The sequence below is a fragment of the Carassius carassius genome, chromosome 44 (assembly GCF_963082965.1).
Source record: "Carassius carassius chromosome 44, fCarCar2.1, whole genome shotgun sequence".
Lineage (NCBI taxonomy): Eukaryota > Metazoa > Chordata > Actinopteri > Cypriniformes > Cyprinidae > Carassius > Carassius carassius.
Genome location: NC_081798.1, coordinates 14,643,762 through 14,715,850, shown reverse-complemented (window position 1 = coordinate 14,715,850; position 72,089 = coordinate 14,643,762). Strand labels below are relative to the sequence as shown.

The window sequence follows — 72,089 nt, the reverse complement described above, 5'->3', positions numbered from 1 at the left end:
TCTGGTAACTGAGAAGGAGAAATCTCTACTGTAATGCCTATTTGCATTGCTAATAAAATGTATTTGAATAGTGAAATCCTGTCTCTCTTTACATTCACCCACAATGCTGTGTCACTGAAGAGCAAAGACAGAACAGCTTGTAAAACTTAACTGCACCACACTGCAAAATTTGCAAACCATAAATGAGGTAACATGAACATGACAAAAACACCAAGAAGATATTACAGAGAGAGTAATAGGGCAGTGATGTGATTTATGTCAATGGACTTTGACCTGAAGTCAAAGGTCAGTATTAAGATTGAGATATAGAGTTAATCATATCACCTCACCTTTGGTCACATGACCTTTGACCTCCATGCTGATTTATTGGTTTACACACGTGTGTTTGTGTGTGTGTGTGTGTGTGTGTGTGTGTGTGCACTGTTTAAAACAAGTTTGTCAGTACCAGTTTAAAAAAAAACAGAAATATAATAGTTTTCTGTTGATTTTCTGTTCTCTTCCTAGAATGTTAATGTGCACCGCACTGCTGAGGACGCCCTACAGACCGTCCCGCCTCACCTCTGACCTACAATCTCTCTTCACTACACCGAGCTCGGGTTTACCATTACAAAAGGTCAACCCTGCCTTCAGATGGACCCCCGGTCAAGTTCTGGTCTGTCATATTAACCGTTTAATTCGTTGCTGTGAGATTTCTACTGGTGGTATATAGTATATGGTTTTCTCACTCCATGTTTTAAAAGAACCATAATCAGTTTACATGGCCTGAGAGACGTAGCCTGGGAGATTTTGTTTTTGCACTTACAGGGTTTGGGGAAATATGCGTTTGGATGGATGTTACTATGGCTCTTATATGTATTTGATATATACATATATTAATGTCATTTCTACATATGGTATCTGCAGGTATGTTATTTTGCTGCTCCTCCAATAGTGCTCTCTTTTTGTCAATTCTAGAAGGTTTTCTCTCAGTTTTTTGAGGGATGGATGACAAAATTTGTGTTTGTGTGCATGTGTACATACAGATCAGAGAAAACTCTCATTGTGTCAAAAACTGTATTTAGGTTTTTATGTAGGTTATTTAAGAGTTTAGATATAAATATCAACCTGACATTTAAATTCAAACACTGATTATTGATTCAAGTGCTAGTTATTTGAAATCAACACTGACAGATATTCAGACAGGTCTTTTTTATATCATGTACATTTTAACTGTATTTAAGAATATTCTGACTTTCCAACAGTGATTTTAACTGCATGTTTCTGAGAAAATGAAGTGCTTTGTGAGAGAAACATAAGCTGTTTGTTACATTAACAAATTTGGGAACAAGATAAAAGTCTCCGTATTTGTATTACCATTCATTAATTTCCATATCTATGTCAAGGTTAGAATGGATTATGAGACCCTTCATAAGTTTATACGGGTCTGTCCAGTGTTGTCTGTAATGTCCAGTAAACCATGACTGAATTGTTGCCTCAAACCATGTCCAAAGAGTGCTGTGATATATACTGTGCAATTGAAACAGATCTTGACTATTTAAATGAGATTTTCTGGAGTATGAATAGTAGTATTGTTATGACCATTTTGGTGTCAGTATCACACTAAATAAAGAAATAAATGTTTTGATGTAGTAGTGCATCGCTAGTAAATAGGCACAGATTTTAATTTGTTGAATGGACTCTCTGTGTAACCAAATTATTTTCATACACCATGTTGACATGACAAAGAGACAAATATTATGAAATTGTATCTCCTCCTTGAATAAACCTTTTGTGGTGATTTTGGCTATATATTGTAATGTTTTTTGTGGTGCTGCTACAGAAACAGCACAGTGATTTTAATGAAGGTTTTGAATTATTCTGATTATTATTATTATTTTTTTGCTATATATATTCCATCTCAAATGATGTTTTTGATCTAATCCAGTTCACAATTAATAAAAAAACGCGCCTTCTTTGGTATTAACCTATTAACACGACACTGAGCCACTTGCAATTGTTTATAAGGAAAACCTGGAATGGATCTGAAAAGAAGTAATGGACCTCTTTGACCGGAGAAGGAGGAATCTCTGTCGCTCCGCTCCACTTTATTCTGTACTCCTGACCGTGTTTTCATCTACGCGTTGCTTGGTCACATTCATATTCAGGCTTGATGCTTTGGCTTCTTTGAAAATTTGAAGTGTTTTATTTGGCTGGCAAGAAACATGAGAACTAACTCATTTAGTCCGAAACAGTGCTGTGATAGTGAGTATAAAAGTGCCTAATAACAAAAACACAGCTGATATTGCTTAATTGTTTCCATATAAAGTAGGTTAGTTAAAAATATTTAGCTGCCATTTTTTGCAACGTTTTATCCTTTATACTTCTAATAATTATACCAGGAAAATCCTCTCATTCCTCGCATACTCACAAAGTTACAGCAAAAAAAAAAATAATAATAATAAATTAATAACGTAGCTGCGTAGCACCTGAATGAGACAAAATGCAGTTCAGTTAAATATTTGGGTAGCGTTACTTATAAGATATCACGAGATGACGCTATTGCTTTGTAAAATTAGTCTGTGTGTGTGTGTGTGTGTGTGTGCGCCTGAGTGAAAATAATAGTATAGTTAATGTTTTACAAACTGTCTGATTGTTATTTTACTGTTGTTAAAAAATGCAGATTCACATTTATATAAAAAAAATGCATAAATCTCTAATATATATTATTTCAAAAGAGGCAGAATCATAAAACAATATTATTTGACTAAACCAGCACCCACAACACCAACATCCAAGAAAGATTTGAGGGTGTCTTTCGAGTTGTTGACTGTTAGCTGGACAAAAACAAGTCATCCTCTTTATGAAGTGCCAAATGGTTTTGGCCCTGTGTTGTCGGAAATATATGTCCTCTTGCAGAGTGATACATTCCTGTCATTTCTCACTGACTGCTGCTCTTGCTGTAAGCTGCTGTATGACCACAGGTTTTCTTATGAAGAGTGAGACTGCTGTCATAAGAGATGTGTCCGCAGTAAATGGCTCTTTTGGCCTCGTGGTGTGTTTGAGATTTAGGAAGAGGGCCACAGTGCTAGATGATCACTAGAAATGTGTAGAGAAAAACAGAATAAAAAAAATGTCAAAACAAACAAATAGTAAATGTATTCAATTTATTCAAATAGCCTAAATAATAAGGGAAATTAAAATTAAAATAAATGCAGAACAATGGAGAGCTATGGGATCGGTGGAAATATTTAAAGAAAAGGGTGTAAAAATGTCAAAATAAATGAACAATAAAGATATTAAATAAAAAAACTTACATGAAACTAAAATAGAGGGTCAGTGAAAATGTTGAAAGAAAACAGTATAAAAATATGTATATATATATATATATACACACGAATACAAATAAATAATACATTTAACACTACATTACTATAGTAGGTTTTAAAAATTCCAAACAATAGTTTTGCATTATTATAATATTTACTTGTAATAGTATAAATTGGGTCTATTAAAAATATGTAGCTGCCTTTGTATGAGGATGAGCATATTTGCAGGTCTGAGGCATCTAAAGATGAACAACCCCTGGCTTGTGTATCATCATTTTAAACATTAATACAGTTTTAATCTTTCAGGCACATGGTTAATGTTAAGGAACATTCATTTAAGATTAATTTGATCTACTGTGTATTTTTTAGATAAAGTAGAAATCAAATATGCTTTGTAATTATAGGACATGTTTCAAAGCAATACCTTTTAATTATAATCATAAGTGTTGTGATATTTCTATTCGTTGTGTGCTGATGGTGAAACAGAGGAAGGACATGGGCGTTCTTCTTCCTGAAATCAATAAGCCTCTCCACAATTGTTTGTGTTTTTAGCTCCAAGTCTTCGACTGCACACACAGACCTATTTCCTCTCCATGAGGACTGTTAACAGATCATGAGAGAGAACACACAGTTTCCTATTGGTTAGGAAATCATGTATCTCATAACAGACAGGATGAGGGTCCTACAGCTGATATAAGACATCAGAACTAAAAGCAACAAATACACTACCATTCAAAATGTCCATATAATTCAAAAAGAGGTCTCTTATGGTCACCAAGACACATAGTTGTCTCTTTATATTAAGTTTGAATAGAAATGATTTTAGCAATAAAAAATGATGCACACCATATTTAACTGTTGTGACAGAAACAGCACAACAGTGTTTAGAAAGAAAAACACTTTTATTAGAATCGGAGCCCTTCACATCTGTTCATCTCAGCTGATGCCACTGGAATTCCCAGCCTTACTGTTCCCTGCAGCTGTCACTTATCCCACAGGGCCTTAGACATGCATAAAAACACAGGACACAAGTTTGTCAGTTGACTTAGCCCTGTACTATGCATCCCACTCATTTCAGCATGACTGCAGTCCTAAAGACTTATGGGTGGGGTGAGCAAACAGCAGAGCACTTAAGAATGTCATTATTCGAGCTGAGAAACCATGTTGTGTTCTCCTAAAACAAATCACTGGAGTGAAAGATGGCTCATAAGAGCTTATTTGAGTCATGACTAGATTTGCATATCAAATACTAAACAGTACCTAATATAGTAGGCCTAGTTGGGAAGTAAAATAGCCTATAGTATAAAAGGTTGGATTTGGGTTGTGCATTTCTGCATTAATGAAATGCCACACATCATAACACTGTCTTTAAAGTTTTCAAATCTATGGTTAAAATGATATAAGAGGGGAAAAAAAATGCAAATTACAATTCAGTATGCAAAAACATATATAATAGAGACCGATTGTAATTATGCAAATATTACAGTGACCTCATTGCTGTCGGTTGAATTAATGCTAAACCCTCTAGCAATGCAAACAATGTAAGATTCTTTAAAAAAATCTCAAAATTATGTTTACTATATATATATATATATATATATATATATATATATATATATATATATATATATATATATATATAGTATAGTTCTGAATGAATCAGCCATTTGAACGAATCAGTTGAATGAATGACTAAATGACTCTTTTGCCGCCACCTATTGAATTTAAGTGTCATTGTGTTTCCCCAAAATGTCTTATTTGTATGTTCAAAATGTATTATTTAAAACATTAATCTTATAAAATTATTTATGCATTTGAAATGCATTATTTTGCACCTCAGTCTGTGTAAATACATCTAATTACACTTCAGATGCAGCTTCTGTTTCCTCTGCAGTGGAAAGATGAAGTTTGAATTCATTTGAATGGTAACAACTCGACAGTTTCTCATCTTAACTGACATAATTGAAACAACGCAAGTATTTGATGTGAAAGATCACACATAAAGTTAGGGGGGGAAACTATAAACATAGTGAGAAATGACAACTCTTGTTATATACAGCAACTCATTTTCAGTTAATTTTCCAACCACAGAGCACTTTATTTGGAGAGTTTTTAATTTGTATATGCTGTCAATTATAATTCTTAGAAAGAAAATCAGAACTCTTAATTGTCCAGGAAAATTGCAATCAGCAATTGTGTCATCTCTAATAAAAAGCCAGTTTAATGGCTGCATATCAAGCCAGGGAATGAACTATGAGAATGAGAACTATCCATGAGAATGAGACATTACTATATTACAAACACACCCAGTATGCTGACAAAGTACCGAACTTGTTCAATTAAATTTATTAATACATTATATTGCATTCAAAATTTGAGTGCCAGGACTGTTTACAATAAAGTTAAAATGTTATTTCATCTGTACTGTACATTCAAGACACTGAACCATTGTTTAATAGGGGAAAAAAAAGGAAGAAGTCAGATAAACATCACATCGTCTGTATTGCACTCAGATTTGAAAAGGCAACCACTATATAAGAGAATGTTATAATAAAATGCTTCTGCTAATCCTTCAGAAAACATTTGTGAAATACTACTCTCAGTGTAAATTAAAACAGAGGTATTTATTGATGGGAAAAATCATGATTGGCTTGAAGGGAATTCTCCCTTGGGGAGATCCCGGTGTCCCAGTCCCTGCTGTCCTTTGGGAAGGTCTGTTTCCAGATAGGGTCACAACTTCCTGACTGCACAAAACACAAAACAGGATATGGCTTGCCTCTGGTGAACCTCTGGGAGCAAATACAGTGGCTACCAGTAGAAAACACCACCACAGTTTTTATTTTAGCTATAGTGTTGATGCGGGATAATGCAGGTTCTAGTCCAGCCTGCAACATGTTCCCTCTCTCTAACCATTCCTCTTACCTTTCTGCTGTATTCGTCCACTGCAAGTGGCAAAACCACAAGTTATTTCTACCATCAAATCATCAAACTGATAATCAGTGGTGCATTTTATGGAATAATCTGCATTATGAACATGTTAGATTAATATTTAACATGTTTAAAATGCAAAGTCATCTTTTTAAATGTCTAGCAATATATACATATGAAACATCTCACCACATTTATATAAAAAGAGCTTGACATAAATGGTCAGTATTTTGAATTTGGAACATATTCAAAGCAGAACAACATGAAATGTTCAACATCACAGTTGAGTAGGCTTTATACTCAGAGGCACATTTAAGATGACTTCACCGCTCCACTGAGTCCATTAGTCCGTCAAGCGCTCCCGTAAGTCCCTTGTGATGATTCCAACTGTAAACATTTGATTTGAATGAACATAGATGCCTGTGTAACAATATATAGCATGACTTGACTTATTACAATACTGTCTTTTCCATTTCTTAAGTGCAATTCAGTTCTGCAATGGTCCTTTTCTTGCAGTACAGTCATCCTCTTAATCTGTACAAGCAGCAATAATTTCATGCAGAAATAATACTAAATCAGAAAATAATTACAATTTCAAACATTTAGTGACTATGGACTTCAACTCTGAAGAGAGGTTTTATAGCTTATTTAAGAAGTTATTGAGGGCAACAAAACAAGCATCCAGAGTAAAACTGGGTCACTTACTCTGTTCATAACATTATAAATGTCTTTGATAAAATATTTATAGGATTTTAAGTGATAAAATCGGGGAAGGGTGATGTTAATGCATAAAATCATGCAGCCATGAACAAACAACATAAAGCATCTAGAATTTTTAACAGCTCCTAATTGTCTCGATGTAACTGCTTTAAGAAACAGTTCACCTAAAAATGATAATTTGCTGAAAATTGACTCCCTCTCAGGATATGCAAGATATACAGTAAATGAGTTTGTTTCTTCTTCTGAATAATTTTTGAGAAATGTAGCATTACATCACTTGCTAACCAATGGATCCTTTGCAGTGAATGGGTGCCGTCAGAATGACAGTCCAAACAGCTGATAAAAGCATCACAATAATTCACAAATAATTCATATGACTCTGGTCCATATATTAACATTTTGTGAAGTAAAAAGCTGTGTCTTTGTAATAAACAAATCCATTATTAAGATATTTTCAAATTTATTTATAGCTAAATATGAGTCTCAATCCATAATATAGCTTTTTCTAATAAAAAAAGTTGTTTTGTCTGAGAAATATGTACCAATCAAGCTCCTTTTACAAGCAGAAACGGAACACATTATAGATGTAAAATTGTGTCAGGGCAACAGGGGATGGATTTTTTTCATTGTAGTAAACGTTATTACGGATTATGGACTCATATTTTGGCCAGAACCAATGGTTTTGAGTTAAAATTCTTTAATTGTTTATTTCTTAAAAGCATGCAGCTTTTCACTTCACAAGACATTAACTGATGGACTGGATTGATATGGATTACTTGTGGATTATTGAGATGTTTTTATCAGCTGTTTGAACTCTCATTCTGACGGCACCCATTCACTGCAGAGGATCCATTGGTGAGCAAGTCATGTAATCCTACATTTCTCCAAATCTGTTCTGATGAAGACCCATTTTATCTACAATTGAGCTAAATATTTGAAAAAAGTTCATCTTGGATGAACTATTCATCCAAGATAGTCATGGTTTCCTCAGTAAATATTGGAGATAAAATATTAAAATAGATAAGCTTTTCTCAGATAAGCTTTGGTAGGCCAACGTTTCAGAGGGTTGTGACTGAGGTAGGGGCTTGGTCAGCACGGACCTTATTAAAAATAGCCATGTTTTCCATTTCTCCCTTCAATGTGGGGAGAGATTCTCTGGGGATAATCCAAGATGAAAATAAACAACAATCACCCAAATAATTTCCCACTGAAGCGTGCTGGTTAACAATATCAGATATACCCCCCGAAATAGACCAAATCTGCCACTACATCTAGTAAACATGTGCAAAGCCAGACGGACGTAGATCTATTGTCATCGCTTTCATAGTACATTCAGCAGGCACGCTGTGGATTCTCCTGGGAATGCAGTCTCTAATCTGATGGGCAGAACGACGGCGTGCGTTCTCTAGCTCCTGAAGAAACACAGTGAATCTACGGCTCAGAGTGAGTAGGATTGCCACTTATGCTTGTTTAGAAAACTGATTGCTGCAAGATTTGTCCCTTTTTGAGGCATCAACTTCACGCAAAAACAGCTGAGAAAAAATACTTACACTTATTACCTCTCCAAAGCAAGTCAGAGGTGATGTTAGACATTAGAATTAAATAAATTATTAAAAAATGCTAGACATATACATAAATACTGAAAGTAAAATCCAGAGCAGTATATTCTAATATTTATGTACTAGCTCATAAGATGATTTAGGACAAGAATTGAGTACTTTCATATTAATTATGAATTATAATTATTTGCCAGTTGATCCTTAATCTGCATTTATGAGTGTTTGAAACTTTCTGTTAGATATCTCTCATATTTCAAAGTTTCCTAAAACATCCATGCCACCAATTAACGGTCTATCTGGCACAAAATAAACCTTTTCAGTGTGCTCATAATAACAAAATTACTAACGTCATCTTTCATTTTAAAACAAATGTGGCTACTTCAAGAATTGCAATATTATTTGTCCAGGTTCTGGGAATCGCTGATCACTTTGGTTGCTTCTTAAGTGTATCCCAGATTCTCCATCTCGCTACGGTAGCGTTGCTCGGACACTCTGCTTTTATGCTGCTTGCTCTCCAGGTGCAGGCGAAACTCTGCTTCCTCACTGGCACCTGAGTTACACATCGAGCAGTAGAACTGCCCGCTGGGTGTGACGCACATCGCAAGGTCTCGCGGGATACGCTGCCTCGGCCGTGGGTTGTAGTAAGGGCCTGAAACAGCACGGGAAACATGTTAGGTCGTGTGAATGAATGAAACTTCAAATAAATGGCCACATGACTAAGCTTATATTACAAGGTGATGAAATACACATTGAAATGCAAAGTCACGCTGACTGGGGTTTAAGTACACATTTTTTTTCCAAAAAATATTTTACATTTTTAGAAGTTCATACTTTTTTTTTTTTTTAGCAAAGATGCATTTCATGATTTTATCCCCAGTTGTCATATTTTTTTAATGCAAGTAAGTGACAATTTGGATTGCAAAAAAGCATGTTTCATTATTACAAAAACTATTAGGTTGGAAAATCACCATACTTAAGTAATACCTAATAATACATGTATAATTCAAAACTGAACTGAGGACTTTTTAAATTCCAGTTCACTTTGTGAATCTCAATTAAACTGAAGTAAGCAAGATGCAAATTAAAATAAGGATTTAAATTTAAGTACATTTTAAGATGTTTATGTAACTACAAGAACCACCTATAGAAATGTATTTTATTTAATTGATATATCTCAGCTAATTTATTTTTTAACTCTGGCACACACACTTTGTGGCTCATCATGTGTTTATTATAAGAGCAGATGACCCTCACCCGAGGGAAACATCAGTGCATCTCCGGGTAGAGCGATGCACTTGGTTTACAAATGCACAGTTTCCAGTTAAGAGTCTAAAAAGTATTTTTTAACTAATAGACATATTATTTTGAAAAAGCATATATTTAGTTCTTTTTTCCATTGATAAAATAATATTACATGCAAAGCTAACGGCTTCACTTATAGAATGCAATAGCATGTGTTTTTGTGCGTATGTGAGGACAGGAGTGCGGGGCAATGGGGGCAAGCGTGTGACTGAGATCTGTCATCGTGTGGGTGACGTTCTTGAGCCTGGGTTGACGTGGGGTGGAGTATCGGCTTACATAGACCAAAGCCTTGGCGTCTGGCCTGCATTTAGCGAGACTAGCACATTGCGCTACGTTAGCACAGGCTGGCAAACTAACATGCGCAGCTGCTGCCAAAGCACTGATCACAAATGGAGGTTTTGCCCCAGAGCCTGGACCACTGGGCAGAAAACAGAACCCGAGGGATCGTCTCAGGGCAAGATCAACATGATGGCAACAATCTCTCTCTCCTAAACTATCGGTTGAGATCAGTCCATGTAGACAGAGTACCTGGCATGGCAGTGTTGATATGAGCCCTACGGTTCTTCATTAATCTGTACTCGTATCCTTCTTTCCGTGGCCTTCTCTGAGCATTGGACAAGTCTCTGGAAAACACATGATAAGAAAACACAATTTACCATTTAGTATGGCTAAGAAATATAGCTTATATTTTTTCAGCCTTTTGATGATATTATATGCCTTTATATTTATGTAATTGCTATTATGTAATTTCTTACATAAACATTTGTTTTTCTGAGATGAATCCAAATATTTTAGTGAAATAATGTAAGCCAGAATAATAGGTATTCACAGTATTATATTAAAATAAAAAAATATATATATATTTAAATTTCTAATAATATTTCACAATATTAAAGAATATTCTATTTGAGAAACACAAAGAAGATTTAAGAACCGTTTTCATGTATATTCTCAAATATAACAATACAATTTGAGAATACTGCATCAAAACCTACAAAAAATATTTACTTAAATATTTGAATATATGGACAAATTACATGTATATTCACAAATAAGTGCCTCTTTCATTCATTCAGATATAACAATGCAATTAACAATATTGCTGCAAAATAGTAATATTTACCTGTAAAAATATTTTCTACACATTTCAAAATTGAAATTACATGAAACATGCTATGAAGAGATTCTGTGAAAAATTGAATGATGATGCAAATAAATTGTTGAATCATAGTTTTGAATTTCAAAAAAAATTTTTTTTTATCAATAAATAAGCTAATTTGCTTTGTTTTGAAGGGATGGATTCAAACTTAGCTTAACTAGCCATAGACATGATAGCTCAGATACAATCAGACGTTTGGAGTATCCACCTGTGGTTGTTATCAGGACAACCCAACAGTACTATTAAAATGAGTGCCCCACTTATCAATGCAAAAACAGCCTGAAGATAAAGTTAACGGGAAAAACGTCTTCCTCCATGCAAAACGTTCTACTAATTGAAGTAAAATGTGTACAAGGATTTTCTTTTTGTCAAGATTTGAGGTTGATATTCATACAAGTGCATAAGTTATGCAGTTTGCATAACTGATGTCTCATTAAAAACACCACCCTCAAACATGGAAGGATTTCCCACGTTTAACGGCTGTTTTATCTGGGAGCGTGTGGGAGTGACAGACTCACAAGGACGTGGCGTTCTGCTGTGCCTCGGCCAGCCGCAGTCTTTTGGCATGGTTCTTGCCCTGATAGTGTGCCTGGGCCACAGCGGGGGAGCTGAAGGAAGCATCGCACAGCTTGCAGTAGTCATTTTCCGTGGCCAGTATGACTCTGCTAGCGCCCTTAGAGAGTGGCTGCAGACGGGACAATGACAGTACAGCTTTTAGAAAGAGTAGAGCGATGAAAGGTGTTCGTCTACACAGGGACGTCTCTGATTACTATCTGAGTGAATGGATGCTTGCAGAGTGACACCGCATGATCAAACTGCACTTAAAGATATTTTTTGGATTTATCAGATATCCAGCATAAAAATATCAGATATCCAGCATAAAAATATCAGATATCCAAGATAAACAATTATTTTAAATCGTAACGATATTTCACAATATCACAGTTTTATTGTTTTTTTAATGAAATAAATGCAACCTTGGTGAGCATTAGAGACTTCTTTCAAAACATTGAAACATTTTACAGACCCTAAATTTTTTGGAGTGATGATGCAAATTAATCGCTGAATATGTTCATCAAAATGGACAGTTTAAAGTTTAATGGAAATAATCAAATTTACGAACTCTAAAGTCACTTTATCAAAACTTAAGTTTCAAAAACTCTTCATCTGTCATTGGTCAGAAAAACAGGCACAGTGTAGATCCGCCCCCAAAATTCAATTAATTGACTGAGCCTATGTTATTATGGCTGCATTTTCCCTTTTGCTAGCTTCCCCCCTCATCCCGTGCACACAAATATACATCATTGCTTACATTGCACGAGTGCCCACTACTGCCGAAACCCTTGCAATGGACTGAACTGGAACGACCTTAGCCCATGATCACCTGGAATCTGCCGTGGAGCGGATTTATTATGATCATTTTTTCCTTTAGGAATTAGTTTAATGCAGCATTCTGTTTGTATACAAGTGTGCTCGGGCTGTTTCAAATATATTTTTTAAATAATAATATATCACAGAGTTGTTTGGAGTGGGGGTAAATTAAACATGATCTGCAATGTTGTCAGTCACATTGCATTGTGGTCTATGGAGCAGCCTGGGGTGTACATATGAATTAGACTCACTTCCTCACTCAAAACCGAGGTCTTGAGGGTCTGTCCATAAAAACTTCCCTAGTTCACTTCACAAGAAGTAAAGCACTTGGTGACACATATTGCCCAGCCCTATTTGCAGACAGCCTGTTAAAAAAAACCCACACTTGCTTGGACAAAAATGCACCAGATAAGAGTCATAAGTACCTGGTTGGCAGTCACATTTGCAGAATCTGTGGGTGGAGTGGCTGAGGGTTGCTGGGAAACAGGCTCTACCTCTGGTATTCTAATTGGAGGTGGCTGCTGGCTACCAGCATAAAAATTGCGCAGCTTCTTACTGTGGTTTTTCCCCTTTAGACAAAACAAAGGACTGATTACATGCTTTCTTCTTCATTGCAACAAAGATTTAAACCAGTATTTAGGCTTTCAAGAAAAACAACTAACTGAAAGAAACCAAAAGTGAAAGTAAAATTTCCTAAACATACAATATAAATCAAGACAAACTATTATTTTGTATCATCAGGCATTGTGCAGTCTAAAACCACTTTGTTGACATTAACAGAATGTAAAACCGTTCACTATTCTCTTATCATATTTACATAACTCATGGACCATTGCAGGAATTTTAGATTACCTGATAATGTGCCTGAGCCTGCTGGGCAGAGTTGAGAGTGACGTTACAAAGCTTACAGTACAGAGGCTTGCAGAGCTCTTCCAGAGTGGCTTCCTGGTCAGCACCCACCGCCTGAGCGTCTTCTTCAGGGGGCTTGGGACTGAGGACGGGGGGCACTGGGATGGGTGGGTTAGGCGGCAACTGGAGATGAGGGGGCGGCTTTATGGCTAGAGGAGAGCAGTGTGGAAACCGCAAGGGCTCCGGCGACATCATCACCGGTGGAGGACTGAGGTTCTGGGCTGGGGTCATGACCTGGAAGGGCTGAGGTGGCTGCTGACATATCAAACTAAGAGGGGGTTTTAGAACGGGGTCTGGACCTGGAAAGTCAAATTAAAGCAAAATGAATTTAGGTGTAAGAGTGAGTAAATACACTTTTAAGGGCCTTTCACACAGAACGCATTCAAGCATTTTTGTTCCAAAGCTCTGCCTCTAATGTTTTTAAATACTAAAATGCATTGAGCTCTTAAAGGTGACATATAATCTAACTTTTTTCCCAGCTGTTTACCTTCACAGATATATCTGACTGTTTTTGTAACTTGTGTGTTTTTAACAAACTTGTGTGTATTTGACAGTTTAAGTTCAATAAGACACGAAAGAGAACTCAGTTTAGTACTCACAGAGAGACACCTGAGACTTATATTACATATTGTCTTTATTGACTTTTACATAGATCTCCTTTAAAAAATACAGGTTCTAAAAGGGAACTGTGCCATAGAAGATTCCTTCTGTGCAGTGGAAAGTTTCCATGGATGTAAAAGTATCATTCATGGAGCAATAGAGGCCAATAGAGAAATATTATTTTTGTGAAGAATGAAGGATGAGATCTTGCTAATATCTCAATTTGTTCTCACAGCAGTAAGATTAAATGTAGAGAAAACAAAAGGCTTTCTCCTGCTTCTTAAGTGATTCTTCTGAGAAAAAGACTCCAGTACTCTCACATGTCTCTTCTAGTGTTTCAGAAGAGGTCTCAATGTTTTCAAGATACCAAAGTCTGAAATCAAAAGTCAGATATTTTAATACGAACTCAAACAAATACCAAAACATTCCATCAAAACCAAATGTTCATATTGTTTGTTTGTTCACATCTACATTCCTAAATATTTGAGTGAAACATAGCAGAGTTCCTCTGCTACATAAAACAGAGATGTAAAAGCCACAAATTAGTACTGCAAATGATTCATTTTAGTAATAGAGCGGATATATGAGTGAAAGAGTGAATCTTTGCCATATAGCCTCCTGCAGATGTGATTAGGGCTGACTCCTGCCTCGTGAACTCAGCGCATGTCTGGTGCTTCGGCAGATCTGAGGCTGAGCGAGTGGGGGGTTGGAGAGTCAGCTGTTTCGTGGCTGTGTGATATTTCCAGTGTATCAGTTCCGACGGGATCATGACAACAATGATTCAGCCGACTAAAATAGACATAAGAATGTGCCAAATGGTTCTGTTTCCGGTTGCTTGGACGGTGGCAGCATCTTGGAATTCTTAACCACATCAACTCTGGGGACCCACCGGTGGGTCCAATATTGCATATGGCTAATTCTCAAAAAATCAAAATAACAGCTGAAGTGGTTAAATACCCCAGTGTTTATATCCATAAATGGAGCTGTTAATGTATTTCCATTTTAAATGTTTATTTTCAATAAAAAAAATTCTATCAGGTCTCAAATGCTCTGGTCAAGTTAGTCCCATCCCCAAATTGTCACAATTGCTGGTTTAGTCAATATCTGATCATTTAAACGAGCAGAAAAACTGTGCGATTATTTGAATGATCTTTGTCAGGTGCTCTATTGTGCTATGACATATTTTGCTCACTCTCTGGCCAGTCAAGATATAGATGAAGATTATATATATTTTCTTTCTTTAAAGAAACTGCTTTGGAAAAATTTTGCATTACATCAGTTGCTCACCAAATGATCCTCTACAGTGAATGGGTGCCATCAGAATGAGAGTCCAAACAGCTGATAAATGCATCACAATAATCCACACCACTCCAGTCCATCAATAAAAGTCTTGTGAAGTCAAAAAGTTGAATGTTTGTAAAAAAAAAAACGGATTCATCAGAAAAATGTCTTAACGTTAAAATTTCAAGCTTCTGGCCAAAATTCCAGTCCTAATCCACAACAATGCTTCCTCATTCAAATAAGGTCAATCCATTGTTGTCCTCTCACAAGAAAATCCACCCACGTATTTGTTTAGAACTGTTTTGGGTAATAAAGGATCAAGGATCACAGGATAAAGAGGATCCATTGGTGAGCAAGTGATATAATACAAAATGAATGAAGAAACAGTCATCTTCATCTTTAATGGTCAGAAAGTAAGTTAATTTAGGGCATATTTTCATTTTGGGGTGAACTTTTCCATTAGAAAACTGGAAATTGGTTGCTTTTTATTGGTCATGCATTGGTCTAGTTATGAAAGAATAAACTATGAAGTTTTAGTCTTACTTGTAGTTGTCTCTGCATAATAATTTCACTATTACATAAAATCCAGTGGCCTACCCTTTTATATTTCTCTTTTTTTGACCCGAAAACAAACCTGATATCTCTTGGTCATCAGAGAATACAAGCCCAGAAATAGGTCTAAGTAGAACCTACAGTCCCAACTCAAGGTCAGCGACAAATTCCTGCTCTCTCCATTCATATTAAATCCACTGATTTTGAAAGCAATGCAAAGTTTAGTGCGAACACGACAACAAACATCTGGTCTTTCATCAGGAAAAGGAACAAAGATTTTTAGATTTAGGGAGGATTGTTCTCGTTAGGCATCTATAATGCAAGGTATGCAGGGCACATGAGAAGGTACAGCAGTACTATCACTTGATGCTACAGGTTGTTTTACACCACTCACTGCTGCAAAACACTACTAAGCTGTTCGTGCATTGTACAATTGTTCTTTGACAACATCAATTATTGAGAGCAGAATAAATGCATTACATGCATGGTTGCTCTCTCTGCACATTTGCAGTGATTATTACGATTACACATTTCATCCTTCTGTTTTGGCAGATGCATATCAGTACTTTTATCAGAGCTGTACGATGTCTCACTGTCTACTTCATCCAAACAGTGCTATCATGTAAAATAAATAAAAATTGACCAATTTTTAATTAATGTCACATGAATCCACTGCCAATGAGTCCTCTTAAATAAATCCCACAGTAGTAACCTTGTGTTTTCTGAGGACATGGACTGCAAATTGTGACATTATGGACTAAACTGGGACGCCAAAAATCTTCAATTACCTTAAACGTCCCTTCATATATGTATTGGTTTCAAATGTAATCTAGACTAAAGTGTGACAATGAACATGGGCAGAAGCTACCAGATACCTCACTCAACTTGCCTCATACTCTATTCTGCATAATTTTCCATTTAACAAAAAAAAAAAAAGTATAAGTCCAAGCTCAGTGAAAAAATTTTTTTTTAAAGCTTGTATGCATTATTATTTTTTATTTTTTTTTACTTGATCTAATGCAACCACATATCATTCATGCAGAGCTTAAGCAATCTATCAACATATAATAGAAATAGAATGGCATAAAATATAAAAGGTGTACCTGATGAATTTCAGTGATATTTGAAATATGTTAATTATGTACATAGTGTTCCATTAACATTTGATGTGCCATGGTCCTGTGGCAATGCAGATAGGGATTTTCATTCTCAAACTGTCAGTGGTTAGTCTGACGTCAAGGCCCTTCTTCTCATAAATCTTTCCATTATTTAAAAATAAAGATAGGTCCCTAATTAAGTCCTATTTCAAACCAATGCAGTGCATAGCAAATTTGATGCAGAGCATCAGTTATAACGCAATGCAAGGAAAATCATTTCGGAAACACTATCCGATCTTACCTGTCATCCGAGGGAAATAATGGCTGCAGTCTCCATAGTTTACAGGCTGGGAGGTGTAGATATCGCAATAGTCAGTACTTGGATAAAAAGCATCCCTGTTCTTTACATTCATCGCCATCTTCCCTGCATCCTTCCTAGCTCTCTCTGCTGCTCAACTTCTTCCAGCTAGACGTGCGTCGCATGCTTCAATCGTCCAGCAGGGGGGTGTTTTCAATCGCTAAACAATAGAAATACGTGGGAAGTGTTGTATAAATGAGACAGAGGGAGATTTTAATTATGATACATGCATTGGAAAACGGTCCGTAATCATACTTCCACTGGTCGCAAATATAGTGCAATTTGCATTAACGTCTCCCTCAGCCTAGTTGGTACAGTCCATCTCCTATCGAAGTGAGAATCTGATTGACGATTCAGCAGCACGCGCAAATAGAGGATGCGCGAGCGAGGGACTTAAACGGTGTGTGAAGTAGTCAACTCGAGGTACTGTACTTCATTACAATTAAATGTATTACTTAAATACATTTGTACTTTCCGCGAGTAGTACTGAACATGAATAGTTGCATTTTACTCATATTAATTTCCAAGGCTACTTTATGCTCCTTAAAAATCCATTTCGACGAAAAATTATTAAAGTATGTGACAGTTTTATTCAAGGATGTTTTAGCAAGGTCCTTGACTACGACTTTTAACTAGTCAGTCATTCATAATAATAATAATACAGAGAATAATTTATCTGTATTTTTACACTTATAGAAATAAATAAAAGCATAGTACTGTCAATAAACAAACTATCTATTGTAATTATAAATATTTTATTAAATATGCAAGTATCCATCCTAAAATAGCACAGATTAAATAAAAACAAACAAACAAGCAAATAAACTGTATGTATATAAAAACAACGATGAAGAAAATTGCTTACGCAGTCTAATTTATTAATATTGTAATATTTTTAAACATTTTTCTATTCATTTTCATTCTTTAATACATTTAACATTTATTATTATTTATGCAATCGCAGTTCTTGTGTGCCTGTAGCATCAAGCAGTCTGTTTAAATTCACATTTTCGTGCATATATGCAGCTACATCAGCATATATTTGCAGTCTGAAGATGGCATAAAAGATCATATTTACGATTTCTAGGGGTTCCTGACAAAGATTCACACGTTATTTCGCTTGTTTAGCACGTGTTTGTTTAACATATGGCTAGATACCACAGTGGGATGATCGATTGGAAAAAAAGGGAGTTCACAGGGTTTGTCGTCCTCGCTCGTGTCCCTCTCCCTCTTCAGCAGCCAGTCACTGATCCCTCGCACCTATCCGGACACTTTGGTGCGCGTTTATTCACAGGACCTCCCTTATTCCATCGTGACAGCGTTCCTGACGAATTTTATTCAATCCATCGGATATTGGACAGCATGAAATTCGTCTTTCTCCCTCAGTTATGAATGCTTTGTGTGAAAACACTGCTCGCGATCCTCCTCCACCGCCGCCGCTGCTGCTGCTGCTGTTGTGATGATGGAGAGGCGGTGCGTGTCAGAGCGGGGCGGCTAGAGGCCCAGCAAAGCCCCGCGCTGGATTTACAGCCCTAACCGAGCGACTGAACACCAACAGCGGATTACCTCACAACAACTCGTCGGTACATACCCACATTAGCTATACCCATAAACGTGAGATATCTGTTTATTAATTCATTGTTTGAATAACAACTCTGGTGGTCTTTAAAAAAATATGTGTCGTTTCAGAGTGTAATCGAATGAAGCGTTAATTGGCGAGATATTACAGCATATTTGATCTGAAAGTTATCGGGTTAGCTATAGCGGATTAACGTTAGCCTATAGCGGCTAGTGGGGCTAAAGGAATCAATATCTTATTGTTTAAAGAAATAAGCCGTCTTTAATGACTTAATTACACGCCAACCGATACTTCGTCTTATTTTGGAGTTTTTAAACTCTTTGACAAATGTAAATGCCAGTTTTTTTGTCTGGGATTGCTAGCTGGCTAATTATGTCAGGTAAATGAGCTTTCCAAATGTGTTTTTTGCTTTAATAAGCTATATTATGTTTATAATATGTGTTTCAATGGATTTAAATAATTCAATCATTTCTTATTATACATTTCAGTTTGTTTGTTGCTTATGAAACTCTTGTTTTGCGGTGTAGTAGTAAGCCGGTTTGTAGTAATGTTTCTGCTCTGTCATGATTCGGGTGTGTTTTTGACTAGTGGTTTCAAACTAATAAACTTAATATAATATTAAGCTATTGTAATAAGCTTATGTATATATAAATAGTTAATTTTAGCAAGTGTTTTTTGTCATTGTGGCTTAGTCTATTCATATGCAAGAATGATAAACCTCTTAATCGTATTATCTTCCCATCTCTGTCACTCTGAACACTGCTGGAGGTTTGTTGTTGTTGTTGGTAGTGTTGGCATGGGCATTGGTTGAGCTGTTTTTGCTAAACTGAGCAAGCTGGTCCACTTTTTCCACTAGACACTGAATTTTTGTCCTTCTTGCTGTTGTCACAGTATAATTTAGTGGATCTGATGAGAAGTTATAAAGCAAACGGATCAGATGGAGGTCTGAGCTATGATGGACATTTACTTTTACAAGTGGCCCTAACATCACAATAAGGTAAGCAGAAATACCAAATATTATGAAAATATTGATTCTTCTGTTTTTCTTTCTTTCTTTTTTTTTACTGTGAAGAGAGAAAAATGAAGCAATCAAAAGTGTGAGAGCATGAAGTGGTTACAACCGTGGCGGTACTAAGATTCACAAAGCTCTGTAATAAACATTTGCATGGTGTTTTACATGAACAAACTGGAAGAACTGCATAGGAGCATAGTCAGGACAAAGATCTGACGTGTTCATCTTGCATGGCCTAGTTTTAAAATCCAATAATTTCAGATCACACAATAACATGGTGAAAGGTGCTGTTTGTCAGACGAGTGAATCGCTTTCAGCAGTCTTACACCCAGGAGATGCATAAGTGTGTCTTTTTGTTGGCACATGTTTTCAAGGAAAAACGAGTCATCCTCTTCAGTAAGAACTGCCAAATGTTTTTGGCTCTATGTTATGTGGAAATATCGCTCCTCTCTCACAGAGTGATACATTTCTGTCATTGCTCGGTGAAGTTGGATTGTACTGAACTTCCTGTAAGCATGTTTTATTTTTATTAAGACTGATGTTAGCGATGTTACTGCATTAAATGACTCCGTTGTCTTCATGGTTTAGTACTAGTGTGTGTGTGTCTTTTAGGTACCATTCAAAAGTTTGGGGCTGGTAAGATATTTTAAATGTTTTTTTTTTTTGAAAGAAGTCTCTTATGCTCAACAAAGCTGCTTTTACTTGATACAAAAAACAGTGAAAACAGTAATATTGTAAAAAATATTATTACAGTTTTAAACAACGTTTTTTTGTTGTTGTTGTAATATATTTTGAAATGTAATGTATTTCTGTGATGTAAAGCTGAATTTTTTCAGCATCATTACGCCAGTCTTCAGTTTCACATGATCCTTCAGAAATCATTCTAATATGTCGATTTACTGCTCAAATTTATTTTCAATATTGAAAACAGTTGTGCTGCTTAATATGTTTGTGGAAACATCTTACAGACCCCAAACTAGTAGAGTATAACACAGGTTAATGAGTAGCATCACCATTGTTACATTCAAGTTTATTATGCTTGTTTGTGATCCATGTTCCTGTTTGTAACTGACTTTGTCTCTCTAGACCTAAGTTGTTTGTTGGAAATGCTGACTTGTTTATCTGAGGTGTAGTTTGCAATGCTGAACATTGTGTCTTATCTGTTGAGTTTATTAAACAGTGCATGATGTTAGACATGTTGCCAAAACAAACTTTATTTGTCCTGTTCCCCTTCAGGAGAAATAGCGGTTGGAGATTTTTTTTTCCCCTATTGAAGATTGTGAGGACTTCACATCATGCCTCCAAGACCCTCCTCGGGAGAACTATGGGGCATCCATTTGATGCCCCCCAGGATTCTGGTGGACTGTCTATTGCCCAATGGCATGATCCTGACACTAGAGTGCCTCCGGGAGGCCACTCTCATCACAATCAAACATGAACTGTTCAAGGAGGCTAGGAAGTACCCCCTCCACCACCTGCTGCAGGAGGAGACCTCCTATATTTTCGTCAGTGTAACGCAAGAGGCAGAGCGTGAGGAGTTCTACGATGAGACGAGAAGACTTTGTGACCTTCGGCTATTCCAGCCCTTCCTAAAGGTCATAGAACCTGTAGGGAACAGAGAGGAAAAAATCCTCAACAGAGAAATCGGTAAGACCACACATGGCATCTATATGCATCACCTGAAACAACTTAAAAGCTTTTCACTAATGACAGATTTAGCAAATTTCCCTAAATTCATTTTCCTGAAAAATGTGCACTACCATTCAAAAGTTTAGAGTTGGCAACATTTTATTAAACTGATCAAATTGACAGTAAAGACAATTATAATATTGCACATTTAAAATTAATGCTGTTCTTTTGAACTGTCCTTTTATCAAACAATACAAAACGTGTCATGGTTTCAACAAAAATATTAAGCAGCACAGCTGTTTGCAAAATTGATAGTAAGAAGAAATGTTTTTTTTTGAGAAGCAAATCAGCCTATTAAAATGATTTCTGAAGGATCATGTGACACTGAAGACTGAGGTAACGATGCTGATAATTCAGCTTTGCATCACAGCAATAAATTGTTTTTTAAAATGTATATAAAAAACAGTTATTAGTTATTTTAAATTTTAATGCTATTCATGATGTTACGGTTTGACTGTATTTTTACTGACCCTAAACTTTGAATAGTAGCGTTATTTGATTCAGGAGGTTATTCTCTCTTCTCTTCTGATGCTGTTCTAAGATGGTGTGTGTGTGTGTGTGTGTGTGTTTCAGGTTTTGCCATTGGCATGCCGGTGTGTGAGTTTGATTTAGTGAAGGATCCTGAGGTGCAAGATTTTAGGAGAAATATTCTTAATGTCTGCAAAGACTCAGTAGAGCTGCGAGATGCCAGTGGGCCACACAGCCGAGCGCTATACGTTTACCCTCCTAACGTGGAGTCTTCACCAGAGCTTCCAAAGCATATATATGGCAAATTAGACAAAGGTAGGCTTGTACTATTATTGGAATGTTTCTGATTTCAAGTTGTGGCATGTTGTCAGTTACAAAATACTGAGTGATACCTGTTCATGTAAATTCAAATTTTCTTCAAAGAGACAAACAATTTTTTTTTTGAGCTATGACGTTCTTAGTTCTTTTGAAGTGAGAACTTTCTAGGCACTTCTGCTTATGCATTACCAGTGTGATTTCTGTGGGCAGAGATTGCAGAACTCAACTGCAGAACAGTGCATTATGATTCTAGGTCCCTTCCTGGTATTATATATAAATTTACAATACGAAATGTATACATTAATCAGTGTTTTCCCTTTTTTATTTTAGACCAGTATTGTGTTGTGTCATGACTTGTATGTGAGCATCGAAAATAAGCTATTTGAATATACTGCCTTATGTAAAATTAACTTATTTTGAACCAATATATATTAGAAAAATTACGTTAAAATGTCTTAGCAAATATTTTTTCATTATTTTTCAGTGGATTAAAATGCATTAGAATAAAGTAATTAAATATAATTTTAAGAAAATATAGATTAATTAAAATATTTAAAGTATAATCAATGATTTTATATTTTATATAAATTGTTTGTTACCATGCTAGTCTTATGCTAGCACATTATTGAAGAGGTACTTTAAAAAATATTTGTGCATGTTGCATGTACATTGGTTAATTGTGCTGCCCAACTGCTTGCTAGGCTTTGATTGTGTGTTTATTATTACACACTGACGGACCAGTCGACACTATTGGCTGTGGTAATAGACAGCATGTCACAAATACTGCACATTGATTCTGGGGTTGGAAATGACATGGAATGTTTCTTTTTATGGGTTGTAGTCAATAGTCATCTTCAAAGTGTCAAGACTTTCCTGGAATTTTTGTGTTGCAGCCATTCTGTTTTCTTTTACGTAGATGGGCTTGTGTTGTAGTAGAAGTAGTCAGAAGCATGTGATGCTTGTTTTTGATTTTGCCCTCTGTTTCCTCTTAGCCTGGAGGAATGTATGCACAACTACTCCATTACATTAATTCCCTGACAACTTCATCGGGATGTGTTCAGCATTCAGCTTTTCTTTTTTACACACTCAGTTGCCATGTGGGATTAATTGTTTGTTCTCACATGCTTGATGCCTGAAGGAATCAATTCAATAATGCTGTTCCTGTTAACGCTCCAATCTTCTTATTTGTGTTCTAGGTCAAATCATTGTGGTTATCTGGGTGATTGTTTCTCCCAACAACGACAAGCAAAAGTACACACTTAAGATCAATCACGACTGCGTACCTGAGCAGGTGATCGCCGAAGCCATCAGGAAGAAGACAAGGAGCATGCTGCTGTCAGCCGAACAGCTAAAGATGTGCGTGCAAGAATATCAGGGCAAATACATCCTGAAAGTCTGTGGCTGTGACGAGTATCTGTTGGAAAAGTACCCCATCAGTCAGTACAAGGTATTTAGGGAATTTCAGCCTCACTAAAGTACCTCAAAAGCGCACAATTGCATACGTGTTCTTGAATAATCATCTGTTATTCAGTGAATGAATGCAGCTTTTGCATTACTTTTTTTTTTTTAGTTCTCATGCTGCTTTTATCCAATACATATTTATGGTTTGGGCACTGATTAATTAGCCATCTGAAATGTCTTGTCGTCTGAGATTTTTCAGGGTTTTGGCACTGGTCATTTGTTTGTTTCAGGCTTTCATTATCTCAAAACCTGCCAGTACGCAGAATGCTAATGAGTAGTCTCAGAATCCGGCTGCATTTGAAGTTTTGTATTATCCCAACAAAAACTACTGCCAAAATTAGAGTTGAGGACACTAAAATAGCTCTGGACATTCTGTATGACTTAACGGTAAATGAGATGTGCTGATTATGTGGGTTTATGAACTAAATCTCTCTCTGTTTCTCATTCTTTCAGTATGTACGGAGTTGCATTATGCTGGCTCGGTTGCCAAACCTCATGCTTATGTCCAAGGACAGTCTTTACTCTCAGCTGCCTATGGATAACTTCACCATGCCCTCCTACGCCCGACGGATCTCGACCGCCACACCTTACATGAACGGAGAGGCCTCCACCAAATCACTCTGGACCATTAACAGTACTCTAAGGATACGGGTCCTCTGCGCCACATACGTTAATGTGAATATTCGGGACATTGACAAGGTGCTTAGCTGATGTCTTTTCGTATTCTGAAAGTCTTTTATTATACAAAGAGCATGGGAAGTGTTTGGTAAGATAGCAGAAGTTTGACATTGTGAAAGAACAGGAAGCTGTTGGTGTGTTTCTTTTAATAATTGATTGACCTTTCTGCTCTAGCGTTTTCTTGAGGCTGTTTGCTCATAGGTTTTTACCTTTTTGTATCAGATTTATGTGCGGACAGGGATCTACCATGGTGGAGAACAGTTGTGTGATAATGTCAACACACAGCGCGTGCCGTGTTCAAACCCAAGGTACTATGTGATCACTTGTCCTATCTGATAAAACTGTTGATTCATTACTGAGAGAAAGTGTCTGCAAAACTGAAATAGGCTTCCATACGTCTTTGTAATGTAGTAAAAACCAAGGTGAACCGAAGTATGCAGATGTGCTATGTTGGCTTCAAATGTCAAACGAGTCTGCATTCTTTCCAAAACGAAGTGTCATTTTTCTTGGTAATCACTGTGACACAGAAACACCCCACCTTGTCTCATTTCAAGATATCCCCCTCATTTATGCTAAATTCACTGCAGAATGTGTGAGTGGCATTGTACCACTCATGTAAACCAATAGGTCCTTGCTGTCAGTGGGTAAATAGATTTACCTCAGTCTAGTAGGACCTGGCCTCATGATTATGATAATTAGTCATATTCATTTCACCCGTATGCCAGTGATTGCCCTCAGTGCACCAGAGGTTGCCAGACAGACCCCTGATGTCATGCTTTATATTATGACTTCTAAAAGTGTTAGACATTTGAAATACAGAATGATACATTTAAAAAATGTACAACATGCTGACATTATCTCTGTTTCCAGGTGGAACGAGTGGCTGACCTATGACATGTACATTCCCGACATCCCCCGGGCGGCTCGCCTCTGTCTCTCCATCTGCTCTGTGAAAGGAAGGAAGGGGGCAAAAGAGGTAATGACTTGCTTTTCTGTAAAAGCAAGTCAAACGCTGCGGCTTGTTTGCAAGTAGACGAATGCACACGCATTGAATGGGTGTCAAAGACTGAGATGGAAGAGAAGAAATTGTTAAAAACTAAAATGACTACAATTAAAACTAAAAGGTATATAAGTAAATAGAAATGACAAAAAGCCCATCACAAAATAACTACTGAAAAAAATTATGAAATCTAAAAATAAAAGCCATGTCATAATATTAATGGTATATAAATTACACTAAAATAACTCTGTATTTAAGACTACTCCTACCACACCCTTGAGAGAATGCAGTTCAGAATGGTTATTTACAGTGTTTTAATAGTGCTTGCTTCAGAAATGAATGTTTAAATATTCTTCTACAGGAGCACTGTCCACTGGCTTGGGGAAATGTCAACCTGTTTGACTATACACACACACTGGTCTCAGGAAAGATGGCACTGAATCTGTGGCCAGTACCACACGGCCTAGAAGACCTCCTCAACCCTATTGGGGTCACGGGCTCCAACCCTAATAAGGTTTCCTCTCTTGCATAACCTCTTTGAGCACTAAACCAGTTTAATAAGCTCTAATACGATTCATCTGTGTCGTCTAATCTGAGGTGACATGGTTAATCAAGAGTTTACCATCTAAATCTGTTTATTTAGTGTTGTGTTTAATAATTGAATTGGTTATTTTTTTACTTCCAAGGAAAATCTTAGTCTAATGGCCTTAATACAGAATTCAGTAGTGTAATGGGTTAGATTCTAAAACTGTATTAGTTGTTAGTAAAGTGTTATTTAGTTACTAGAGTTTGGCTGTATTTTTCATTTATGTATTTATGTTATTTTGCTCTAGGAAACCCCATGTCTAGAGCTGGAGTTTGACCACTTCAGCTCACCAGTTAAGTACCCTGACATGGCCACGATTGAGGATCACGCTAACTGGATAATATCCAGGGAGATGGGATACAATTACTGCCAGTCTGGACAGGTGAGCTTACAGACACACATCCTAATTAATTAATTATAGTGACACACTTCCCGCTGCTATTAATACCTTTTACAAGCCTGTGGAGCATGAGAAACATCTCTGCCATTGTCTACGGCACCTCATGAGTCATTATTTCAATTATTAATTATCATTTTTGTAATTTTGTAATATAGCTCAGCAGTGACCATAATTTATTATTATTATTTTATATATATATATATGTCCTGGACATTTACTTAATTTCTCAAAAAATGTTGTTGTTTCATCTCTGATTCCTCATTTTGAACTACTGCTTTCTTGTTAAAAATAACTGATGCATCACTTCTACATAACCAGACAGTGTTGTTTAATTATAACAGAGGTCATTTTAGGTCTGATCAAAATAGTCAAAATAATATTAGTGTGAAATATAAAAATAACTGTCATTTTCAGTCTTCATTGTCACATGATATAAAATAAAAGGGGGAAGAAAATGTCAGATATTTGTAAATATTGGGATATTTTAAATATTAATTAGTAATTGTTAACCTTGGGTAATTTGGGTTCCTTTCCATTCGTTCTCTGTTTATTAATTGGGTTTCTCGTCTAACTAACAGAGCAGCAGACTGGCCCGAGACCATGCCATGACGGAGGCAGATATAGAGCAACTTCGTCAGCTGAGCAACAGGGACCCACTTTCTGAGATCACTGAGCAGGAAAAAGACTTCTTATGGAGACACAGGTAGTCCAACGCCCTCTCCTCATAAGCTCTCCTCATTTTGTTGTTCATTGGCACAAAAGTAAATGTATTTTTTTTTTTAAGTTTTTTAAAACAGTATTTGTGTTTTCTACTCTAGGCAGTATTGTGTAAATATTCCAGAAATCCTGCCAAAGATTCTCCTGGCAGTGAAATGGAATTCCAGGGATGAAGTTGCACAGATGTATTGTCTTCTTAAAGACTGGCCCGCAATAAAGCCGGAACAAGCCATGGAGTTGCTTGACTGTAACTATCCTGATCCAATGATCCGAGACTTTGCAGTTCGGTGCCTTGAGAAGTATCTGACTGATGACAAACTCTCGCAGTACCTCATTCAGCTGGTTCAGGTAAAACCATTTAATATATTCAGTTATTGATTATAAATGTACTTATTGTGTTTACTTTAGGGCTGCCCTCGACTAAGGATTTTTCTGGTCGACTAGTAGTCGTTCATTTTAAGCATTAGTCGACTAATTGCAGGTTTATTAATGAACCATTTAAATCATTATAATGAGCCTTTAATTGACTATATAGCCTAATAAGCGCTCAAGCACATGCATAAAGCCTGCCACAGCACACCGGCAGAAGTATCAATTATGATACTATGTCAGGGAAAAACAGTAAGAAGACTGCACTAACGTTTTAATAATTTGATAAACTTGTGCTTTATTTGTTTTCTGTTTAAGAGATGAAGCTGGCGACACCGACTCGTCATCTTCACAGTAGTGGATGCGCATGTATGCATGTTTCATACAGATAAATAATTTGAGAATATTTGTTTTACATTTTAATTGGTTAATTTGAAAGTAGTCGTTTCACTCTCTATAGATAGGCTTTATTTTTTATGTTTATAAGGCAAAGATACACTCAGAGTTTCATTTTCAAGTTCACAGACTGCAGAAAGCTTTGCTTTCATTATTTTACAAAAGCACAATATTTTGCTGTAGAGTCTTTACAGATTTTAAAGATGTGTTACTTTTATCTGTATGACCAAAAATGACGGAGTAATTTAAGAGTAAGTGTGCCTCCCTCTGTCCTGCAGTGAGCGCTCTTCTACACTACACACAGACAATTCAATAGCGCACATTACTCTCGGTTAACATTAGACTGAGCGGCCATGTAAAGTTGCTAATACTTGCATATTTCAGATGATAAGCCATATTTGCGGTTGATGAATGAAAGGCGTTTGGATGTCCTGCCTGATGTACTGTAATACCATAGACTAGCCGTTAAAGATCTGTCCATCACGGACTGCGAGACTTTGTCTGTGGAGTTTTAATTTGTTCTTTTTCTGTGACTTAGCAACTTAATAAAACTTCTAAAAATCTAAAGATTAGTCGGCTATTATGGGGCAGCCCTAGTTTACTTGTTGATTTTTTTTTTTATATTTTACTTTTCATTTGTTTAAGGTTTTAAAGTATGAGCAGTATCTTGATAATCCACTGGTGCGATTTCTGCTGAAAAAAGCTCTTACCAACCAGAGGATTGGGCACTTCTTCTTTTGGCATTTGAAGTAAGTAGTTTCCTCTTTTTGTTTTTCTGTCAGGTTTTTCCATATGCTGACCTAAATATCCTGATGTTTTTGAAGCTCCAAATGAAGTTAAACTGTAACCTATCTTTTTGGGTTGCAGGTCAGAAATGCACAATAAAACAGTTAGTCAACGGTTTGGTCTGCTGCTGGAGTCGTACTGTCGGGCATGTGGCATGTACCTGAAGCACCTGAGCAGACAGGTGGAAGCCATGGAGAAGCTCATCAACCTCACAGACATTCTCAAACAGGAGAAGAAGGATGAAACTCAGAAGGTAAACTCAGCCTTTGACCTTCTCGCCTCACCCATAAGTAGACAGGTGAATGAGCACGTGAGGTTATATTAGGAGACTCCTTACGCACACTGCAAACGAAACCGTAGCTGTTGGATTAGATTTACAGAGGATACTACATCCACTCTGTGAGGTGATCCTTTAAAAGCACTCAGGCATTACCTTAAATATCCCACTCAATGTTGTTAACGTAATGTACTTGAGCTTAAAGTTTATTGGTCAATTAAGTTGTTTTGCGATTGCTGGGAAAAACCTGGATCAGGTTTGAGGAGGCCAATGGCTTGTCTGTGCTTCAGTGTGAGAAACTCCTCATTATGGGGGGCTCAAATGTGATACTCATTATTTGATGATTGAAAAATAATTTAAACAATTATTAAATGTACTATAGACATATGAAAAAAAAAAATGATTGAAATTAATTAAAACAATCAAATTAGCAGCTGTTAGCATGTTGATAAATGGATTAAAAAATCTGCAGTTTGATAAAAAAAATTTGCAGAGATAAGTAAATGAAAATTAAACATCAATGGAAACACAACTCGAAACACAACTTTATTATTTGTTTTTACCATGAAAGTAGCCTAAGATTCTGACATGGCGTTTAATAAAAATATACTACTACTACTAAAATGTAGTAGTAATTAATATGGAAAAAAGTTATCAAAATTAAAAGTAATTTTTAATATATGATAAAATAATGGATAAATACATTTTTATTTTTCATTTAATTTTATTGCACCTGTCTCTTGGTGTAGTAGGAAATCAATAATAGGGCAGTAGGTAATTGAATAATAAATTATAAAAAAATTAATGAAAATCATTAATTGAGGTCATTAATTTCCCTAATGTTGACCTTAGAAAAATATTTTTTTGTGTATTTGTTTCGGTTTTTCAGGTGCAAATGAAGTTCCTGGTGGAGCAGATGAGACGACCGGACTACATGGATGCACTCCAAAATTTCACCTCTCCACTCAACCCTGCCCACCAGCTGGGTAACCTACGGTCAGTACCAACCTGTGCAGCATTTACAGCTGAGAGAAGCTATTTTCACTTAGCAGGGGTAGCACATGGCGGTTTTACTACAACATTGATTAACCGTGGCAGGATGTTATAAAATCTGTGCTGTTCTTTTGAACGTACTGTTCATAAAAGAAAGAGAAAAAAATCAGTTTCCACAAAAAATAGTAAGCAGAACCACTGTTTTCAACATTTATAATAAGAAATGTTTCACAAGCAGCAAATAAGCATATTAATGATTTCTGAAGGATCATGTGACACTGAAGACTGGAGTAATGATGTTTAAATTTAGCCTTGCATTACAGGAATAAAGAATATTTTTGAAATTGTAGTAGTATTTCACAATGTTAGTTTTTTTTTAACTCTATTTTTTGATCAGATAAAATCAGCCTTGGTGAGCACAAGAGACTTATCTCTCTCTCAAAAAAAAAAAAAAAAATCATACGCTTTATTTCTAACTTAGTTTTTCTGTTTGCATGGTAGACTTGAAGACTGCAGAATCATGTCCTCTGCCAAGAGACCGCTCTGGCTGAACTGGGAAAATCCTGACATCATGTCCGAACTTCTCTTCCAAAACAATGAGATCATCTTCAAAAACGGGGATGGTAAGATTTTTATTCTCTTTTTCTTTTTCACTTTAGTATCAATTGTCTCTTTTTTATGGTAAAAAAACGAAACCTTTTCCATTCCTTAGACCTGCGGCAAGACATGTTGACCCTTCAGATCATTAGAATAATGGAGAACATCTGGCAAAATCAGGGGCTGGACTTGAGGTAAGTGGGCGAAGTGTGAAACATCTTGCCTGGTAACCAAAAACATTGTTCAGCCTAATAAATAGTAGTTAACCAGATAGCAATGTTAAGTTGTTCTTAGTTTCCTGCAGCCAAGATGTAATTAAGATGCAATATTTTGTATTAACTCAAATTTTTGGTATCCCAGAATGCTCCCCTATGGCTGCTTGTCTATTGGAGACTGCGTGGGTCTCATCGAGGTAGTGAGAAGTTCCCACACCATCATGCAGATTCAATGTAAAGGAGGTCTAAAAGGGGCGCTGCAGTTTAACAGTACAACACTGCATCAGTGGCTAAAGGACAAGAACAGGGGCGAGATGTGAGTGGCGATTATTATTATAATTATAATTCTTTTTGTTAATACTTTCACCATTTAAATTCAAAATAAGTGTTCAATGCACAATTCAAATATAAAATAACAAAATGATCTGTGTTAATAGGTACGACATGGCCATCGACTTGTTTACACGATCCTGCGCTGGCTATTGTGTGGCCACTTTCATTCTGGGCATCGGTGACAGACACAACAGTAACATCATGGTGAAGGATGATGGGCAGGTATGAACCTGATCTTTAGAAGCCTTAATGCAATTGAAACAGTCAGTCATTATCAATATTCTCATATTGACCTTTTGCTTATGTCCCTGCAGCTGTTTCATATAGATTTTGGTCACTTTTTGGACCACAAGAAGAAGAAGTTTGGCTATAAGCGAGAGCGAGTGCCGTTCGTCTTAACTCAAGACTTCTTAATTGTGATCAGCAAAGGAGGAACCCAAGAGTGCACTAAAACCAGAGAGTTTGAGAGGTGTGTATGAGCATGTTGGAAGCATTGCCAATTATTTTCCAGTGTGAGCTTAACAGAAACAAATCCTTTGTGTTTCAACATTAACATAGTAATTGGCAGGCAGCTAGCTATCTGAGACAATTAGAGATTGAGTTGAACAATAGAGGCTTTCAAATGGGTCTCTCGGGCTTCCATCCCAGCAGCCTTTCCTCCTCCAACAATACTCTGACAGCCAGCCGGCTGCCAAGTTTCCTGCCTCTTCTCCAGACTTCCGCTTTCTAACAAATCTCCGCTTTAGTCCGGACTCAAAGGAGGCTTCAAAAAAGCTGGATTTGTTCTCGATCACTGTGTCAGAGGAGTAGACGTCCATGTTTCCACTTGCAAAAACTAAACCACTGGTGAAATGGTCTCTGGTGGAAGGACAGGATTTGAGTTCAGCTTCAAAAAAAGGTTTTGAGCTCATCTCAATAGTGTTTTTAAGCATAAAAAAAGCATATTAAGGAACATTTCAATGTTTTCTCCTTTTAGAATTTTGCCAACTTAAATTTAGTAGCTTTATCTGTAGAGCACTGCAGGAGTGATGTAATTTTGTAGGCCAACACGGAAGTAAGAATCACTCCCCGACAAAAATCAAAAAGGATATTTTTTTATTAACATTGGGATTGCTGCAGAAAAATAGCTCTGTGTCTAACAAAAGTTTACGATTCTTACATGTTTATCAAGATTATCTTTACAAATGAACACAATGTTGATGCTTTATTGCAATCACAAAAAATAAAAAGCTAAGCTTTCAGTTTTTATTTCAAATCTTGAAGTTGCAAAGCCTGAGTTAGTATCGTTTACAAGGGCATTTTAGCAACTGGCTTTTCCAAGAAAGCTTTTAAGAAATCACTAAAGTATTTTAATTTGTAGAATAAAATTTTGAGTATTGAGCATGTTAACTTATTTCAGGCATTTAACCAAAAACCTATTCAAAAAAACCCATTACTGCTTTCAGAGTTTGGGACTTTCTTTAGATGCAGCAGGGAAGCTGAACATCTCACTGTCTCCCCCTACAGGTTCCAGGAGATGTGCTACAAGGCTTACTTGGCTATCAGACAGCATGCCAACCTTTTCATAAATCTCTTCTCCATGATGCTGGGCTCAGGCATGCCAGAGCTGCAGTCCTTTGATGACATCGCTTACATCAGAAAGACCCTGGCGTTGGACAAAACTGAGCAGGAGGCCCTAGACTATTTCATGAAGCAAATGAATGACGCTCACCATGGTGGATGGACCACAAAGATGGACTGGATCTTTCACACCATCCGACACCACGCCCAAAACTGAGCCGACACAGATCCCAGCCCACTGGTGGAATTTGGGGCCGGATAACAGGCAGAAACAAGACCCTTTTTTTCGGACGCACTGCCTGATTCATGCCATGGAGAATCATAGCACCCAAACCTCATGTACAAATGACCTTCAGAGCACTAAAACAACCTGGAAGGATGTAATTTTATGTCCTCTTGTTTATTTTTCTTTTCCCCATGTGAGGCATCTCTTGCCTATCATCGTCCGGAATGGTTGTACGTTATAGCTGTAGTTTTGTCCCGGTTTTTTTCTCTCTCCACTTTGTGCTGCTCTTTTCCTGGAGAGTCAATTCTTCTTATTAGTATATATTATTTTTTTTTTCAGTGGAAAACAAATCATTGAAGACAAAAAAAAAAACAAGTTCTGCACTCTTCAGGAGCTTTTGTGGGGATGTTCATGTCTTCCTGTTTAAAACTACAAATGCCTTCTAATATGCACGGAACCTCTGAGAACACTAGAAAAACAGGGTATGAAACTTTCTGGTCTGCTACCTGGCCTTTCCTCTCAAAACCAACACTAACCCCCCCGAAAGGCAGCCCGAGGCGTAGCAGTATGAATCTGATGGTGCTGATTTTCGGAATTGCGCTCCTGTTCTTTGAGTTCTGTTGGTTTGTAATAGATGGATGATAAGGTTTCGTTCTCTTTTCTTCCTTATATGCACAGCGAGCTAAAATGATAGCCTGAATACCTTATTATGCACTGGACGTGAATATTTTTATTTCCTTTTTATTACGAACTCACATTTTGGCCTCTAAAGAGTAGCACCACATGAGTCTCGTACTCCTTATACAGACGTTTCAGAGACATCGGTAATGACATGGTTTGTGTTCTCAATATGCACGTAACGCACTACACAATAACAGCACAGGTTTCATGACAGAAATAACTAGAACTATGAATTAGGGTTACGTTATTGGTATTTTGATGGCCAGTACTGATGGTGATAAGTAAATGAGTGCTGATTTCCGGTGTTTTACTTTACACACTATTTACCCAGAATATTGAGTTTGAAGCATTTAAGCAATGTTTATTTTTGACAAGGTTGGCAGTCAGTGGCCGATATATATCAGTTTATCACTAATCAGGACATATATTTTAATTTTTATTCCTTACAGATCAATGATGTTTTTTTCCAGTGTGCAAAACATCATGGTAATCCAGGATATCTGCTCTATGTTCTGTGGTTGTCCGGTGCGATTGAGCAGGGTAGATGATAGATTGTCCTACCAGATGCCCTGGCAGCGTGCAGATATGAAGCCTTAATACCCTTGCATAGTATGAATTGATATTCTTCTTCATGTGCCCTTGCATGCCACAGGAAAGCAAACACTTGCATTGACGCAGAGCAGTTACGAAAGAACAAAATAGCTTTTTCTCTCCTTCAGTTGAGTAGCTGGATCTCTGGCTACTGTATTTCACTACGCTAAAGCTGGCAAGACCTTTTCTGTTCGCCTGACTCGTAGTTATGGTGTGATGCCTTAAAGGGATAGTCCACTAAAAAATTATTTATTGTTAAGGTTGATAACAAAACAGTTTCGGTTCCTATTGATTTTCATAGAATGGGCAAAAATACACTGAAAGTCAAGGGAAACTGAAACTGCATTGTGCAAAATATCTTCTTTTGTTTGAAGAAAGTCAGTCATACAGATTTTGGATGACATAAGGGTCATTTTGGGGTTGACTATTTCTTTAAGAACGATGGTGCTATGTAGTTTAACATAGAAAGATTCTGTAGGCGAAATGGATGTTTTAGACGGTGAAATGGCTTTTAGATGCTTCAAATAGATGACAGTGGTAAAATATCATTTACCGATGACACTACAGTACAGTGCATTATAATAACTACAGATACATTTGCATACATACATGCGCATATATATATAGACACATTCTGTTCCCCCTCATTGTCTCTCTCTCTCTTTTTTTTTTTCCATTAGTGCAGACAATGTTCAGTGAATGTTTTGTGGTGCAGGATGTCTCGAATGTGGCGTTACAGGGCTGAGCAAACTAGAGAAAAATAAAATAAAGTTTTTTTTTTTTTAATTTGACATTTTCAAATGAACTTACTAATGATCACCATTTTGAGTCAGGTTAAGTGCCTTGTTTGGGGCCGTAATGGCAGTGTTACGCTCGAGCTGCTCGCTTCGCCTGTTGGATTAGCAGCTTTTTGGATCACTTTAACAGGTCCAATCCAAACAAATAATCACACATTTAAAGAGAAAGTTCACCAAATAAAACATTTACTCACCCTCATGTCGTTCCAAACCTGTCTTTCTTTTTTCTGCAGAAAACTTTTCGATTTTTCGAAGAGCCCAATCGACTTATATTGAAAAACAGACATTTTTCTAAATAGATTACATGTTTGGAGTGACATGACGGTGAGGTAGTTGTCTTTTTAGAGTGAACTATCTCATTGGACACAGGTCCAGATTTTCTCTGTCTATCTCTCCTCGGCTCTTGTCGGTAAATCCCTTGTTGTGTTTTTGCATTACTTTAAAGCTGTGAAAATGTACATTTACTAATGAGGTGCAGTCGTGCTATTTAAATGGTTATATGTCTACTGGCAGGAAACCCCTGAGCACTATTTTTCTCACCGTTTTATGTACATTGTGTTTTCCTCAAAAGGAAAGTTGGTGATCATACTTGCAAAACCACCTGAGATATTAATGATCAGAGGAAAATCTGATTGATCTCCGTAGGAAAAACTGAAGGAAACAACACATGCTCATTACCATTTTACAGTCTGACGAGGTCTTTGCAGAGCTGAAATTCGGCAACATCTAACAATGCAATCATTGTTTTTCTACTGTTTTTAAGTTTAAAATGGTGTCCTAATACTTCCTATTGTAGTATTCCACATTTATGCATTTTTTTTTTTTTGTAAACGTTGTAATTCTTATATGCAGTAAACAAATGAACAGATATACACTTGTTGTCAGACTGATGTATGCAGGTGGTTCTTGCACTTTGTATTCCTCTGTACTTTGTTCTTTCTCTCTTTGCCTTCGGTCCTGAGGGACGCTTTAGTGTCCTGCATGTGTTTTTAACCCTACGTGCTCATTTACTGCCTAAAACTGAGATCAGCTACGCTTGAGCTTAGTCATGGCAAGCAGCCTTATGTTAGCTCTCTTAAAGCCATTTAATGCATGGTTCTGTTCACTACGTGTGCTTTTGTCTGTACAGGTTACAGATTTACTTGGGCTGGACCCGTTAAAAAGCCCATTCACTATTGTCTAATGTAATCAGTAGCTTTCTAATTTACTTTTTAATCATTTAAAAACTTGTAAACAAACTATTGAGATGCAGGAATTCTTGCATCTTTTGTATGACAAAGGAAAATGACAAAAAAAGGAGTTAAATGACAAAATGTTTAATAAGTTTCATTTGTTGTACTTGAAAATCATTGGTCGGAACCATCTTTGTGTGTCGACTACAAAGCCGTCAGTGTTACATAGCACTGAAGGTTTACTTACATAGGCAATTTCATACCGATTGTGAATGTTTCAGTGGTTTGGTCTGGAGTCTCTTCACAGTTAGAAACTCTACTACACCAATAAAAAGAGAGATCCATTACCATTTAAATTCAAAGTATAAATTTGTTTGCTATTATGTGAAGTCTAAAAGAGGCTATAAAAAAATCTATTTAATGGAAGGTCAAAGCAATTTTTTGTTGTTGTTTTTAAAATGCTTTGAGTGGTTACATTTCGCTCTGTGTATCGCTGTTGCATTTTACTCATTTATGTGTTATGATGTCAGAAAGATGGTTTTCTTTACCATCACTATTATAAAATTATATATAGCTGGCCAAATACTTTCTTTACCTCTTTACTACCTTGCATGAGATTTTAAAAAAATGGAAAAAAGAGAAGTTAAAAAAGTTGCCCTAGTATTTTTTTTTTTTTTTTGTAAGATCTAAAGGGTTTTTCGGCCTACGACTGCACCCATCACATCTATAAACTGCCATCAGTTACAAAGCCTCATCTTTATTTCTAATCAGTTTCATTGTGCACCTCAGTTCAAAAGTAGCTTTGTATCCAGTCTGTCTTCAATATTTTGAGTGTTATGTGACTATGTACAAATAAACGTATTTCAAGAAAATGTTCATGAATCTGACTAATTATATTAATGTTCATGCATCTGAAAGACTTTGACATCGACTGTTTCCTCTCCTGTAGTAACTAGACTAGGAAAGTTTGAGACAAGCTCGATGTACACTTGACAAATCCTTGCCTAGAAGTAAAAAAGCTGATGGTGACAGTGAAACAACAGGCCAGACAAAGATTTAGTTTGAACTGTCACACATTTAACTTCTAAGTTACTGATTAGTGGCATAGAAATATGTATTAAGAATCTTTTATATATAGGAATGTTATATATTTAAAAAATAAATTGAGAATATTAGATTGTAAATCCTTGATTTTCCAGATTGATTTCAGACTGTATTAGAAATCTCAGTGTGTGTGTGTAAAAATTTTGTTTAAATAACAGTAAAAAATTATTTTAAATTATATAAAAAATTATGTGTGTGTGTCTGTATATATGTATTTGACTATCAAAATGTCATCCATAATGAAATGGAAATAAAATAAATCTCATACATTTAAATTTGATGAACAAAACAACATTAAATTAAATGTTAAATTAAAAAATAAATTAAATTAAACATTAAAAAGTTATTTTATTTTTTGAAAAAAGTTGTTTTATTTTTTCTTCATCCATGGCACACTTTAAAAAAATATTTGATGTACCACGTGATTGCGAGTCTTTTATTATGAACTATTGAGCTTCCGGTGATGCAAGACGCGCATGTGTTTTGATGTCTCGTGTCTGCGCCATAGACTGTGTAAAAAGGCCTGTACATGTCTTCTGTCTTTACAAATTAATTATTTCCCTTCATTCTTTGGTGATTCGCTGCTATACAGTTTGCAGTCAGCAGAAGTGCAGGTGTCTGATGTTCTGTTGTCGCTCGTTGCTGAATGCGTCACGTGACGGCGGTAAGTCAGTGACATGCCATCCTGCAGCAAGATAAATGCGTGCATACTTACAGACCCTCTGCTGCTGACATGCATTGGAGCAGACACCTTTGAAGATTTATTGTTAGAAGTTATTTTTTAAATGGACGGTTCATTTGAACTGAAGTAAATGCACCATAACATTTTTATGAAATTTGGGTCAGGGTTAAGTCATATGACAGATTTGTGTAATAAGTTGAACTTTGCTGTTCCTCTCAAAACAAATATAATGCCGTTAGATTGATCTTTTTCAAATGTCACTGATTAATTCCAGTTTCTTGCACTCAAGGTGTGATTGGAGAACTGTCAACACAAGACCGAAGAAAGGGCATCCTGCCCTATTTTATGCATGTAGAAGAGGATCCACCGGTGTCCTGTGGGTGCTGTCAGTCACCATGGGAAGGATCAGCTCTTTAAGGTCCTATCAGATAGTGCTGCTCTTTGCTGCAGCCCTGGCAGTGGTGGCCTTCTACTACTTTGGCTCTGAAAAGCAGAACTTCTCCAGCACTACCAAACGGATCAAGGAAACACAAGTGAGCCACAACACCAATCGTGATGATGCAGATCTCTCCATAGACATCCGGTCTGGACGTCCAGAAAGCAGAACGGGAGCTGGAGAAGAGCTGGAGGGAAAGCCGTCACGCTTTCATGCTCTCATGATGTTCACCAAAGTTAACAAGAGTTTGAACTTGCAGCAGAAGTTTCAGGTGGCCATGCGCTCTGTGGCCAAACATGGACGGTTCCTGGAGGATGAGGTGCTGGTTCTCCATTACGTCTCTGATGCTGGAAGTCACGAGCTGGGGCAGAAGATGCTTCCTGATCTTCTGCTGGGTGCAACCTTCCGGTACGAGGTATGTTCAGCAAACCTTCGTGTTTTGCAGTGTGTGCTGATGTTGGATGATGCAGCATCGGCTTCCATTTAGTTCGTATCATGTTTTGATGTTTTTACAGTAGTTTTTGATGATAATAATTATTTTTTAAAAATTCTTATTATTATTTGGAGTAGTTGTAGTAGTACTTGGGTCAAAGATGAAAAGTGTGTTTCAAGCATCAAAACAAAGTGTAATACAGCTTTAAATGTAGCCCCCCCCCCATACATTAGAATGTGTCCTGTTTAACTTTTAATTTAAAATCTTTATAGTTTGCTAATGTCCTTCAAAGCACTAAGTTTTACCGATTTGTCAGCAAGACATTCATTTAAAATATAATAAAATGTAATATGATCACACATTTTTTTTGTATTTTAATAATTTCAAATTACAATAAGTATATTGTTTCATTTATACATAAATATGTGTGTGGATAGAATCATAGAATATCTTTTATAGTTTGGGATTTATTTTAAATTTTTATTTTGTACAGCAGATGAATGTTTAAAGCACTGACAGCCAATCAGAATCCATTCCACTTTAAAGAGCTCGAGCATTTAAAGCCGCAGAAGATAAACCTGCAGCGCATGTTTAGAACAAACAGTGCTATTGTTCATTGGTGTTATAGTTTGGCTCTTTTCCACTGCATGGAAATATTGTTCTTGGTGTGAAGGGGCTTTAAGAGTGCGACTCAAGCTACTGGGTCCGCACTTTTTGGCTTATTACAGTGCCTAGCAACTTCCTCTGTTCATAGACGTCTAAAATGAATCGATAACACAAATGAATCAATTCAAAAAAGCAATCAAATATTAATATTTATTATGTTTAACACTTATTTGTCAATGTTAAACATTCCTCATTTATCTGTAATATAAATAAGATGTTGGTATGGTTATTTATTTTATACAGTGATCCAGTCATTCAGTGTAATGATGACACTGTGGTTTAACAGAGAATTTGCATTACACTGAATGACAAAAACATTACTCTTCTATTGCAGCTGGCCATCCATTTCAAACTCTGAGCTTGACCAATAAAGTTAATAATCACAATTATTCAAAAAATCTCACAATTCACTGAAAGACATGTGTTTTTGTAACCTATTCTACCACACCATGAAAAGGTGGAATTATCAAATATTTAAGAGCAATAATCTAATTTTTCTTGCAGCACCACACGGTCTTTATGCTGCCATCTGATGGTGGCACATGCTGTTGAGTTACTATCAGTTTTTTATATGATTTCAGAATGGCTTCTTGTTCCTGTCTCGCTGAATGACCTCTGATAAACTGCATTTTCCGGACAAAAGTCCCCTGGTTATTTAAATACTTAAAAACAACAAGAACATAAGACATAGTCATTTTAATATAAAACAGTCAACACTTACTTGAAAATGCCAAGACAACAAATGTATGTTTTAACTTGGTATTATATGTTTATTTAAAGCTGTAATATATAAAAATATGAAAGCAGACTCTTTACTTGCATTTAACATGTCTTTTTATGTATATAAAATTACTTTGGTAAACTTAATTTGAATCGGACACAAAAGTAAATCATAGGGCTAATTTAAATTTTTGGGTGAGCAATCTCTTTAATGGACTGATATTATTATTTTTATTTATATAAAATATCTAAAATTATATATAAAAGATATAAATTAAAAATAAATATATATTACATGAATGGGCATTATTATTGCAATTGCTATTTATATTATAATGTTATTAATATAATATGCATTTCATATTATATTGTATTGTATTAGATCTTGTAGCTTGAGTTGTCAATAAGATTTTTGGTTTGTAACATTTAATTGGAATGTCTTGAGGGTTTTCTTGTTTAATGCATGAAGGCATGTTCTGCTTTTTGTAAGCACAGCAGGTGGCAGTGCAGGAAAGCTGAAATCAGACCGTTGCTCTGTACACATCATCTACAGGACTAGAGGTCATGCAGCAGAAGTTTCCTTTACATCAGCTCACAGAATAACAAAACACAGCTCTCATACAGCACAACTCCCTCAGGACCGCTGTATACCAGATTTATTTAGTCCATAAAAAACAACTAGGGTCATTCTGTGAACACACAAAAACTATAACATCAAGATCGTGTTTTTATTTGTGTGGATAGAAACTTGAGACGGGCATAATTTGGCGATTAAAAGTCTTTGTAAATGTTATTTATGCTCTAAAAGAAGAACTTCATTTCATGTTCACAAACTCGTGGAACATTCAAAGAGAGTTCACACAAAAATGAAAATTCTGCGATCGTTTACAGACCCAAATGGTACATTGTGAAGTTATTTCTGCTGAAGGCTATCTTTGGCTGTGTGTCGGTCTCATGAGGGCAGTGTTACTCTTTCACAATAGGTTTTTGTGATTTCTCTTTGAGCTTCAGGATCTTTGGCCTGATCCTGCTGTAGAGGATTTGCCTTTAGTACCTTAAGTAAACTTGGCTTAGTTCAGACAGACAGGTGGTTGGGTTGTCACCTGACTTTTGAATTTCAGATTTTTATGTAAATGCACCACAGCGTCTCTGTATTGAGCAGACAGCAGTGTTTCCTGCCTAGCAACAGCACTGGTGGAGGCTGATCCCGGACTGACGGATGGACGGAGGCTCAGTTATGGGATGATGTGAGACTGAAGTTCAGATTACCTTCCTTTAATCCCGACTTTATTCAACACACACACACTTGCATTTGTGGTTTACGAGGCCTCTCCATAGGCATAATGGTTTTTATACTGTACAAACTGTATTTTCTATCCTACCCCTTACAGAAGACTACTGGCAATTTTTGAATTTCATAAAATACTGTTTACGTTGTAGTACCTATGTCATTATACACATTTGTGTCCTCATAAACCATATATACCAGTACACACACACACACACACACACACACACACACACACACACACAATAAAATAATGAGTAGAGTATTTGGCTTAATGAAACATCCAATAATCATCATCACTACCCACCCCAACATGTGCTGTAACATTTTAAAGCAGTACACACACACACACACACACACACACAGAAACATGCTACAAACAGTAGCAGCCTGTTTTAGTTAATAATGCATTTTGATAATAATGATTGTTATATTGGAGTCATTTTAGTACTTGTGGAAGACATACGTTGTACTTTATATTACATAAACACATGGAATATATACATTTGTTTGCAACTATCTATTGTATTCGTAGTGGTGGTAATAAATATAATAATAATTATTGTTGCTATAGTATTGTTACTATGTCATTATTCTTATATTACTTGTAGTACATGATTATTTATATAATATATTTATAACAAACAGTGCACATAAAAAAAATAGAACATTTGTAGTTGTGATAAGTTTTGATGATTGTGATTATTCTTGATTAATTAATAGTAGTACATTATTTTATATATTCTATATTTTGTAAACTCTTGTTATCACATGGTTGGCGTGTGGTTATTAGGGCAGACTGTCTTTGTCTGTGGCTGTAGACTGAACTGTAGTCGGGATATAGTCTCGCACAGACGTAGAGCGTGTGGAAAGTTCCACTATATTGTGGGCTCACAGACTCCCACACAGTCTCATGACATGAGATGAAACCAGTGTGAGCTCATCGGACATGTGCTCTCAGGGAAAGGATGACAGCTCCTTCAGCTGCTGCAGGGGGTCATTATGTGTCAGTCTTTGAAGAACTGAATGAAGCGTGTGATAGATTGATGATTTGAGCCTTTCAGTCTTTGACATCTGTGTGTTTCAGATTGACTGCACTGGGAAATTAAGGCAGATGATGGTCACACATTGCATATGTCGTGGCCACACTAAACTACTTTGAAAGAAACAGTTTCTTTCAAAAAAACAATCTTTTTTGGACATTTATCATAGTATCATGGTAATCTGTACCATGACTATACTGATCATTTAGTACAATGGTATATATTAACTTAAATTACCATATTAAGATCCCCTGACTCTAACATGGTGTTTTTAGTCTAAGTAATGCGATCATATTCTCAGTGAATGAATGTTGAATGAATTCCCACACAGAATATTCAGATTGTCAAGCATCCAGTCTCATATAATGAAGTACACTCTCTTTATTATAGACTTTCACACCTCCAGAACTATTTGTAAAGTTAGAAGCGCATAAAATGACCAGCAGGCTCTATTCCGCATCCCCATGGGCATTAACACTGTCAGAATCCTTTCATTTAATATTGCACAGCACTTCATGTGCTCATAATAGAGATTACACTGAGCTCTGTATGCGGCTCCGCTCTTAAACTCATGTGAATTCCTGGAAGAGTTAGCCGGTCCCTGCAGTTACCCCGTCTATAAAATGAACCTACTGCTTACTGGTGTAGTTTTTGTTCCCATTTATTAGTTCTTTTGAAGTGAAATGACAGCTTCATTGGAACTCGAACGAGTGTTCTGTTCTCTTTGAAGTTCTTATAAGCAAAATGGAGTTTTGTTTCTTCTATTATTTCTAACTGCTTCTGCATTATTTACCAGTGGCTTTAAAGCACTTCACTTATGTAAAAAATTCACAGCGATATCACAAATACTCTGTGATGAAATATTCAATGGATTGTTCCCAAACTTGATATTTTTGCAGCAGATTTTCTTATTTTGATGCTTGACTATTTTTGATGAGGTACATTCCAATCTATGGTGTTTCTGTGCTGTGGGAACACACTGAGCAAGGAATGTATTTACATATAGGCAACTTGCATTGCATTTTAAGGTAAACTTTCTTTTTAAAGATTGGGGTTGGTAAGGTGTTTTTTTGTTTTTGTTTTTTTTTTTAAGAGTTTTACTTTCACAAAGACTGTATTTATGTATTTATTTGATCAGTAGTATAGTGAAATGTTATTTTAATTTAAACTGTATTTTAAAATGTACTTTATATTTGTGATGGCAAAGCTGGATTTTCCGCATCTTCATTATTCTTCAGAAGTAATCAATGTTGAAAACGTAAAACTTATGCATTTCCCCCAGGATTCTGTTATTAATATAGTTCTAATGAGCATAATTTATTTGAAAAATAAATATTTTGTAATATTCTAAATGACTTAGACATTGCAAAGTTCACTTCACTTGGCAATTCCTTCATTCAGACTGATTAAATGTTCAGTTGACTTCCATTTAAAAGAAATATTGATCTTTTCCCCAATACTTTTAGATGGAAAATTCTAATTCTTTACTTTTATGTGGAATTTGTGGAAGTTTTCAGGACAGTAAATGTAAATTATGCTTTATTACATTTAATCATACCTATTTTAACATTCTGTATGTCACATATTTCAATTGTACTTTTTCAGAATTTTCTGAGCCCAAAGATAAAGGTGAAGAAACTGTTGTGTTTTTGAAGGAAACCTGCCTTATAGGCCAACAAATACTTGTTTAACTGTACTTTTGCTCTCCACAAAAATGAGACCAAACTTTGTTAAAATATAAGCTGGGTATATGAGCTTGTGCTGAATTAGTGCTTTTGTTTCATTAGACTGAAGGTGGAATTCTAATCCTATGGCAGAAACATATATTACCCTTGGAATCAAAACCTTAATGGGAAATCTGTGATAACTGACCCCCCCCCCCCCCCCCCCCCACATCAATCCTCTTTGTGCAACCTATTGAGAGATACACATTATCTGATTGCATGATGAGTTGAATCAACGCCAAAGCCTTGCATTGCAGAGCAGGATTAGGGGTCGATTGCACTGCGGACAAACACAGGTATTGTGTGTTTTCAATGGACGGAACAGTAAAAGACGACTGTCAAGGTTCAGTGAGCCAAACAGCGAACACCTGAGGATAATCATGATGCCAAAACCCGAGCGAAGGATAGAAATACAGCTCACTCCTGTCCACCCAGTGTCACTAGGATCACAAAAATGCCCTTGTTTAACACAGATATTGTCTATTGTCTGTTCCAGGTGGTGTTTCACGATGTAGGCGCCCTTACGGAAAAATTATTCCCCATCGTGGAGGCTATGCAGAAACACTTCAGTGCAGGTTCGGGCACATACTATAGTGACGCCATCTTCTTTCTGTCGGTGGCCATGCATCGCATCATGCCTACAGGTGAGCTGTGACTCGGCATGGATGGGCGTTTTTTTTTTTTTTTTTTTTCTTATCGAAGTCGTGACAAATTTTCACTTTGTGGACAGTAAAACTAAAGTAAACTTAAAGGTTCAAAATACTACAATTTCAAAACAAGAATAATGACTGGTTCCAAACACAGCGCATGGTCTAAACGGGTTGTCCCTATTCTCTTAATGAGTAACACGTCTCCAGAGAGGAAACAGAGCTGCTCGTGCGCAAGCAAATAGATAGCCTAATTCTGATATGTGCAATGACTATCCATTATGTAGGCGTTTTTATATTTATGTAGCCTACACAATAATATTATTTTGCATTGTAATACTTTAATTTTACATATTTGGCATATGTGTGTGCTGCTGTGCCTCCCTGTGTGTTTAATAAGCAGCGTGTACGCGCGTTGTGGACCCGCATATTATAACGCGCTCTTTAAATAACAAAGAAAAAACATTACACAAGACTTTAGACCAGGTTTGAGTTGGTCTATGGCGCAGTCTATTTTAGTTCCTCAAAATAGCAACGTGCCAACATGTGCCCGAACTTATTTTTAGACCAGCATGCCTCTGAGCGCACAAATGGACGCAAATGCATTTGCCATTTCAAAAACGCGGCGCAGGACGGGAGAATGAAACTAGCAAAAACTCTTGAAGTGGATCAAAACCTTTCATCAAAGTTGTCCTAAAACTTAACTTTTTTTCACCCACTTCAAATGTTGAAGGCTATACTTTTTAAAACCTTGAGAAAACAGTTTATTAAATAAAACATAACAAATTATGCTTTATTCTTATTATTATTATTGATAAATACATTTTTGTTCACAATTTAAAAACTGTGAGAAAACAGGCAAAAAAAAAATCTCAAAACAAAATAAAAATAAAAAAAAGCAAAAAATATATTCAAATATGATTTAATAATAACATTTATTATTAATAATAATAATAATGATTGTTGTTGTTGTTGTTGTTACTATTATTATTATTGTTGTTGCTGTTGTTGTTATTGTGTTGTCTCTTTTTTAAAAACTTGAGGAAACTTAGTGTTCTTTCAAATTATGTGTAGTTTAATCTAATATAAATCATACCTTTTAAAGTGAATGACGGCCTCTGTTATGGCCTCTGTTAGCTTCTGATACTTTTTTCCTGCTCTGTTATTTTTTATTTTTTTGGTAGCTAGTGTCACGTAAAATATGTACTTTTAGCACTTTTAATTTATTTATTTGCAAGTTATCCCTCTAGGGTCTGTTTTTTAAGTCATAATTAATATCCTGAATAAATTCGGGCTAACCAACCAGAATCAGTCTGTGGCTGTGAATGGATTTGGTAAGGAGGCCGCTGATGGTGTCAGATGTGTCACTCACTCACAGGTGCTGAACTGGCACATGGCACGGGGCTGGCCGGGGGAGGGGACGGGACGGGGCGTGGCGGTCGATCGTCCTCTGTGACACTGCTGCTTCACACTCACAGAGCCATCGGCCACTCACTTACTCTCACATTAAAACAAAAGGCTGTCCAGGCATCGTTTGCTGTGCCAGCTGAATGCCCAGATGGGTTTACTGCTAAACTTAATACAAATTCCCTGGACTCTGCTGTCAGCCGAACAAATCGATGGTATTGTGAGAGGGAAAAGACCTATGAGTGTTGGATAATGCTTTTAGGTTACCCGATACTGACATGACTTTGCTTTCGTAGAACTTCACATAGTATATCATTTTAGGAAACATAATAATCTATAGGAACGACATCAGCTGACATTAGGACATTCTGGAATATTACTGAAATATTACTGGTTGAATACTGAATTTACATAATGACCATAAAAAGTGTATATTTGGCAGATTTCCTACATAGCGGTGCTAGCTTAATATCTCTCTGGTGATCTGTGGAGCATTTATACATTTAAAAGATATTTAAAACAATCCATTAATTTGGATTACATTGTTTTAACATAAATTTAACTAATAAACTTAATGTGATGCATGTTTTACATTCATGAATGAGATTTATGTAATAGTACCAGTAAACTGAATGTGTTTTTAAATGTGCAGTACCGTAAGCTTTAATATGCAATAATTATATATTAAACCTGGTTTATATATTTATATATTATTTAGGTATCAGTAAATTCAGTTTGTTTCATACATCTCATACATTTTAATTGTTCCACAGCTGGCCATATTTGTGCCATATTCAGTTTTGTTTGCAGTTTTTACAATGAACAGATTGATGCTGATTATAAGCAATTCAAATGAATTCATATTGAAAAATATTGTTTAAATAAATGTTAATATTGAAAAATAAATGTTTATTAATCATTTTTTTTGTTACTTATTTACAGCATTGTTGTGTTCCTGATTCTGATTAATTAACATGTATTACAAGATATTAAAATGAATGCACACTCAAAATGAATGCAAAGTGCTTTGAGTCTTGTATAAGCATTATTTCAATTATTTTTTTATTTATCATTTTTATTTATTTAAAAACTAGTTTTTTTTACAGAAAGATCTAAAAGTGCAGTTATTTAATGGAAATCAAAAGCATTTAAAGTGTGAAAAATATTAATTGTAACATTCTAATATCCTACAGTCTCTCCCTTGTTGTTCACCTTGTTGCTCAGGAATTGTTTTCTTTGGCCAGTCACCTTTAAAGACACTACGTGTGAGTTCCCTCACCTCAGTCAATACAGCACCAGAATGCCCTAAAGATGTGGCACCTGTGGAAAGGTCTGAAGTGGAAACAACAACACTGAGAACCTAGTGGACCCTGGAAATTGAAATATTAGAATGTTTAACCATTCTACGAACTGAGATTCACTAAAAAGTGCTGCCTGCTTTTCAGTGAGCCCTGCAGGGATGTTTTGGGCGATTTGTTTGCAAATTTATCTCTGGCGATTTAGTCAATTCTCACCGAGGAGACATAATTCATATTTGAAATGAAATGTGAAGCATAAGATTCTAGCTTGATTCACTGGGTCATGTAGAACCTGTGATTTCACTATTGCGCCATTTATATCTGCAGGGGTGCCAAAGCGTGCTGTCGAAGTGCTTGTGTGTTTGTTGGTGTGTGGAAGGCTAAGAAAGGGATTTGAAAGCGTGGCCTGTGGGGAGAATGAGTCTTGTGCTTTTTTACAATTAAGTTGTTTCTTGCACATTTTGAATTTCTGTTTGAGACAAACAGATTGCAGGTTGACAGGAAGTAGGTCAGCTCACTTTATTGTTCTCGCACAGGTCAATGAAATAGAAATTATCCGTGTGTGTGTGTATGTATAATACTCTCTATATTGAGTCATATCGACTCAATTTATACTGACTATAACTGAATCCATTTATTTTTTGTGACCTGTATAATCAATCATTTTATTCTTTTATTATTGAGACAGGACAGTGGGGAGATGACAGAAAAGTATTGGGTAGAGAGAAGGGAGCGGGATTGGCATTGGACCTCAAGACGGGAATCGATCTCGGTTCGCTGTGAGCACAGATATGCTGTATATGTCGGAGTGCTACCCATGAGTTTTTAAAGATTTAAAACAATTTAAAGTGTTTTAAATCAACACTGAACATAAATAAAGAACAATAGGATATTTATATATTAACATTAACCTAGATTAATAAATGCTGTAAAAAATAGTTTTACTTAAATTGTTACTTACCTACATGTCATTCCAAACCCTTAAGACTTTAGAGCAAAAATGAAGATATTTTTGATGAAATCTGAGAGATTTCTTACCCTGCATAGTCAGCAAGAGAACTACCACGTTTAAGGTTCAGAAACAAAGTAAGGACATTGTTAAAATAGTCCATGTGACAGCAGTGGTTCGACAGGTTTAATTTTATGATGCGACAAGAACACTCTTCATGCACAAAGAAAACAAAAATAACAAATGTATTCAACAATTCCTCTTTGCCACCATTCATGAGTGTAGCACATTGCATAAGAATAGTTGAATAAAGTTATTTTTGTTTTCTTTGTGCACAAAAAGTTGTGCAAAGTTTCTTGTTGTAATTCGAACTTAACTCATTTTCAACTCGCCTGTTAAGTTATTTTGAAGGCTCTTCACTTTCTATACAGTGGTAGTTCAAAATGACCACAGCTTCTGTGTTCCACTGACAAAATAACATTGTTCATGCTTGGAACAACATGATGGTGAATTTTCATTTTGGGGCCAACTATTCCTTTAACAGTTGTCTTTAATTTCCTTTTGACCCACTGACTGGCTACTCAAACCCACCTCCAGGAATTCGTCCTGATTTCTCTGTATGTCAGGAGGAGGTCTGTCTGCTTGCATGACTCGCGCCGTCTCTCCCGCCAGGCTTATTCCGGTCATCGACTCTTTACCAACAGAGCGGTCAATACCAGCCCACTGAGAGACTGAATAAGTGAGCCCTGAGCAAGAGGAACCATCCGACTCACTTTATCCCTGGAAGACCACTGCCCCACTGAGCTAAAATGAGGGGTTTTGGGGGGGTCTAAAAGAGCAAAATTAGCTGCTCAGTCCATAATAATGGATATTTGTTCTTCTAAAAACAATGACTGAGAAAAAAAGAATCACTTGCCCAGTGATTAAAAAAACAAAGTGCTCTAGTTTTATGTTCTGTCATATTGCTGTGAGGGATTTGGCTATTCATTAAAGGAACGCTGAACCTGGAGGAGGGCAGCTATATTAACAGCTTAGGCCAAGTGACAATTGGAGCTGTGAAAATAATTGGCCCTTGTTTCAAGTGGCTATGAATCTTCTCTTATTGTGAAGCATTGCCATGTTTTCGCAGCTCGTGAGGGAACAGAAAGCTTATGTTTTCAGACTCAATGGCTGCCTCAAGAGCAATGTGTTTGTGAACAAATTCTGCTACTTTCAGTTTCTGTAGCAGTTGTTTCTATTACGTCTGCTGGAAAAGAGATCAACAAGAACATCTAAAGGTACATCTTTAAGTGTTTATTCCCAGTAATGTCTTTGATTTCATTGATCTTGTTAGAGGTTTCAACTCAACTTGTTATGCAGGTTTACACTGTGTGCTAACCAGACATGAAATGACAGGAATGGCATTCAATCATGAAACCGATCCACCAATCAGAACTGTTCTGCCTGTTTGTGAACTAAAGCAGACATTGCTAGGTCTGCAGCTGAAGAGCATAACATTTAAAACGCATACACTGAAGTATCTGACTTTTTTCCTGGCTTTTTATGGTTGATTGATTGAGAAGTTACAAATGTCAAAACAAACCATATCTAGGTGATTTGTAAAAACCCCTCCGATATTGTTTTATCAACAATTAAACTCAAAAGGTGAAATGTATTCTATGCTTTGAAGAAAAAAATTGACTTTTGATGTACTTAAAAAGAAAAATGCAGTCAGTTTTGTGTAACTCATTTGCCATATGACTTATCTAGAATTGAGTCACTATTCTAAGGAGTTACTGTCAGACCTAAAACACGCATGCATCTGAAAATCATCATTTTGAAACTTTATTTAATGTCATTTATATTTGACTGTAGGATCATTAATAACTGTTAAAAAGGTGACTTTTTTAAGTTTTAAAATTAAACTCAACCTTTAAAAAAAAGAAACCGTTATTAATGATCCTGTAGTCAATCATGTGACTCCATATGTCTTCATGCAAAGAGCGCATCCTATGAAAACAGACACATTTTTCCTGGAAGAACATTTTTATGATTATGTGGAAGCTCCATTTCATGTGAAATGTTTTTTTCCCAGAAAGAGGTTTCCATTTCTATAGGATGTGATCTTTCATACCAGATTTTATCTCACCCCATTGCATTTAACTATTTACCACTTCAGATATTTTTCTTGCTGATGGAGAATGGCCAGATACGACCAGGTTTTAATGTCTTAATAAAGTTGACCTACTTTAGTCTATATCACTTACTGCTGTTTTCACTGAGGAAGGCAATAAAGCCATAATCCACAGAACAGATGGAATTCCACCTGCTCCATACTTTTAGTGATAAATTAGATTACTTGGATTACTTTGTATTGCTATTCACCTCTAATAGGGTTTCAAATTGTAAATACATAATTCATTTGTAGGAGGATTAGCCTAAACCTAAAAGATTCAGATATTTCCCAGGATTATGCTGTTAAAAGCTAGTGCAAAACTCTTACATCTAAAACACAGCCACTCTCTTAAAAGTATGTCAAGCTTCAGCGCCCCTAATCATTTAGATGACCAGGCTATTTTGAGCATTTCAACTGTGTGCTCCCTTGTCTGTAAACGTGCTGGGAATGTCCTAGATGTATATACACTCAGCTAAAACTAGAAATTTTTGTTTATAAAGCTTTGTAGACATGTCTCCAGCACCCTGGGCCACGATGGAGCTGGTGAACTTCATGTGGTCCTGTTTCTTGAAAGTCTTTATCGCTTTAGCTGCAGTGGCCCAATAAAATGAATTAGTGCAGTGGTTAATGCTTCAAAGGCCTATTTTAACGTGCTTGCTAACACCCTCAGGTGCACACCAAGCCTTTGTGGCTCATCATGCCCAAAGCACTTGTTCCTCTTTTGATCTGGTGTACTGTGACGCATGGGTTTTATTTTTGGAGGTTTGAAGTGACTCTCAGTTTTGGAGGGTAAAAAGGGTCTTTTTTCAAACTGGGGAGTCGAGGTTGGTCTTTGGGATTTGATCATTTCAGAGCTTTTTCATTTTCAGAAGTTTCAGGACCAATAGTGACACCAAACTGAATCATAAAATACTAACCGTTTACAACTGTAAGACTATAAAAATGTTGGTGATCGCTGTAGCAGATAATTCTTATGGTCAATATTATAAATAAACACTGCCTGTTTTTGTTGTTAGTTTTAATGGTGCTCTGCTAAATAGTCACATCAGAATTAAATATAGATTGTTTTGGTAACAGTTCTTATTTGTTAATATGAATGCATTAAAAATAAAGAAATAGCTTTAACAGGATTTATTAGTCTTGGTTTTAAATTGTGATTTTAAAAATTATTATTATTATTTTTTTTGTATCAGCGTTGAAAACAGTTATTTTTTTCAGCATATTTTTGTGGAACCTGTGATACAACTTTTTTTCAAGACTATTTGATGAATAGAAAGTTCAAAAGAACATAATTTATTTAAAACAGAAGTATTTTATAACATTATAAATGTCTTTACTGTCACTTTTGATCAGTTGTATGCTGAATAAAAGTATTAATAAATATTAATAAAATCTTCTAGTGTAGAGTGTAATGTTATCTTCTTCCAGCTGATTATTACAGCTCATTGAACTGGGAGAGGATCAAATATTTTTACTATATATATATATATATATATATATATATATATATACAGTACAGAACAAAAGTTTGGAAACATTACTATTTTTAATGTTTTTGAAAGAAGTTTCTTCTGCTCATCAAGCCTGCATATATTTGATCAAAAATACAGAAAAAAATGTAATATTGTGATATATTATTACAATTTAAAATAATTGTTTTTAAATGTATTATACTTTAAATTATCATTTATTTCTGTGATGCAAAGCTGAATTTCTAGGATTATTATCACATGATCCTTTAGAAATCATTCTAATATGATGATTCATTATCAAAGTTGGAAACAGTTCTGCTGCTTAATATTTTTTCATTTCTTTTTTTTATTTTGAATAAATGCAGTTCTTTTTAACCTTTTATTCATCAAATATATGAGACAGCAGAACTGTTTCCAACACTCATAATAAATCAGAATATTTGAATGATTTCTAAATGATCATGTGATAGACTGGATGTTACATGTGACACTGAAGGCTGGAGTAATGATGCTGAAAATTCAGCTTTGCATCACAGGAATAAATTTTTTTAAAAGTATATTAAAATAGAAAACTATTATTTTAAGTTGTAATAATATTTCACAATATTACTGTTTTTTCTGTATTTTTGATCAAATATATGCACATTAATATATTAACATTTTCTAGTTTTTTTTTTAGACTTTTTTTTCATCTCCATACACTTGTGGATGTGCTTCCTGTTTCATACAAATTCAGCACTTGTCCTTCTTTTATCATTGCTCATGAAGTGTTTTGTGGCCAGACTCTGTTTGGAGGGGAGTTGGAGTTTGGAATGTTGATATTGATTTGTCCAGTTTTCGGTGCTTGTTTGGAGAGACGTCGGTGTGAAATGCTTTGACCAACTAAACAGCTCCGGTTGGCTGCTCTCTTTTCATTGTTCTAATTACAACAAGCATAGTTTGGGCCCCCTATGTTTTGCTTTCCGAATGTGTGTCATTGTGTGCGCGGCCTCTGCTCCACAATGGTGTGTCCAGAATGTTGTCTTGAGGGCTTTGTTTTTGGTCCAGTGGGCTCACACGAAGACCGTGAGGCCATCCTACATGAGAAAACCCCTCCGGATGATGATGTTCCGTCATTTGTTATTTCAACTATGTTATGGGTTTTCTGCATTATAGAGCACGTAAAGAAACAATATAGTATCTCTGATACATTGCATGTAGCTCTGTTCATAATTCAAATTTTGGTGATTGTTAATTTCATACAGATTTGCTTTACTTTCCCTTTCTTTTGCTCCCTAGAAATGAAGCGCATTGTTCAATTGGACCTGGACCTCAAGTTCAGAAGCAACATCAGAGACCTCTTCCAAGAGTTTAACCATTTCTCTGCTGAGGCTGTCATTGGAATTGCACGTGAAATGCAGCCGGTTTACAGGTATCTGACTCAGCCCTGTGTACAGTAAATTACAGTAATTGTGTTCACTATTCTCACATTTATATTCTCCTCATTGTTAAATTTGCTGCATTCATAACAAAAAGTATGAAAAGAAGCACTGCATGATATAACGGTACCGTATCGGTTAATGTTGAGTATTTTTTTAATGTTTGTTTAATTTGTAATTTGGGCAAAATTGGACATTAAATTGTATAATTGTATATTTACCCAATTAAAATTTTTTTTTATTATCTTTGCTATCATCTAAAATAAATCTTTAAAAATATTAGCATCTTTATAGTTGTTAAATGTAAATAAAATCTGTACATTAAAATGTTCATTTTAGTCTTTATTATTTTATAAAATAGAATTAAAAGAAAAAATATATATTCCTATATCAGCTATAACTAGAAAATATTTTGAATATAATATGCATTCCAGTGTTATTTTTGTATTATTTATGCTATTATTATTTATGAATAATTTGAATTCCAATTTTTCATTTTAATCCTAGTTTTATTACTTTTTTTGTTCTTCTTTCTTGAAGATGCACTAGATGAACATAATGCGATGGTAATTCAAAAAAGAGAAGTGTACATAAAGTTTCGCTTTTGCAAGACGAACAAACTTGCATGTCTTTTTTTTTATCCGTTTCTTTTTATATATATATATATATATAAAAATAAAAAAAGTACTGTACAGTTAGCTGGTCATTAAATAATCTCTCACAGCATGATCAAGAACCAAATGTAAAACTTGTTGCATTGCAATTTAGTTATCTCTATTATGTAAGAAGAAAGAGAATGTGTTAAAGTATGAAAGAAACTAGCTACGCTGCCATTTAAATGTTTGGGGAAAGAAAGATTTTATTTTTTTAATTTTATTAAGCAAGGATGCATACAATTAATCACTAGTAACAGTTAAGAAATTCATAATGTTGCAAAAGACTTTCAAAATTATTTTTATATATATACAACTTTCTTTTTCAAAAGATCCTGAAAAAAATGCATCATGGTTATGGCACAGTTGTTTTCAGCTTGGTTATATTAACATGATTCATAAAGGATTATGTGACTCTAAAGATTGAAGTAATGATGATAAAAAATCAGCTTTGTCAATACAGGAATGATTACATTTTGAAATCGATCATAGAAAACAGTTATAAAAAAAAAGAAAAAAAAAAAAGAAAAAAAACGAGGATGTGGCGCAAGTCCTTCAAGAGTCACTCTCAACCTATCAACCCATAGTCATAATGTATTTCACAATACTTCAGCATGTTATTCTTATTAAGTGAGGGTCATTTTTAGGATTTTTTACCCAAGCACAGTCTCTCAGAACCTGACACCTTGTAATTGTGGAGACTCCGGGAAGGTTGCAGTTCTGGGAAATGGTGGCGCTGGAGACTAAATGCTTCCTGACGGTTTCACACCTAATTCTTCACATTAATTCTTAAAACTTTTGCAGTTAACCTGTTTTCTTCTCCACCTATTTTTTTTCTTTGCAGTTTCTGTATTGCATTAGTTTTGAAAATATCTCATGACGATTTAAGACCTTTCAGTCTGAGTTAAACCTCTTTTTTTCCCGCTCATTTTATCTTTAAAAGAAAACATGACTAATAATTCTGCACACCTGTTTACAAGGAGTTTTTCACTTCCAGCCTTCATGGACAATTATATATAACTTATAAATGACTAATTACAAAATTAATAGAAGTTAAGATTGTTGTGGTTTGGAATTGGTAAAATGTGCTTGGAAAAAATATATCATCAGAATTTCAACGTTGCCTAATCATTTTTCATCAGTCTTTGAGCTGTGTGAGGAGCTAGTGTAATTTCTGGAGAAAAGAAATGAGCTATGCTATACTGATGGGAAAACTAGTCCCTGTGAGAGTTTTTCCCCCTCCACAACAGAGTGCAGGTTTTCCACAACAGTTCTCTCACTACACTCACACAAAACCATGTAAACAATTGAGAAGGAGATAATAGCATAATCGGCCATCAAGGTATCTGTGGTCCATCAGCAGCAGCAGAGCTGGGGTTTGTTGATAACATCTAACACCTGTGCCAGCACAATGACCCACTAGGCCACTGTAATTAACTTCGAACTCTTTTCCAAGCCTACTGCCCGACTGGCACAGGCCTTCCGCTTTGTTTGCCACTTCTCTTTTCCACTGTTTGATTCTCCTGGCTCTGAGGTGCGTAGATGTTCTGGTGTTATATTAGTCTCTCTGCAGCTCAGGCAGAAAGAACACACAGCAGGGCTGAAGATAGATACCGCTGTTTCTCTCCAGAACACTTCGTTAGCTGGTGAAGAGCTATTTCATCTAATGTGCATTTTAGCTAATGAAGTGAGACTTTAGAAACAAATGATACACCAGACTTTTTTAAGCTGTTGTGGGTGTAACTATTTTGAGGTTCCTTTCAGGAAGTCTTGCTCATTGGTTCAGTTATTTTGCTAGTTGTCTTTTTGATTTTCTTCTTGATGTAAGTTGGTTGTCATTTATCCAGAGGAACTTGATGAAGCAACGTGATAAAGCAAAAAGCTTTCCAAAACATCAATGATTAGTATTTTTGTCTTGTTTGTGGGTAATCTATATACTAACAATATATTACTAACTAACAATATATATATATATATATATATATATATATATATATATATATATATATATATATATATATATATATATATATACAGTAGATGGATTACCAACAATATATATACAGTAGATGGATTACCAACAATATATTTACAGTAGATGGATTACTAACAATATATATACAGTAGATAGATTAGTAACAAACTGTAGTGTGTTACAGACTACATGACAAAAATTGTAGTTTGCCCAATTTAGGTAATGTATTGGGCTACTTTTTGATTACCTTTTTAAATAGGGTAATTTTGTACCATATTGATATAAAAATACAAAGAATAAGAAAATATATCCCATTCGTTATAATTAACAACATGAAGTGCGTTAAACATTACATGACATAAGGTTTGACATAATGACGTAATCTCTGTTTTTATACATGTACATCATCAGTGTTTATCTGCTCAGCTAGTCTGTTAACAACGGCTCTGTGTAACAGCTGCTCTATGTGTAGTATTATATTATTATTATATAATATATTATATATTTTAGGTATTGTATTATTAATAGTAGTTACTATTTAACTTATTATTATTGTTGTTGTTGGTTGTTATTTAATAATTTTGCTAAATTCATTTACAGTTTTTTTTTTATTTGTATCTAGCTGTGTAAAAGCCATTCCTGGATTTATACTTCCAGTTGGATTGAACCTACAACCTTTTGGTTACTGTCCCAGACCTTTAAAATCAACATGAGATGTTAATTGCAATGCATTTTTCTTGCATAATTTGGTGTACGATATATTTAATTAGAGAACTTGTATCCATGAGATAATTAAAATTGAGTGAGGTAGTTGGAAGGTAATAGGTGCTATGCCACGCCACCCTTCTGAAACGTATGAATGCTACTTTTTGAGGAGATTTATAATATTTAACTGCTATTTTGGTTGCCTGTATGGAATGTAGGGTTGTGCCGATAGACGATAGTATTGTGTATCGACGATCGTCAGAGATATCGACGAATTCTCTGTCGATAATCAAGACTATATTAGGCTCATTTTCCTATTAATGTATTAGATTATAATAATAATAACTATTATTTTTATTTTTATTAGACTGCTTATTATAATTCGGCTTTTAAACTGCCCAGCTATTTCACTTAATTTCACTTCCCGCATTTCACACACACACCTCGCACGCGCAGGAGAATTACAGCATGTAGTCGGTGAAGTTGTAACGCTTTGACTTGGATAATTCGTTAAATCCATGAAATGAAAGAGATAGAAAACGACGAGTTGGTGTCCCACACATTTAATGGCTGGTATACGGCAACGCGCTCTTCTCATACATGAGAGATTAACTCTTTCTTGGTGTCACAAATAAAGTAAAGACAAAAAAATTAAGGCGGCAGAGCGAATTTATCATCCATAGTGCATGTTTCTCACGTTGTCCTCTTCTTAAAGACTGATCACTTAACTTATAAAACACACGATGTGGTGATGACGTAGAAGGACTACGTGAGAACCACTATGGATAATAAGTTCAATCTGCCGCCTTGTTATTATTTTCATGCATACCGCACTATAATGTGATGCATGCAAAATACATAGTTTCGGCCGTTACAAAGTCTCCATCCACAAACAGACGTACATCGTCTGCAGATATAAGGTATTTCATTGCACTTTAACAAGTAATCTAAATGGCCTATATACTGTATGTGCAATATATTAAACGAGCCCTCACTAACTGAGTTTAATGCCACAGTTATGTTAGAACGCATCTCATTCTTGTTTCTGTTGCAGTGCGTCGAGCTCGTCATGAGGCGCGCGGTCTGGAGCGCTGTATGACTGATGCAGCAGTTCAATTAAACTTTACTACAAATATATCAACTTACCTGTTTTAATTACTTTATATTAAAATGTTCGTTTACGCCCAATATTAGTGTTTAACTGCTGGACTCTAAATTAAATCTACTATTGATTTTCACCATTGACTGATTTTGCAGAACATTAGACTGATAACTTCCCTGCGCAGATGCGGACGTGCGACATGACAGTTGCGTCTGACTATGTATGAACTAGCTGTTTTAAATACAGGATTTTTATATTTAATTTTAGTTAAATCAGTGAGTATGTTTGAAAGTAATTTTTTTTATTATTGGTGACTCCATAGGCTCTCTCTCGCGCACCTGCGCGGTTTAAAACACCCAATAGTTATGCTATGACAAGAACAAAGAGTCTCTCTCTTGCTCCACCCATGCTCGATAATATTGTGTATCGTCGATCTCACGGGCTGACGATATGACGATTTGAAAAATGACCATATCGCCCAACACTAATGGAATGTATGTGGTATGTGGCAGGACAGAAAAAGCTGAGTGGAATGTGAAGATGTGCCAGATCTCAGGTTCATTGGAGCTCTCATATCTCTGCTGTTAGCCTCTCCCTTCCACAGGCCTCTGTCCCGTCCAAGGCACAAAATGGTGCCTGGCAGCAAGCCGGCGGTCTGGAATCCTCACTGAGCAAGCGGCTCTGAATGAGTGCAAACACCGAGCTGGGAATTGTCTAATCGGATTGAGAGCTTCAGTATGTCAACAATTACACCCTTTACCTCCCTGTGGAATTCATACATAAATGGTAATTTGTTCACGTTATTGCTTGGCCTAATGAGTAGTTTTCATAAGGTCTGGATAAAGATTAGTCGTTCTGAGCAGAGAAGTCTTTATAAACACACTGTGAAGACCTTTGCAGTTTTACACTGCTTTGATTTAGTGCAAGTGAGCAAGATTGCAAGATCATGTTTCGATGTTGTCTATATGTGGTTTCTTTCGACCAAATGAGTGAGGTCTGTAGACATGTCTCTATAACCAAAGGTCTTCCTCCAGCTGTGTGTGGTGGTTTTACTGCACATTCTGCACACACAGATTTCACGCTATGGCTGCATATTAAATTGCACCATTTGCTCCTGAATTGAAAATCCCCTAATCTGCTAAGTGTAATATTTGAATATTAAAATCCAGAGAGAGAAATTGAGGTTAAAGGACAAATAAATGGAGTGTAGAGGACAGCAAATAAGCCTATTCAGATCTGTGTTGCGCTCCATAATTTCAGCATTTTAAAAAGTGCTTTAAACTATCAGTTGAAGAAAAGTAGTAATTGCTTTTGCTAGTTACCATTGTCTTAATTGTCTTTACCATTGGCTTTTTATTAGTACTTATAAAGCACATATTCTGCATGACCATATTCTACATCCCTATCCTACCAATACCTAAACTTAACAACTACCATACTAGCTATTAATAAGCAGCAAATTAGGAGTTTGAGGCAAAAGTCATAGTAAATGGTTTGTTAATAGCGAGAATTGGACCCTAAAGTAAAGTGACCGGACTTATAATATAGCACCACCTCATGTGCCTTTTGAATTTGATCACAGTTAGCCTTATACATTATAAAAATAAGGATACAAATATTCACTAAAATTGTATTTTATTAAGCAAAATTATTATTATATATATTTTTTAATGTTTTTAAAGAAGCCGCTTGTTCTCCCCAAGGCTGTTTATTTGCTCAAAAATACAGTAAAACAGTAATATAGTGAAATTATTTCAATTTAAAGTAACCGTTTTCTATTTGAATATATTCTAAATGGAAATGAATGTATGTTATTTATTCCTGTGATGGTAGCTTTAGTGTCACAATATCCTTCCGAATTTGTTTGTTTGTTTGTTAGTTATTTATTGTCAATGTTAAAAACAGTTGTTCTGGAAATTGTGAATTGTTCTTTGATTTAAAAAGTAAATTAAAATAATAGATTACTTTGAAGTCTGTTTTGGTTAATTGAATGCATGCTTGCTAAATTAAAACAAGATTTTAGTTAAGAGTAGTGTTGAAGAGTAGTGATGTTAATAATTACATTTGTGTAATTATCATCTCAGATTGTGTATTTCTATTCATTTTTTGTTTGTTAAAAACAAGAGCCCTGAATAGAATCAAATAATTGCAGCTGATCCCAAGGTTTTCTAACTTTAGAAATAAAACAAATTCATTAAATTGCTGCGGTATATAAAACATTATATTGCTTATTTTTATTTAAGATGGCCTTTTAACTTTGGCAGTATTACTTTGTGTAAAACTTTTTTTTTTTTTTTTTTTTTTATATATAAAACAAGACTTTTTTTTTACACTGTTGCCAAGCAGGATTTCTAAGAGAGGTACAAAAAAGTTCTAAGAGACTACAAAGACTACAAAAGTTTTTGCCTAATATTTTGCCTAAAGTTTGCATATTTGCTAAGAAGACAACAATGTCAGCAAAAAGCTTAAGATGAAAAATTGAAAACAATTTGATGGAAAATGTAATTTTATTGTAAATCATAGATTTTTCCTGCAGTGCACTGTATGGAAACACATTCCCACCATTAAAGAAAAAAAATCAAACATCGGTAATTATAACATCATAATATGACGTTTTAACACTTATGAGATAAATAGTCATTATGACGTAAGTCAAACTTAGGCCAGTTCTGATTTGTCCTAATTCATATTTGTTAGTTTAAATTATGATACAGAATGGCAAAATAATGGGATACTAATTCATGACGTGTAATATTTCGATTTGTCTCATAAATATGTCAAAATTATGACAGTCAGAACTATGAGATACTAATTCAGATTTGTAATATTTGTGATATATTTGAATGTTCTGTTGAATAATATCCCATAAGTTAAAATTAGTTTCAAATTTTTTATGTTATAACTGACTTTTTACCTTAGAATTTTGACCATTTTCATCCCATAAATATCTCCAATTTTGACATTTCTGTAATTATTATGACCATTTAATGCCGAATTATGATTTACCAAAGAAGCCTGTTTAGCCACTGCATATAAAAATTAAAGATTCTCAGAATTGTGTGATATAAACACAGTTGTCAGGATAAAGTCATAATAGCGGAATATAAACACAATTACAAGGAAAAAAAGTCAGAATTGTGAGATAAAATTAACTTTTTATTTTTCAGTTACATTTGGAAACAGGTTTCCATAGCTTCAATACAGATGTTAGATATTGTTAGTTGATAAATTTAACTAGAGAGAAGGTTAAAAGTCTTGCCATCCAGAGTAAAACCCTGTTCACAGTTGCATAATTGAAGAAACTGTGCATAGATAAAGAATCACTCATATTTTTAAAATGTAGGCTAAATTTGCATGCTAATATGCACTTAACTGGGCTGTGTGTTTTCTTGTTTTTCTGTTGTGGTCTAATTCAGATTCCAGGCAGTGTGTCAAACCTACTTCCACATGAAATATGAAGAGATCAGAAGTTTTATTTTTTCAGTATCAGTGTTTTGATTACGAAAGAACATTCATTGGAGTCATACCAGTCATTAAAATGTTCCAGGTTTATTTTTTTTATTCCTCAGGAGTTGTGGGCTTATGCCAGGCTTTTTTCTTTCAGGACAGGAAGTGATTACAGAAACAGCCCGGCCTTGTTGTAGTGCTGACAGGACTTCAGTCTATACAAACAGATTTCTATCAGTACTCATATGTAACCCAAGGGCTTTGTTCAGCTTTAGGCTCTGCACATTAAGACCCATGTCCAGTCTGTAAACAGTCTGGCTCCAGATCTACGTCACTTACTGCATCTGTGCCCATCCTGCTCTCACTTACTGTATTTGGCACCACGTCATTACCGCTGGTTTTTCCCTAGTGCTCTTTCTCTGCTTTGAGCTTTAACCTGGTTTGGAAGCTACTCTTGCTCTCTGAACCAGTTACCTTGACAAAAACATGTCAGGACTTTTGATGAATTGTGTTTGGATGTAAGCTGAGATGTTGCAGAGAAGCTGGTGCCGTACCATCAGGGAACATAGGGTCCTATGAAATGCACTTTATTTCTTCCCACATTCTGTGTTTTTTTTTTTATATTCCTTGATTCCATTGCAATGGTTTAATTCATATTTTTAATGATCAAAAAATATGTTGTCAGTTGAAAAACCATTTTTTTTCTGTAAACCTAGATTATCTGTTTTAATTCTTCTGGTTTCTGTGTTTTAGGATTTAATATAAATGTTTTATCAAAATTTTGCTAATAAGATAAATGCATAAAGCAACTTAATCTTTTGACATAAAAAAAAGATATATCTTTAAAAAAGAATGTTTAAAAAGTTTTTGTGAAGTACATTGTACTATACAGTAGCAATATAATTTCTATCAGAATTTCTTAAACCTAACCAAAGTTAAACCAAAATGTTGTTTTGTTTTGTTGGGGTGTAGGAACATGACTTCATTTTTAAATATGTAAATGTATATTATTCATAGACCGCTATGATCCATGTGCATTCAATGAGTGTTATTATGGAAACACCATCCGACACAGATCAGAAATCTCTCATTGTTTGCTTCTTGACACAATTGAATCAGAATTTTATGCCAGAACTCATGCAGGTTTTCACGAGTATTAATTTCCCGTTTTTCCTCCATCAGGCTCGTATCTTTCCTGTCTGTGTCTCCCTCGTTCTCTTCCCCTCCAATCACTCTTTTCCTCCGTGCCACTTAGTTTCTGACATCTAGAGCTGAGTGTTGATGGATAGGGCTTCCCGGGGCTTCGTTCAGCAGTTGCCAACAGCGATGAAATGCTCATCTTTGATGACGCATTAAAATTCAGCTGGCTTCTCAGAGTTTATCTCAGAGTCTTCTCCGTTTAATATTTCACAAACCCGTTGCATAAGATCCCTCTTCCTGATTCTGTTCACATACTTTGCAGGGAATTCCAGCCAGTCTGATCTTTGCTTACAACACTGATTTGATAGTAAAATAATCCTTTGTGTTTGTTATTTAGTTGTTGTTTTGCAGGTACTGTGAGATTAAATGGATGAGTATAAGCTTATCACATTATATCTCTTTTAAGCAATAGTTGACCCTTGCTTTGAACTTTAGCCAAGGGCTTTGTCGAGATTAAAAGTAGTACGTTGAATTTCAGGGAGTAAACTTTTGAACTTTGGTTCCTGTTCCAAGAGGTTGGGGGCAGCTGTGGCCTAATGGTTAGAGACTTGGACTAGTTACCCGAAGGTCACCGGTTCGAGTCTCTATGCTGGCAGGAGTTGGGGGGGAGGGGGGGATGAACAGCTCTCTCTTCCACCCACATTTAATAAAAGCATTAGAATACATGACTGTTAAGTGAATAATATTTAAAAAAAATTTATAAACCAATGATAATTAAGTTGCTTAAACAACTATAATTAAAACAGTGTCATGTATGCATGCATAGTTTAATACAAAGCGCGGAAAGCCAATCACATAGAGTGCATTTTACATTTAAAAACATGAGAGGCAGTGGGATGGGGAAAAACCATAGACTGTATAAAAACATGGACGTAGTGTCCATGACGTCACCCATAGGTTTCTGAAAAGAGTTTTTAAAACCAAAAGTGGGCGGAGCATCATTCTGGGGTAATCAAAAATAGGCAAAAAGGCGGGAGCTGGTTGCTGAAGCCACGCCCACCTAGCGCGACGGCGGTGACAGCAGCGGCAATCCACCTGTCACTAGTGGCCATGCTCTTAATTATGCAGAACTTTAAGGCTTAAAGAGCCACACAGATGGGAAATCAAAAATTACCTGTATTACAGTGTATGATGTAGCTGTCCATCAGTGTAAACAATGTGCAAAGTAATTAAACCAAAAAGTACACGATTTATAAAGTTATTGGCTTCTAAAGTAAGGAGTCGACTCTGAATCGCTGAAACGAGTCGTTATAGATTTCAAATATTTTGCCCATCTCTTTGTACGTAACAAGAACACTTTGCATAATAATCTCCGCCTACCGTCTTGGGAGAAACAAAACTCTGACCTGCCCCACCCCCCACACAGACGCTCTGGTTAGTAGTTGGTGTGATAGCATTATGTCGAAGAGACAGTGTGTTTTTAATTGTAAAGGCAAGTTTGTTTTATTTTCACTGCCAGAAAATGAAGATCAGAAGAACCAATGGCTAAAATTCATTTTTACCACAATACCAGAGCATTACAACAAATCCCTTTTGTTGTGTTCACAAAATTTCACTGATGATTGCTTTTCTAATCTCTGTGAGTTCAAGGCGGGATTTTCAAAGCGTTTGGCCATAAAAGAGGGTTCATTACCAAGTTTATTTGGACCAACAAGCATCTCCGAATCACAAACTTTAAGTATGATTATGAAGTTATGTGTTTGTTTTCTCCCGAGCATCTTATCAGTATGTCGCGCTAGCACTATATGTTAATGCTAACGCATTGTTTACCGTGAAGTTGTGTGCTCAGTTTGGTTATGTACGTGCTTACATGCGGAACAACCAATCAGTTGACCAATCGGAACACAGTATGCTACCGAAAGGTGGGGTTTAAGGAAACTGAATCTTTTGAACAGCTTCGCACGAACCGTTTGGGGATCTCTGAGAATTGAGGTAATTTTAAAATTATATTTTGACAAAATGACAATGTTTTTTTTTAACCTTGCATGGATTTAAACCTGTTGTACAGGACTAATAAACAGTGATAGGAAGCTTAGAATTTTCATCTTACTGGCTCTTTAATATAATTTAAACGGATGAGCTATAAAAAAATTCACCCCCCACAGTTGTCATGAAGGGTAAAATTAGCTATATAGACCAAAATAATTTTTTTAACCAGGCTGTAAACATGTTGTTTTTCTGCTGTAAAAGTCCACGAGTCTAATGATGTCCCTCTAGAAAATGTGTGAAATATGAGTTCTGTGTGAACGGCTTGGTTTCAGTTTTGATGTAAACAACGTCTTCTCCACATTGTTGTTCTCTTTTTCATCACAGCAGCGGTGCATCTAGTGGCTGGATAGGCTAACAAGAAAATTATAATGCAATGAAACTTACATTGTCATCGCATCTCGTGCACCACTGATAAAGGCCAAAATATACTTGGGCCGTCCGCATCCATGCACCATCTGCATTTTGTCATCAAGAGGGTTCACAGACAGCCACGTACAACATCCTTTTCCATTTTTCTTCAGACTTTTATTATACAGTGTTCATTAGGCATTATGTGAGGGCATTGGAGATGACAGCATTGTTTTCGTTTCTGAACTTGTTTTTTGGCACACAGAGACATTTTCTGTTCATGTAAAACACAAAGAACTCAGCACAGGTTGTTCTTTCATGTTTTGAGAGCTGCTTTTTGACACATTTCAAATAGGTGTCTGACTTCCTTTGCTTGAAGCCAATAGCAGACAATTTCCCAGTGGCAGGTGCGTGCTGAAATTCCAGACTGGTGAGATACAGACATCCACAATGATTGAGGGCAAATGGCAAAAAAAGATGAAGAGATGAGAGAAAGCTGCCTCAGACGTTGCCTTAAGGGCTGCTCTGACTGTTAACCAACTCTAAAGCCAAAGCCAGTCAGATTACAATATTTGAAAAATGTCCCTTTGCTAAAGGAAACCGATTATGCCCCTTTTTACAATATGCAATATAAGTCTCAGGTGTCCCAGAATGTGTCTATGAAGTTTCAGCTCAAAATACTTAGTTATTATATCATTTTGAAAATGCCTACTTTGAGTGGAAGCAGAGACCAGCTATTTTTGTGCATCTCTCTTTAAATGCAAATGAGCTGATTCTCCCCGCCCCGTATTCCAGAATAAGTCTGTGCCTCTACAGCTTTCTCCTCAGATACTGTTGCTCGGTATCTGTTTGGTTATGATTATCATGTTTCTTGCTCTGAAATCATGTGTTTTAAACCATATTAGTGGGAAGTGGTGGCCTAGTGGTTAGAGAGTTTGACTCCTAACCCTAGGGTTGTGGGTTCGAATCTCGGGCCGGCAATAACACGACTTACGCTGCTCCCCGGGCGCTGCAGCATAAATGGCTGCCCACTGCTCCGGGTGTGTGTTCACAGTGTGTGTGTGTGTGTTCACTGCTCTGTGTGTGTGCACTTTGGATGGGTTAAATTCAGAGCACGAATTCTGAGTATTGGTCACCATACTAGGCTGAATGTCACGTCACTTATTAGTTTAAACATCTGATATATGGTTGTCTGATGGTTATGTCATCTTTAAAACCTTGAGTTAACAATATAAAGTAACAGGGTAAGTGCAAAGCAGTAGTCCGTCACTTAAAGTGAATTTGTCAAATCAGCAACACTCCATTTTTTTTTTTTTAAGCTTTGAGTGTTAACTTATTCTTATAAATTTGCATATTAAATTTGCATGTTAAAATGTTGTCACAAATGTGTGTTCGAAATGGACAGGACAACAGTTCTGGTAAATAAAACGGCCTCCTTTCAATAGGTGCCTTAATGGGGTGGTAATTTTCTGTCACCTTTTTTTTCTTGTTATTACACTGGTACTAAAAACTCTATTAGCATTTAATTTGTTTTTAACAAAGGAGAAAGCTTTGAAATACTCAGGCAGTGAGCAGCTGATTGCTGAAGTGAGTGGCTTTTGCACACAAACCACACGGTGTTTTTCACTGCAGTACCTCTTGCACTATATGAATATGAAAAAAGCACATAATGCTGTCCTTTACTAGGCTCTTTCTAGAATTAAACCCTTTAAAGGAAATGTTTATTTCATGTGTAAAAGCCCACAGGACCTATTAACAGCTAAGATGCAGTGGAAATTATTGCCTCATTAGTGGTGTTTCCTAAGGGGAGCTTCATTGTTAATGCTGTGCGTACTTTACAGTTAGGGACTTGAACAAACCGTATGTATGCTAAACATGCACATTTTATATTTTTCGTATATACATATAATCTATTTTCATCAATATAATATTATATTGAGTTATTTTATATGTATTTTTAAATGTATTATACTTTTATTATATTTATTTGTTTTATAATATAGATTTTCTTATTTTATATTATAGATCACTGTCATTTTTACCATACTGTAATATAATATTTATATGAATATTTATTTACATACATTACTATTACATCCATAATACATACAATTAAATAATAGGTAACGCTTTACTTAGCCTTTATGTATAATGCATTTTAATTATTCATAAAATGTGCATTGTAATACATTACATCTTGTCGTAAATAATTAAAACCGAATTTAAAATGCATAGTGTAACAATGAATTGATCAGTGTTATAATGTATTAACTAGGGTTAAAAAAAATTGAGACTATACAATGCATTATAAGGTGCATTACAAGTCATAACTACTTTTATAATGCATTATACATAACTGCATTATACATACAACTTTTTTCAATTGGAAAAATACAATTGTATACTAGTTTGCATAATGCCATTATAAACACATTTCCTTTCCTGAGTCATTATGTACAGCAAAACACCATCCAGTTGTTAATGGTTATGAATTCTTCTAGATTCACGTACCTCCCCTCAAGCAGACAAAAAGGTCTTGCCACTTGTAGAAGACAATAAAACTAGGAATGAAATGTGGAAGTGCTCCTGACATTCCTCTGGAGTTTATGGAGGAGGCTGTTAAACAGCAGGGAAAGTTGTTTGTATTAAAGCACTGATGCTGAGCTGAAGAGATGACACAGGAAGCTGCTATTCTGCTGTCTCAACCCACACTGTTGATGCACGTTTGCGTGGTGACCCCCGCTGTTTTCCTCTCTGACTTGACAAATTTCACTCAAAGACTGAATAACGCAACTATAATTGGGATTTTTCTGAAGCTTCATTCATTAGGGACGGCCCAGGCACGCACTCATCCTTACCCAGAGTGCCTCAGCCATGCCCTTGCATCTGACATGCAGCATTTTGTCTCCTCATGAATATTTCATTAGAAGAAGACACACAGAGAGTGTCCTAAATGTTCCGTGTCATGCCACTTCAGAGCTGCAGGTGCTGGAATCAAAGGGAAAGAGATGCATAGAAGTGTCACTTTTTTTTTGTAATATGCTTGTTCTTGCAGATTTTAGGGCTTGTATTGAGGTTGCATTCATCTTTATCTAAGGATTAAGTCACCTCAAAATAATGATGTCTTCATTTTCTCATGTCATTGCAGACCAGTATGATTTTCGTCTGTGGAACATTAAATGTTGAACAATCATTTTGCTGCTCTTATCCAATAATGAAAGGACCAAAAAAGAAAAGAAAGATGCACATGCACACCCAGAGAGAAAAAGATAGGATATAAAATAACTTAAAAATAAAATACAGAAAATGAAATGTCATCCTGTTATATTATAATTAATTATCCTATTTTTATCTTTCAATTTCAGTGTTTTTTGGAGGAGAATGTTGGCTGGGCTGAAGAATAACTGTAATAAAGAAAAAAGAGAAAATAAAAAGTTATTCATGTCTTTTTATCAGTTAAATAATAAATGAATCCTTATTGGAAGAATTGTTAGTTGGAGTCTTATACTTACACTTACACTTACACTTTTTTTTTTTTTTGGAGCTTTTGGATTCCTTGAATTCCATATTGCGTGTTCCACTTGAGAAAGAAAGTCATACAGGTTTGGAACGACATGAGGGTGAGCAAACATTGACCACATTTTTATTTGGTGAATTGCCCCTCAGTGTCACTTGTCTTTTACATTTTAAAACTGCACATGTACATTTATGTTATCTGCCTTTTAAAAAATAAACTATGCAGGACAACCCTTTTTACAAAAGATTAGACTAATGAATTTATTTCTGAACTTTCTGGAAAGACTTCTTAGAGGAACAGGAATCTCCCAGAGCTTTTTGGTTCAGCACCATCAAAGCATCCACAGGGCCCTCTGAGTTAATGTTGTAGTCATGTTCTTGTTTACCTGTTGACTCGAGCTCTCTCTGAAATGCTCCCATGGACTGGAGTTGCACTAAATTGGAGTCTCTGGGAGAAAGATAAAAGTTTCAAGTTTGTGTCATCCTGTCTGGTTCTGTTCTCGTGCTGTAAAATGAACAGTCCAGGAGCAGCAGCTTCAGAAATCTCTTTGTTGTTTCCTTCTCCGCTTGAGCTTTTTAAAAGCAAGAGAGCATCCATGAACTTCAGGAGAGCCTCTGAGGAATTCCCTGCAGGGGGCATTGACTTGATGGATCAAAGCTACTTTGAATAAGCTTGGTTTCAGCACTCCACGGTTTTCATTATGAGCATTGCGTGGCCTCGCACTTCGCCAGCCCACATGCTGCATCTGCACTAAATCTCAGTTCACTCAAAAAACATGCTAGAGATTTTCAGGATTTGCCACAAGCCACATAAGTTGAGTGCACCTCAAGCTTACAGCCTTGGGTCAATCTCATGTTGAAGTCTCGAGATGTAAAATTTCAGTTTTCAGCTCGACTGTCTATGTATTTCAGAGGTATTTTTATGAATACACATTTTGTATAATTTTGGTGTTTACCTATTTTAGCATTGTTCACATAGAACTGAGGGGTTTTGGTTGTCTGATGTAGAACAGCGGAGAAAAACAAATGTTTTTGGGCCTCTATGCTTTTTTCCCCCTGTGATTTATGCATACTATAACATAAAGATTGTTATTTGGAGTACTTATTTTTGTTGACTTCTCTATTCTTCAATGAAGTCTCTACTCCCTGAAACAGCACTACTGTCACACCCTAGTTATTAATACTTAAGCTAGAAACTGCTTTATTTGCAAAAATGATTTAGGTTGAGAACAAAAACATGAGTAGAATCATATTTTTGACCAGAATTGTTGAGAAAATATGCTATGCAGTTACATAGGTGTTCTGAGTGGTTTTAAGTGCGTTGCTAGGTGTCAAAAGTCAAGAGATCACTCTCCTAAGTATGATATTCTGGTAGGCTATATAAATATATATTTTCTTGATTTAAGAAAATAAACAAGGTAACTGTGTAGGGCATGCTACTGCCAATCCAACAGGAGCAGGTTTATACAGGAAGCACAGCCTTTCCAAAGATAAACAACTAAAAAGGAATAAATAATAATAATTAATAATATTTTTCACAAATTCTGTGTTGTATATTTTTTGGTAATCAAATGAACACACAGAAAGTGAGGATTCGTATTTAAAAAGTCTTTTTGCAGATTAACATTCACAGACACTAGTCTATCACGATTTGATTTAAGTGTACTGACCTGTTTTTAAATTTATTTATCAAACAAATATGCCAGATTCTGCTAAATTCCGTTTTATGACAGGATTCCATGCTTCTGTCTGTATCGTAGAAATCATAGGGGTTTTCATTTCATCATTTCAACGTCTGCTGTTAAAAATGAACCATCCATTCATCAAATCTTCATGCAAAAATAAGAATTAGAATCATTGTAATGTGACATTCATATATAGGTGCTTGTGGATGGCGGGCGGATAATTTGAAGAAGCGGGTGAAGTTTGAGCTGTTCCACACGTCTACACTACACTAACCTGGGTCGCCACTCGCCAGTAGCAAACAATGGAGCGTAGCGTGCTGTGCTGGACAAATGTTATTACACCATTTAGAAGCATTTCATCTGCGTAATGGCAGCGTTCATCATTTACTCAGGAACTATATGTTCTGTAAAAAAAAAAAAAAAAGTTTCATATCGCCGGCAAATCTTTGGCATATTTGCTTAGACCGATATATCTGCGACAGGTTCATATCGGCTGGAAAAATCGGCAAACGATATATCGGCCTGGCTCTAGGTATGTGTTTGTTCACATCTGTAAATCTAGGTATAGTAAAGCTATGATTCTTTGCTTAAATTCTTCTTTTCATTGTCTTCTCAATTTGTCATAGGCACACTTTCTGGCAGTACCGCAAAGAGAATCCAAAGTCCCATGTGGGTGACCCTCCACCAGACGGTCTGCCTGGCTTCAACAGTGGCGTAATGCTTTTGAACCTCGACGCCATGCGTCAATCTACCTTATACAACCAGCTTCTGGAGCCCGAGCGGATGGCTCACCTTGCAGAGAAATATCACTTCCGGGGGCACCTAGGTGATCAGGATTTCTTCACGATGATCGGGATGGAGCACAGGGAACTGTTTTACCCACTGTCCTGTGGCTGGAACCGACAGCTTTGCACATGGTGGAGGGAACACGGGTATGGTGATGTCTTCCAGCTGTACTATCGCTGTGATGGGCCGGTGCATATCTACCATGGCAACTGCAATACTCCCATACCCAATGATTGAGGTTCAAAGTGTGCCATAGAATGCCAACTTTCAGATCAAGCTCCTTTTGTTTGCACATCTTGAACAACTTTACATCAAATGGACCAAGGCAGAAGGGGCTCATTGTTAGAGGTGCTAATAGTGCAGCCTTCCCATGACTAATCACATTTACACAATATAACACCGCTGAGGCAGTTGGTGCCTTTCCAAAGTTACTGAAAGAAACTCTGGCTTAAATACCAGTTGTTTTTCTTTATTTAAAGAATGCAGTGAGGCTTTGACTCTCAGACGTCTGAGTTTCCTCATGCAGGTGTCTCATTAAATCACTCTTAGACAGCAGGTTGTGAAAGAGCCAATCAGAGAATCTTTTTCTCCTTCTAATTTCTCTCTTTTTATTGTTTACAGGTGCAGTTGCACTCTTACAGTCACATTAAGATACTACTTATCTTCACTTTAAAATGTAGAGAGTTGCTGCATATATTTTTACTAGATTTAACCTCTCTTATCTTCAATTATGTGACATGCATTCCCTTTCTAAGACACATTTCCCACTCAATCACAAATGTTTTTTTGCAGTGATGAGGAGAAACAAGAGGGAAAGGGTGTTGTCCCATTTTCCTGAGTTTTTATGCGCTGATTTTGGAAAGCCACTTCTCTGTTATGTGCAAGTGAATCTCCTTAGAAAGCCAAGATAACATCTCAGATCGGAGGTCTCATTCTTGTCGAGGTGGTCTGATCCTCTGAGAAATGTGGAAGTGGGATTTGCTGGAATACTCCAAAGGGAACAGCCTCTGCCCTGAGAGAAATATGCACTAGATTCGAGGGCAGAGCACTAGCTGTTGTGGTTGGCTGGCATTTATTGAGCGATGTTGCTGTTGGCGAAACTCTGCTGGGTTGTGTGAATTGCTTGTAATAACCTGCGCAATGTCAAATCAACAGGCTAGAGAGAAAGAACTTCGTAATCAGGCCTCACATGTTTTGGC

General features: G+C 36.0%; 4 protein-coding genes across 7 annotated transcripts in view; 3 read left to right on the top strand and 1 right to left on the bottom strand.

Annotated features, from left to right (window-relative positions):
* Window positions 1-1,628, top strand: part of LOC132126812 (6-phosphofructo-2-kinase/fructose-2,6-bisphosphatase 4-like) — a 15,648-nt gene extending 14,020 nt beyond the window's left edge. For 2 of the 4 annotated variants that reach the window (XM_059538329.1, XM_059538326.1), the window contains exon 14: window positions 505-1,628. In XM_059538329.1, coding sequence (XP_059394312.1) covers window positions 505-564 — 60 coding nt within the window. In that variant the 3' untranslated portion in view covers window positions 565-1,628. Of the gene's footprint in view, window positions 209-504 lie in introns of those variants that run through there. The other 2 variants (XM_059538330.1, XM_059538327.1) reach the window with 1 other exon arrangement.
* A 4,690-nt stretch (window positions 1,629-6,318) lies between these two features.
* Window positions 6,319-18,428, bottom strand: LOC132126729 (zinc finger matrin-type protein 3-like). Its single transcript, XM_059538183.1, has 7 exons — window positions 18,300-18,428; window positions 17,085-17,301; window positions 13,197-13,552; window positions 12,770-12,913; window positions 11,492-11,658; window positions 10,343-10,437; window positions 6,319-9,161 (listed from the first exon to the last, which is right to left on the bottom strand). The coding sequence occupies exons 2-7, from the start codon at window positions 17,200-17,202 to the stop codon at window positions 8,953-8,955; spliced, it is 1,089 nt and encodes a 362-aa protein (XP_059394166.1). The 5' UTR covers window positions 17,203-17,301; window positions 18,300-18,428; the 3' UTR covers window positions 6,319-8,952.
* Window positions 18,429-18,589: 161 nt separating this feature from the next.
* Window positions 18,590-32,926, top strand: LOC132126728 (phosphatidylinositol 4,5-bisphosphate 3-kinase catalytic subunit alpha isoform). The gene is made up of 21 exons (XM_059538182.1): window positions 18,590-18,724; window positions 19,612-19,717; window positions 20,969-21,379; window positions 21,995-22,204; window positions 23,404-23,654; window positions 24,122-24,367; window positions 24,569-24,654; window positions 25,217-25,322; window positions 25,708-25,860; window positions 26,180-26,314; window positions 26,911-27,035; window positions 27,151-27,397; window positions 28,460-28,563; window positions 28,682-28,853; window positions 29,767-29,873; window positions 30,372-30,493; window positions 30,583-30,661; window positions 30,828-30,998; window positions 31,120-31,237; window positions 31,330-31,484; window positions 32,522-32,926. The coding sequence occupies exons 3-21, from the start codon at window positions 21,028-21,030 to the stop codon at window positions 32,790-32,792; spliced, it is 3,210 nt and encodes a 1,069-aa protein (XP_059394165.1). The 5' UTR covers window positions 18,590-18,724; window positions 19,612-19,717; window positions 20,969-21,027; the 3' UTR covers window positions 32,793-32,926.
* Window positions 32,927-37,595: 4,669 nt separating this feature from the next.
* On the top strand, window positions 37,596-71,595 carry LOC132126648 (xyloside xylosyltransferase 1-like). Its single transcript, XM_059538054.1, has 5 exons — window positions 37,596-37,810; window positions 38,118-38,679; window positions 44,635-44,782; window positions 53,345-53,477; window positions 70,731-71,595. Exons 2-5 carry the CDS (start codon window positions 38,224-38,226, stop codon window positions 71,125-71,127), a joined length of 1,134 nt encoding a protein of 377 aa, XP_059394037.1. The 5' UTR covers window positions 37,596-37,810; window positions 38,118-38,223; the 3' UTR covers window positions 71,128-71,595.
* Window positions 71,596-72,089: the final 494 nt, after the last annotated feature.

Excerpts from the sequence above, each read along its gene's own strand:
- LOC132126729 (XM_059538183.1), bottom strand. The coding sequence starts at position 17,202 with ATGGCGATGAATGTAAAGAACAGGGATGCTTTTTATCCAAGTACTGAC. Across the intron at positions 11,659-12,769 it reads CAAATGTGACTGCCAACCAG|CCACTCTCTAAGGGCGCTAG; the intron begins GTACTTATGACT and ends TCCCGTCTGCAG. Across the intron at positions 9,162-10,342 it reads TATCAACACTGCCATGCCAG|GCCCTTACTACAACCCACGG; the intron begins GTACTCTGTCTA and ends GTGCTGTTTCAG.
- LOC132126648 (XM_059538054.1), top strand. The coding sequence starts at position 38,224 with ATGGGAAGGATCAGCTCTTTAAGGTCCTATCAGATAGTGCTGCTCTTT. Across the intron at positions 44,783-53,344 it reads GCATCGCATCATGCCTACAG|AAATGAAGCGCATTGTTCAA; the intron begins GTGAGCTGTGAC and ends TTTGCTCCCTAG. Across the intron at positions 53,478-70,730 it reads GAAATGCAGCCGGTTTACAG|GCACACTTTCTGGCAGTACC; the intron begins GTATCTGACTCA and ends AATTTGTCATAG.
- LOC132126728 (XM_059538182.1), top strand. The coding sequence starts at position 21,028 with ATGCCTCCAAGACCCTCCTCGGGAGAACTATGGGGCATCCATTTGATG. Across the intron at positions 30,494-30,582 it reads CATCTTCAAAAACGGGGATG|ACCTGCGGCAAGACATGTTG; the intron begins GTAAGATTTTTA and ends TCCATTCCTTAG. Across the intron at positions 31,238-31,329 it reads TGGTGAAGGATGATGGGCAG|CTGTTTCATATAGATTTTGG; the intron begins GTATGAACCTGA and ends ATGTCCCTGCAG.